General features: G+C 40.0%; 1 protein-coding gene across 1 annotated transcript; it reads right to left on the bottom strand.

The window, feature by feature from the left end:
* Positions 1-27,102: 27,102 nt before the first annotated feature.
* MBOAT1 (membrane bound O-acyltransferase domain containing 1) lies at positions 27,103-58,779 on the bottom strand. Its single transcript, XM_032222437.1, has 13 exons — positions 58,602-58,779; positions 48,431-48,576; positions 47,681-47,758; positions 46,164-46,259; positions 41,020-41,075; positions 39,036-39,090; positions 37,098-37,281; positions 36,379-36,571; positions 32,011-32,114; positions 31,209-31,273; positions 29,006-29,138; positions 28,643-28,794; positions 27,103-27,582 (listed from the first exon to the last, which is right to left on the bottom strand). Exons 1-13 carry the CDS (start codon positions 58,689-58,691, stop codon positions 27,444-27,446), a joined length of 1,491 nt encoding a protein of 496 aa, XP_032078328.1. The 5' UTR covers positions 58,692-58,779; the 3' UTR covers positions 27,103-27,443.
* Between the last annotated feature and the right edge of the window lie 13,310 nt (positions 58,780-72,089).

Raw genomic sequence — 72,089 nt, forward strand, 5'->3', positions numbered from 1 at the left:
CTGATTTATTCCCTTTGAAATACAAGTAGTAAGTAGTAAGCTACTTACCTTGTGTAAGTAGCTCTTTTATTGTTTTGTGTACTTATTTTAATCTTATTTAAGTAGTAAGTGCACAAAATAATAAATTTCCTTTTTTATATCTTCTTTTTGTAGATCATCCATTGGGGCAAAGAATTCAGTGACATCGTCTTGGCCACTCCCATCTGACTGCCAAGCCACTCCCACCCAATCACATGACCAGCAAGCCACTACCACCCGGTCACATGGCCAGCAAGCCACAAAGGAGGCCACACCCACAGAGTAGGTTCCAAAAAATTTTGAAACCCACCACTGCACAGATTGTTGCCATATATACAAAAGGGGACAATCTACTAACTTGCTCAGTTGACTTTACAGATCTTTTTTTATTCTGGGAGGACAAGTCTCTTAAAGATCTTAAAGGAAATTCCCTGGTCCAGAGGCAGGATATATTTGAAGAGTAGTTCAGGGTTGATATAAGGGGTCCTTGGTGCTCTCTGTGCTTGCTTGTTTTCTTGCAGATGTTTCATTACCCAAACTAGGTAACACCATCAATGCTAGTAAGGAGTGCCGTTTGCTGTCAGTTTATATTTTAGTGGCTTGTCTGTCAGTGTTGCTGGGAGAGAGCTTAGAGATTCTTTGGTTGGGCTGTTTGCTGTTGGTGTCTGTGTCCTATTCTTGGCTGGAGTATTGCTTACTTGATTGCTGGTCTGATAGTAACCTTGGAGTTAATCTATGCTGATCTAGATGCTGATCGCTGGTGGAGAGGTGCTTGAGTCTTCTTGTTTCTTTTTTGGTCTGAGTGATAGTCTCTTTTACATCGTCTATAGATGTTTTCAATGTCTATGTGCCTGTTGATGGCTGATTTGTCAGAGTGCCAGGCTTCTAGAGCCAAAAATTTCCATTGCTAAGCAAGACAGCTGTTAAGTGAGTTTTGCCCCACTTTATGACTCACTTGCCACAGTCCTTAAGTGAATCACCGCAGTTGTTAAGTTAGTAACACATTTGTTAAGTGAATCGGGCTTCCCCATTGACTTTGCTTGTCAGAAGGTCACAAAAGGTGATCACATGACCCTGGGACACTAAAACTCTCATAAGCACATGCCTGGTGCCAAGCATCCAAATTTTGATCATGTGGACGTGTCTCTGGGTATGCTGCTAAGATCGTAAGTATAAATAATGGTCATAAGTCATTTTTGTCTGTGCCATTGGAACTTCGAGCAATCACAAAATGGATGGTTGTAAGTCAAGCATTTCCTGTACAGTAGTAACTGAGAGGTGACAAAGGACAGTGGCTTTGGACATCACGAGAAAGAAGATGCTCAGCTAAGTAGATGTTTAGGTTCTATTGAGTTTTTAAGTTCTGGAGCTGCTATTGTCTTTCATCTCTGATCTCAAAGAAAGTGGAGAATGTATGCCGCCTCTCATGATGCTCCAAATCCAGAGGTGGGTTCCTACCAGTTCGCACCTATTCGGTAGAACCGGTTCGTCAAATCTACCGAACCGGTTAGAAGAGGTTCCACCAGTGGACCCGGAAAGCAGGCCACATCTACAGAAGGGGTTCCAAATTTTTTTGAAACCCACCACTGTCCAAATCCCACCAGCTTTAGCACACATAGCCATGAGAATGGTAAGAGTGCATTTGGAGAACTTCACAGATAATGCATTAAAACAAACCCCCAGAAAATGAGAATGAATAGACATGTGGCATTGGAAGAAAAAACGTAGCCCATATGTGCTTGAGATAATCCTGAATGGCACAGGTGGACTCCTTCTTATTTCCAATTGACATCTAATAATTTTGTTTTACGACCTGAGTGTCTTCATTCATTGGAACCGGTTAAAATAGTCTCACAATCCTCAGGGAATTTTAATGGCTACATTTAGCAAATATGTCCCTTTATATGCATGTACCCAGCAACCCCTACTCACAGAGAGAGTTTGACTTGGCAGTGAGAAAAATGAGCTGCTTTCATGGCAAATCTAGCTGGGTGGGCTTGTGCACATGAACATGTGCGGCGCGCGCACGCGCGCGTGCGCACACACACACACACACACACAGCCTTAGCCTCAGCCAAACCTTATTTATTGTGACAAAATAAACAGCCCCCAGGATGCTCATCCAGCAGCTAATTTCTCATCTTATCTATTATGTGAATGGGATAGGAAAACAGTTTCCTGTTTTTCTCAGATATCGCTAACATGAAAGATACAGAATGAATTCCCCAGAAAGCTATGCAGCCAGATCCATCCACAGACTCATTTGTTTCAATGGGACGAATTAATGCCATCAGGGCTGTTCGTTGATGGGAAATAAGTCTATAAACCCTGCCATCGAAGCAACCTCTCAAATGCTGAGCAGACTGACAGGCACTTTGTTATCTGCTTATTAAATACACTGCCTGGAGATATTGTTCCCACTTCACACCAGGGTACGAGAGATACCTTGCCATTTCTTGCACCAGAAAGCACAGAGGCTGGAAAATGCAAGTTGCTTTGCATTATGGGTATTTGCGGGAGTCCAGTGTTTTCTCTCTTTTTTTGGCCATGATCTAAGTTCCCCAACATTGCATCTAGTAAAGGTAAAGTTTCCCCTCACACATATGTGCTAGTCGTTCCCGACTCTAGGAGGCGGTGCTCATCTCCATGTCAAAGCCCAAAGGCCAGCACTGTCCGAAGATGTCTCTGTGGTCATGTGGCTGGCATGACGGCAAAGTTGCACAGAATGCTGTTACCTTCCCACCAAAGGTGGTTCCTATTTTTCTACTTGCATTTTTACATGCTTTTGAACTTCTAGGTTGGCAGAAGCTGGGACAAGTAACGGAAGCTCACTCCATTACATGGCACTAGACATTCAATCTGCCAAACTGCCGACCTTTCTGATCAACAAGCTCAGGGTCTTAGCCACTGAGCCACCACGTCCCTAACATTGCATCTATGGGGCCCAAAATTCCTACAGATATCTCCCTAGGCTTCCGACTAAGTTCTCTGCCTCACCTTGATTTGATTGTTGTACCCAAAAGGGGTCTTAGCCTGGCGCCAAAGTCAGTAAAGACCACCAGATACGAGGAATGGCTTTTCCACCTTCTTTTATTGGAGTAGTCCAGCAACAGGGTCTCAGCAGCTAAAGGAGCCAAGACCTCAAACAATGCACAAGCACAAATTTTATACAGTTTTGATTAAGGAAGTTAAAAAAATTTGAAACCCACCACTGACAGACAGACACACACACACACACACACACACAGACTCACACAAAGAAAGAGAAAGGAAGAAAGAAAGAAATAAAAAAAGAAAAAAGAAAGAAAAAGTGAGAGAGAGAAAAAGGAAGGAGAGAGAGAGGGAGAGAGAGAGAGAGAGAGAAAGAAAACACATGGCCAGCAAGCCACTCCCACAAAGGAGGCCACACCCACAGCGTAGGTTCAAAAAAATTTTGAAACCCACCACTGCACCCCAGCCACGCCCACCCACCCCAACATCAAACAAAACCCTGCTATGGGCCCTCAATGAAATTGAATTTAACATCCCTGGCCTATACAGATCCCAACAGCAAATACAAATATACTCACGCACATTACATATACATAAAAAATTTAACAAAAATTAACAGAAGTAAACACTGATGTGTTTGGGGAAGTCTGAAACCTGTAGTTTAAACAAGTCCCCTTTAGACCCCTTTGACAAGTTCTTAAGCATCAAGACAACCGCAGCTTTCTCTTTTTAGCTCCAAATATGGGCATCTCTAATGAGGCTCCTGCTTCTCACAGTTTTCTTAAGCAGAGTGAAAAGCAAAGTGGCTCTGGCTAATTTTCAGGCAGTAAAAAAATATAAAGAGTGCAGTGAGATGTTCTGTTTGTCATCCAAAGCCAATCCCTCAAGGAAACGGTTCTACTGCATGACCAAATCCATGTGGAATTTTCTGAAAAACAAGCAACTATTTTGGCCCTTCCACGCACCACGCGCTAAGAAGCGAAGGCAAACAAATCATTGAAAACAATGGAAATATAATCTGCTTACTCGAAATTAATCCACATTGTATTTCAGTAATTTCTTCCTCCTCTAACTAGAAATCTTTGCCACACAGCCCATTGGTATGCTGCAGAAAGCTCTTCTTGGAAAGCATCTCCAAAGTTTGCAAGACAGATGACACAGAGTGATGGAAAAGAACAGCCCACCGTGCCAGCAGCCTTCTTTTGAAAACCCATATTTAATTAATGAGATGCAGTCAACTATTCTTCAAGGCATGTTATCGAACCGATACCTAAACTTTATGCAGCGTTCAAACGCTTCTTATTTAGCAGTTACAACAACCCAACAGAAAAATAAATGAGTTTCCCCACCTCAACCCCACCCCATGGGTATTTTAGTCCAGAGGTGGGTTTCACATAAATTTACCACCAGTTCGCCGCACAATGAAAATGTGAATATGCGGCTTCCACACATGCACGTGGCTTTTTGTGCATGCGCTTTGCTCGCACACGCAGGTTGCACACATGCATGCAGCTTAGAAAATGTGACTAAATAGAACCACATAGTCCTGGAGTGGGGGGCTGTGCCCACCTGCATGTTGCGACTACTGGTTTGCCCAAATTGGTCGAAACCAGCTGAATACCACCAATGCTGTAGTCCCTTGGTAGCCTTTTAACTTTCAGGACTGATCAGATGTCCAGCAAATGTATATTTGACTGTTTTCCTGATCCCATCGCTGGTTGAAAAGTAGACATTTTGAACAGAAACTGGGAAGGAGAGAGAAAGAGATGGGTTTTCCTTTTCTTGAGGTGACAATGGGAAGCCAACCACCATGTGAGCAGGCTTGGGAGAGGAAAGGAAGTCTTCAGTTTTCCTTTTTCTTCCAACAAGTCTACTGAAGATTTTTTTGGAGAAATGCATTCAATGTGTGTACTGTGTGCATTTGTGACTGACTGAACGAGCTTCCTGTAAGAGTGACATAAAGGGTGTGCATTCCCTGGGAATGTTTTCCTGGAGTATTACTATTATTTAAATGTGCCAGATTGCAATATAAGTGACTTTCCAAAATGCTTAAATAGAATGCAACTTCCCTTTCGGGAGAATGGAGTTAGAAGGCTTAGTGCTTCTACCTTATGCAATGAGTGGTGCAACCAATTCCCCATCCTATTAATTTAAAATTCCCTTGTGCTATTAACCATAATATTGTGCTTTGTTTACATAACTTTGCTCACACAACAGGATTAGTAAAAAAAAACATACACCCTTCTGTTGTCCTCTGCAACTCTTTAGCTAAAATATCTTAGGTTTACTCTGCTGTCTAAAGTGCTAGCTAGTCACCCTGGGTTTATAACTACAGTACTTCCAGAAAAGCCTTTTATACCGGTTAAGAATCAGCTCAAATCCCAACATCCCCATCGTTATCCATGTGCAGAATATTGATTTATCTATTCGCTGGATTGTGTCTGAATTGGAATAAAGCTGATTTTTTGTGATAGTATAAGTCTACAGAGGTTGGAGATGGTCTCATATTCACCTCCATCTTCTGATCTGAGCTTCGGACTCCTGTTCATGGAACATGTCTGCAGGCATTTCCCTGGTTCTAAGCATCACAGTAACATGCTCCATAGATGTACAAACCTCTTTGATCCAAATCTGAAGCATTGATCCAAATCTAACTTCGCTTCCAGTTAGGAGGATCTGATTTCCAGAAACTGCCATGCTGGCTGAGGAATTCTGGGAGTTGAAGTCCACAAGTCTTAAAGTTCCCATTGGAGACCCCTGCTTTAAAATCATGGCAATTCAATCAAATGCATTTATTTGATAGATATTGGGTCCAAATTTTCCAGTAGGTTTTTTTAATAGCTAAAGGGGAATTAGACCCAAATCTTCCCAACAGTGACCCAATGCCATAATGACTATAGTGCAGTGTTGGTGAACCTTTCCGGTACTAAGTGCCGAAACGGGAGCATGCGTAGGGGGGAGCACTAGAAACCGGAAGAGCAGCTCTCCACCGCTCATGTATGTGCCAGGAAACTGAGTTTCCAGCCGGTCCATGTGTGCTAGTCACCTGGTCTTCCAATTTCTGGCACACATACATGTTGAAAGAACAGCTGGCTGGCACGCATGTGCACACCGGAACCCAGAAGAGCAACGGGAGACAGCTGGCGTGCCCAGAGAGGTGGCTCTGTGTGCCACTTCCGGGTTATTTGGCTATAGTACATCACATGTTCTATAACATGATAATCAAAATAGATTCCTCTCTGTAGAATTGAATGTGATGGCATTGAAATACTTTGCAGAAACAGACACTATCTATGTTGCAACTTGCAGAGAGAGCTGGGGGAGGGGATGAGTGATATAATGAGTCCTTTGACAGTGACAGCAATGGCCAATGAGTTTTATCACCTCATTACACTCCCTATTAGAGCTTTTTAACATTAATCTGAATTTTACTCATTTTCTCCTGTGTCAATTTCTTGCATGCGGCCAGCCATAGTCCTTAATTTACATGTTGCCTTGGGCACTTGGTTCAGCTCTCAGAATTTGGCCTTAAAGTTGACCAATCCAGGATATTTTCTTGGATCAACCATAGCCTTTGAATTCGGCATGATTGTAGCAGGTTTAAATCCTTTAATAATAAGCGAATGGATGTCAGGCCAATACATGGCCCAAGTATTGATTGCTTTTAAGAATGGGGCTATCTATAAGGCCAGTCCTCATTTAGTGTCTCACAGTTGAGACCAACAACTGAGTCATAAAGCAAAGTAGGTGCTAAGTGAAACCGTAACTGTGCTTATGATCTTATTTCAGGTTTTTGCTATGAAGGTCATAAATAACAGCACTGATTGCAAGATTACTTTTTTATCACTGTCATAGCAATGAATGACCACTAAACAAGGCAATTGGTAAAAAAGGATTGCCTGAAATGCTTTTTTCTCCATGCCAGCGTTTTATCCTAAGACCTGGACTATCTCTGCAATGTTGTATCTCATTCTTGCAAGTTTGCTTCTGCTGCCTCTTAACTTTACACTACTGCCAGCAAACTACAAAGCTGACACAACTATGCTGTTCACCTGAAATCTGTGAAAAGTGGTCCTTCCTGGAAAATGTGAAGTATACCTCTAGCTACTGACCCATTTCTCCCCAACCTGGCAATGTTAAGATGCGTGGGTTCAACTTCCATCTTTCCCCAGGGAGCCATGTTGGCTGGAGAATTCTGGGAATTGAAGTTCACAAGTCTTAAAGTTGCCAAAATTGAGAAACACCTTCCTGTCTTCTGACAAAATCCGGGGATCAGAGATATCAACCACCCATAGGAGCAAACCAATGTTCTGTGATATAAAACATTACGCAGCTTTGAAAAGATTTGTATTTTTAGTTGGAATAGGACAGAGGAGGGTTCCTACCAGTTCGCACCTATTCGGTAGAACCGGTTCGTCAAATCTACCGAACCGGATAGAAGAGGTTCCACCAGTGGACCTGGAAAGCAGGCCACACCTACAGAAGAGGTTCCAAATTTTTTTGAAACCCACCACTGATCCTTGGATATGATTATTCTACACTATCATGCTCATATTTATAAAACTCAGTGCCTCTGTGAAAGGTAAGGATGACTACTGCGTTTGTGGTGCAATCAGAACATTGTGTGTGTTGAAGTTGTTTTAATGCAAACCAAAGATGCCTTTTAAAAAACAAGTTTACATCATATTCTTATGCATGCCAGTGCTGTGTGTGAGGTAATTTAAGGTGGTTCTGACAAGTGTCGTCGGCATCTTCATATCCGGTCACATGGGCGGTAAGCCACTCCCATCCGGTCACATGGGTGGCAAGCCACTCCCACAAAGGAGGCCACACCCATAGAGTAGGTTTGAACAATTTTTGAAACCCACCACTGGAATAGGACCTCTCTGCATTGGCTCCGTGCAAGATTTTCACTGAATCTTTGCTGGATAGCCTGGAGGTCTTGGTGCCCTCTCTGCGATCTCTGCCTTGAAAGAGTTTTATTTCAGTGTCTCTGACTGAAATTTGACAAACTAAGCTCCTCCAAAGCAGGAGTGAGCAATTATGAGCCCTTTATGACATGTGGAGTTTAACTCTCATGCTGGCTCTGGAATTCTGGGAGTTGAAGTCCATTGGTCATAAAGGGGCCATAAAGGTTGCCTACTCCTGCTCTAAAGAGTCTACCTTCCCTGCTATTTTCATCCCATTGTCTGGGGAAAAAATGAAGCAATGATGTTTTGTCATTAAAAAAAAATCCTATCTTCAAGAAACTTTTTTTTATTTTATTGAAAATTTTTGAAAAACTTTTACAAATGTTTACCTCCCCCCCCTGACACCCCCCACCTCCTCCCCCCCCACCGACTTCCCAAAACCAATACAGGGTATAAATCTTTAACAAAGATATTCTAAAATAAACTTTAAAAAAGTTAGTATCATCTTTCATTTGAGCTTTAACTCCTGTTTGCTAGGCTAACTCTAAACAGATTACATCATTCCTTATTTCTTCAGTCATAAACTATTTCTGTCCCATATTTATTTTGAGTATAGTCAATCCATCTTCTCCACTCTAGTTTATATCTCTCATCTGAATGATCCTTGAGATATGCTGATATTTTAGTCATCTCAGCTAGGTTTGTTACTTTTAATGTCCATTCTTGAATAGTAGGCAGACCTTCCTTCTTCCAGTATTGCGTAACTTTGAATCCAAAACCGCAGACTTGATCTCCAGATTGGATTACCCAGGGGGATGATATGTGGAGACCAGCTAGGATACCCGAAGGAAACATCGAATTGCAAATCTATAACATGCTGTAACTTATATAGAGAAAGAAGCTGTGGGGCAGCAGGACAATCAGAACCTCTAGGTAGCGATTGAGCATTTGAGCCTCCAGACTAGCAAAAGACTTGAGAAGCAGAAGGAAAGGATGCCCTACAATCAAGTGTGGAAGAAAATGTCTTCCTCACTTGATTGCACACTTACTCAAAAAAAGCAGGATCAGGAGTGAAATCCAGCAGGTTCTGACAGGTTCTGGAGAAGCGGTAGCGGAAATTTTGAGTGGTTCAGAGAACTGGCAAATGCCACCTTCGGCTGGCCCCAGAAGTGGGGAGGGAATGGAGCAGAGGTGGGTTCCTACCAGTTCGCACCTATTTGGTAAACCGGTTTGTCAAATCTACCGAACCGGTTAGAAGAGGTTCCACCAGTGGACCTGGAAAGCAGGCCACACCTACAGAAGAGGTTCCAAATTTTTTTGAAACCCACCACTGGTCCTTGGATATGATTATTTTACACTATCATGCTCATATTTATAAAACTCAGTGCCTCTGTGAAAGGTAAGGATGACTACTGCGTTTGTGGTGCAATCAGAACATTGCGTGTGTCGAAGTTGTTTTAACGCAACCCAAAGATGCCTTTTAAAAAACAAGTTTGCATCATATTCTTATGCATGCCAGTGCTGTGTGTGAGGTAATTTAAGGTGGTTCTGACAAGTGTCGTCGGCATCTTCATATCCAGTCACATGGGCGGCAAGCCACTCCCATCCAGTCACATGGGTGGCAAGCCACTCCCACAAAGGAGGCCACACCCACAGAGTAGGTTCGAACAATTTTTGAAACCCACCACTGGAATGGAGATTTTGCAGGATCCTTCCCCTGCCACGCCCACTAAGCCCTGCTCACCGAGCCACATCATCCCCACCAAGCCACGCCCACAGAACAGGTAGTAAAAAAAATTGAATTTCACCACTGAGCAGGATGCATAAATGTTGGCTCAGATAAAAGACACCCCTTGCCTTCTCCTTTCCACTATTTCTGGGTCTGGGGGAAAAAATGCATCACCATGACTCGGTGTATGTTCCTCCTTGCTTGAAGAAAAAAAAAGTTTTGCACTTGTAGCCAGCCAGCCAGCAGACATCTGTGATTTCTGGTGCTCTGGTGTTAAAACAAATGTCAAATGCGTATGTTTAGATTGAAATGCTCGCCTCTCATTAAATAACCAGACTCAGCCACACAGGAGACTTGGGACACCGTTTCTTTGGACCATATTACTGAGACAGCCCATATTGCTGGGGGTTGACTTCTTTTCTAACAGAGCTCATTTTGTTTCCTGTCACGGCCTCCCAACTGTTCCTAAAAGTAGAGGTGGGATTCAGCCAGTTCGGACCGATTCAGGCAAACCGGTAGTTCTGGTGAGCATTTGGCCCTGCCCACCCACCCCCTGCACTTTCCTAGCCTATATTTCCCTGTTTTTTTACCTCAGCTGATTCGCGCGGCACAACAAATTGCCGGGAAACGCACACTCACTGAACCGGTTGTTAAACAAGTTGCATCCCACCACTGCCTAAACGGGGTCATCTTTCCTAAACATGCACCTTGCTCCATCTTCCCATTTCCGGCAGAGGCAATTCGCAGTGCATTTTGGGAAATTCTCTTCTCACTCTCAGATATTTCGTTCGGACTGTCCTCTGTCCATCCCCTGAAGTTGGATGTAGAAATGAAGAGAATGAAAGGTATTTCATTCAGAATGGTATTTGTCAACTTTAAGATTTGTGGACTTCAATTCCCAGAAATCCTCAGTCAGCATCAGTGGTGAGATTCAGCCAGTTCGCACCTATCTGGGAGAACCGGTTCATAACTTTCTAAGCGGTTCGGAGAACCGGTTGTTGGAAGAAATCTCCTTTTGTTTTTTTCCACTTTACAGGGCTAATCCTGTAAGGAAGGCAGGAAGGAAACATTCTGGTGTTGTTTCTAGCCTAATCTTTATTGCCCTGCTTACAGAAACTGGCTTTCTGGTTAAACCTTATTACAATGTAACAGCTAAGGTGAAGCCTCATCAACATGAGTGATGTTGAGTTGGCCACACCCACACAGTCACATGACCACCAAGCCCCACCTACCCTACTGGTCATTAGGGCAGAGAACCGGTTGCTAAATTATTTGAATCCCACCACTGGTCAGCATGCTGGTTCTTCAGTTCATGTGTCTACCATATGCTCCTTGCCAGATCTATAATAAAACAGATAGTAAAAGCACAAGCAATGTATTTATTCTATTTCCTTTTTGTATGGAATGGGGTAAGTGACCTTTATAGTTTCCGATTCCATAGTATTTTTTTTTCACTTTACTGTTGATCAGCAGTGGTTTCCTTGTGGCATTTTCTATATGATCTAAGTTTTCAAGGTGGAGCAAAGTAAAGATGAGCGCTTTGGGAGAACTGAGGGGTAGAAATGGTGCTGATATAAAGCAAGTTGTAATAGCCAAAATATAATTTTCATGAGTCTAGAACATGGACTTCTAATAATATAGTAAGTTTAAGATTTTTTTGAATGGCCAGGCATAATAAAGAGGAAATGTTAAAGTGGCAACATGCTTGTACTATATATATTTATACCAGTGGTGGGTTCTGGATCCTGTTCCAACTGGTACGGTTGGAACAGGCACGGTGGTGTCCACATGGATGCGCGCAGAGCAGGCACATGCATCTTACCACTTCCGCGAGCCTCTGCAATGCTCCAGCTGCTCAGCGGAGCGTCACGCAGGCATTGTATGCAGCGTGCACGGAAGCACTGAAGACTTAAAAGACGGGTAAGGAGCTCAGGCGGGCGGGTGGGTCCTCCGGAGCACCGTACCAGAATGGTAGCTGGTGCTCCGGGAATGCTCTGGTACGCCCGTACTGGGACGTACTGCCTGCAACCCACCACTGATTTATACCGAATTTTAGACTTTTTAAAAAATGGTAGCAATGAAAACAAATAATATTTCTGTCTTTGTTTAGAAATTCCTGCATTTTCTTGAGTTTTCCTCTCCTCTTTTCCTTACAAACATCGGCCCTTGTGTTGTGAAGCAATGAAGGACTTGTAGTAACTTCTTTTCTTTGAACATATGAAGCAACTTCAGTAATTCCTTAACTTTCTATTTGTCATTTACTACTTGAGATCTCACACTTAAATCTATTGAGGAGACCTAGGCTGATTTAGCCGTGAAATGCACTGAGGCAGAAAAAACCAAGTATGCCACCTTGAGCCTTTCATGAATGATGAACATAATTGCATGAAATAGAGGACAGTTTTTATCATGGATACTAGAATTAAATGATATGTTTTTATTAAGAACTGGCTAATGTTATTTTTAGGGATGCAGTGGCTCAGTGGCTAAGATGCTGAGCTTGTCAATCAGAAGGCCGGCAATTCAGCAGTTCAAATCCCTAGCGCCCCATAATGGAGTGAGCTCCCGTTACTTGTCCCAGCTTCTGCCAACCTAGCAGTTCGAAAGCACGTAAAAATGCAAGTAGGAAAATAGGGACCACCTTTGGTGGGAAAGGTAACAGTGCTCTGTGCGCCTTCGGTGTTTAGTCATGCCGGCCACATGACCACAGAGACTTCTTCAGACAGCACTGGCTCTTTGGCTTAGAAATGGAGATGAGCACCGCCCCCTAGAGTCGGAAGCGACTAGCATGCATGTGTAGGTGAACCTTTACCTTTACCTAATGTTATTTTGGCAATGTGTGATTGAACCGTGGATAAATTATGTTACCTGTCTTCAGTTATATCACAAGGCTTTCCCAGATGGCACCCATCCACATTAAAACCAGTTAGGTTCCATCACTCTGGGAAAAAGAACCGCATTTACCAAATTTACAAGATAGCAGATCTGGCAGAATATTACTCAGAAATCACAGTAAACTTACTGAGGTTTACATGAAGAGAATTTATGTGTGATAAATGCAGTATCAATGTATTATTTTTAATAAAGTGTGTGTGTGTGTGTGTGTGTATATATATATATATATATATATATATATATATGTATGTATGTATGTATGTATGTATGCATGTATGCATGTATGCGTGCGTGTGTGTATGTATGTATGTATGTATATATTCGATTCCCAGCAAGGGTATGGCTAGCTGATGAGAGCTAAATAGCTTGAAATAGATCTATACTAGTCTCCCTTTATTTATTTATCAGCACAAATATAACATATATATATACATTTAGTGTCACAACCCCTGGTATGCCCCAATTATGGGAGGAAGCTAACAGCTTCCATTATCTGTCAATCAGCTCGTCACAAGAGTCCATCACGACAGAAACCCAATATTTTTACTGTTGCCTTTGTTATATTTTGTGTTATATTTGTGCTGATAAATAAATAAAGGGAGACTAGTATAGATCTATTTCAAGCTATTTAGCTCTCATCAGCTAAATCGAATCCCAGTAAGGGTATGGCTAGCTGATGAGAGCTAAATAGCTTGAAATAGATCTATACTAGTCTCCCTTTATTTATTTATCAGCACAAATATAACACACACACACACACATACATACATACATACATACAGATTAGGAAGTTCTTAGGCAAATTTTGAACTACATGATAGTGCTTCTAATGCTACATGATTCTATAAAATCATGGGAGCTGATTTTTTTTTCTGTAAACCTTAACAGATAAATGTATCTTGTGTATCTTACACAAGAAATGCTGCTGTCACTGATTTATCTCAGTTTATCACACACACAAAAAACACCCCCGTGCAATCATTTTAAAAAGGATTTGTAGGACTTTCTCGGGTTGCTTGAAGTAGATAGCATATTGGATACTGAATAAGAAAAATGTCAGTACTACTGAGAATTTGTAGTATGCAGTAGGTAATTTTAGAATGTTACATGCACACAAACACACATAGGCACACATATCTACCTTGAAATGCATGTTTCTGAAAAAATAGTATTTAGAAATAAGATTCCCAGTAAACTACTGTTGGTGTACAGTTTGATGTCACTTTAACACATTTTATTTATAATTTGTTCCTATACAATTTCGAAACCAATTTCGTTGTATTTAAGTACAATGACAATAAAGATTATACTTATATATTTGTTTCAGAATAACTCTTAAGATATATTTTTATTTTAATAATCCATAAATACAACATAAACACACACACACACATCCCTCTAAAGCAGTGTTTCTCAACCTTGGCAACTTGAAGATGTCTGGACTTCAATTCCCCTCGCTGGCTGGGGAATTCTGGGAGTTGAAGTCCACACCTCTTCAAGTTGCCAAGGTTGAGAAACACTGCTCTAAAGGGAAATTTCTGTTTTCTGCAAAGCTCTTACAAAGAGTGAGGAAAGAGTGCCATCTTCTGTTACAGCAGATGTCACAGGAACAGCTATTAGAATAGAGTAGAATAGAATTTTTCATTGGCCACGTGTGATTGGACACACAAGGAATTCGGTGCATATTGCTCTCAGTGTGCATAAGGAGAGTAATACATTCAACAAGAATCATAAGGCACAACACTTAATGACAGTCATAGGGTACACATAAGCAATCAGGAAACAATCGATATCAATATAAATCGTAAGGATACAAGCAACAAAGTTACAGTCCTGCAGTCATAAGTGGGAGGAGATGGATGATAGGAACGACGAGAAGGTAAGGTTATCCTTACCTTTCACAGAGGCACTGAGTTTTATAAATATGAGCATGATAGTGTAGAATAATCATATCTAAGGACCAGTGGTGGGTTTCAAAAAATCTTGGAACCTCTTCTGTAGGTGTGGCCTGCTTTCTGGGTCCACTGGTGGAACCTCTTCTAACCGGTTCGGTAGATTTGACGAACTGGTTCTACCGAATAGGTGCGAACTGGTAGAAACCCACCTCTGCTGCCTACCAACTAGAAGTCAAAGGCTGGCAACCTCGTAGGCTTCCAAAAGAGAGATGGCAAGACATCATCAACAAAGGCATCCAAGCTGCGGGCCTGTGTCCCGGAGATGCAGCTGACTGTGCAAAGTGGCATTCAATGATCCAAAAAGCGGACCCTGCATCTGTGGGCATACGCTAAGACAAAGGAGATCCAGTCTTTTTCCTCCTAATCTTTTAGAGCTCCAGTGGATCTTGACAAATAATAAAGCTCTACTAATGCAATCATTAAATACTGCAATTATATTTCTACCATTTCTACCATTTTTTCTGATTTCATTTTCATATTTTGAAATTGACAACCAAAGCACAAATAATATGCAAAAATGCCTCTCCCCACCCTCCCCATATTTTAGGTTTATGTCAAATTGATTCCGGAAGGCTGTCTTGGTTTCTTTTTTTCCTCTTGTTTTTAAATGTCAGTTGTGTTATTATCCCCTTCCCCCAGTGGTGGGTTGCTAATCCCGTTCCAACCGGTTCGGTTGGAACGGGGGCGGCGGTGTCCTCGTGCACGCGTGCAGTTCATGCATGCGTCTTAGTGCCTGCGCAATGCTCCAGCTGCTCGTGGAGAATCGCGCAGGCACTGTATGTGCCATGCGCCTGCGTGGAAGCGCAGAAGCCTTCAAAGACCAGTAAGGAGCGCGGGCGGGTGAGTGGGCCCTTCGCCGTTCCCGGAAGTTACTTACTTCCGGGTTCGCCGACCAACCGGTTCGCGGGGACCGCCGCGAACAGGTTGAAACCCACCCCTGCCTTCCCCCCACAAATTTCTATTTTTTAAAAAAACCATTTCAACATCTATTTAGTAGCAACTGGCATTCAAAAGAAAAATCCAAAATATTGGTAATGTAGCAATGTTCCGGATCATTACTAGGGCAAAATGGCAGAACATTACACAATGATATGACATCTCTAGTATCCCCCTGTGAAAACATTGAACAAGTCATTAGATGGAAAATAGCCAAGTGAACTCATCAACCATGGTACTAAGCCAGAATGCCAAATCATTCAAACCCACACTCAGGCTCCAATCGAAAAAAGATCAAATGCACAAAGAATAACTCTCTTACTGAGTTGAATTTCCAGCTTTTATTTTTCTCTGCAGGAGTTGCTTTTTAAGAGATTTTTTGTGGAAATATTGGGTGGGGGTGGGATGAAGACTAGGGTAGTGCCAGAGGTGGTATTCTACTGGTTCAGACCAGTTTGCCTGAACCGGTAGCAGAAATTGCGGCTGGCCCTGCCCACTCATCCCGGCTCTATGGCATCCCATTTAGGCCCTTTTTTAAGCTAAAAGTGCATGCATGGAAGGCTTGGCACATGCACACTCACATTTGTGAACCAGTAGGGAAGGTAAGTAAATACCACCTCTGGCTAGTGCTTATGGATGGGGATAATAATACAGATAGTCCTCAACGTAAAGCCATTCATTAGTAGCCATTTGACGTTACAACGGAATTGTGACATATGACACTTCTTCATAGGCAGGATCATTGCAGCATCCCTCATGGTCACGAGATCAAAATTCAGATGCTTGGGAACTGGTTTATATTTATGACGATTGCAGGGTCAATGTTGTTAGGAATATAATCTAACGGTTGGGGTGGCAATATATAAATCATGTAACAATGTTGTACCTGTTTCTTTAAATCATGCTGTAAAATGTGATTGGTTGCTGTTTTCCTCAATCAGCCATAAGAGGGAGCCAGAATGACTGTTAGTTCTCTGTTAGATGCTGGGCTCATCTGATCTGAGTTGGCTGTTAGAAAGTGCCGTGAGTTATTGTAAGTTTTGCAACTGTTAGCAAACTTTGAGTACTGAACTGATTATATGATACTGGACTATGTTATTTGGATTATCCCTTAACTGAAAGACATTGATGGCTGACTGTCTTATCCGTGTATGATTTGGACTGTTTGATGGACTCTGATACCTCTATTTCCATGAAAGTAAAAGCCTATTTAACTGCAGTGTCGCTGTATGCTAGTTTGTGTGTTCTCCAACACAACTCTCACAATGCTTATCTGAACATACTCACTCCCCCAACGGGGAGCTTACCTAACAAATGTGATCACCTTTTGTGACCTTCTGACAAGGAAAGTCAATGGGGAATCCAGACTAAGTTCATTGTTAAGTGATTCACTTAACAATTGTGCCAAGAAAGGTTGTCAAATGGGACAAAGCTCGCTTTACAACTGTCTCCCTTAGCAGTAGAAATTTTGGGTTCCGTTGTAGTCTGGATTAAGATGTACCCAGCTGGTAATTGTTAGGTTCAAATAAGACAGGGTGTTTTAATATCCATTGATCTTTTGTGCTTGAATTTTTAAAAAGAAATAGACCGAAAGAGAAGCTGAGCGTGGAAAGAGCTAAGCCAGGACTGTCCAGCATAAACTGAAGTTTTTGATCCTTAATCATCTTGCTTGCATAAATTTATGGGACCAGGAAGGAGAACTATAATCCTTCCATATATGGACCTTCACAGTATTTCAGTCTCAGGCACAAACACACAATGCTTGCAGGCGAAAATCAGAAAATAATGTTTTTGCAATTACAGTCCACAGCTGTTGCAGTTCCAGGATGCCTGCTATACACAGGTGCAGCCATTATGACAATGAATAGTAGACATTAAAGGTACCATCATCTATAGCAGTAATAATAACACCAGGGTTGAAAAAAGGTATTTTCATTTGCAGCCGAATGTTAAGAGAGCAAGGGAAAAACAGCATAAAATAAAAGAAGCAATTCACAGCCCTCTTCGGTGACTCAGATGCTACTTAGAAACGTTCAGATTTGAAAGAAAATTTCAGGCACTAGGATATTAGCCCAGCGGGTGGAAACCAAAAGCAATGAATGGTTTTAGGTGAATCCTTTTTAAGCATCCAGGAGAAGATAACATAATAGTTCCTGCCAAAGAGGTGCCATATTGCAGAAAAGCTGGCAAACACCATATAATTGCTGCTCCCACCTGAAGGAAAATTAATGGAGAATGTGTAAACCCGCTAAGATTGTACAAATTTTAAATGCATGGACTGAAATTATTATTTATTTTCTCCATTTTCTACTCTGCCAGGAAGAACTCAAGGCAGCTAACGACATTTCAATAGCATTGAAATGAAGACTAAAATGAACAGTCAAATACTCCCAACAAAGAGATTATCAAAGCCCTAACAGCATTTCACAGCCCACCGGATGTTAGATTGTCACAATCTTGTTAGCCAGGTTTATTCCAAGTTAGAAAGAGGATCCATTTTAATGTACTAGCTGACAAATGCGAGCTAAAACGCACGTACCCAGTTTCCAATAAACTTTTTTTACCTTTATACCTGCAATAAACCTAACTAACGAAACATTTACCTATCCTGACTTAGGAGAAAGGTTAAGGAAATACAAAAGAAAGTCTATCTGTTCTTATTGAAGATGTGGAAATAAGAATATAGCCAAGAACCAGTAAAGAAAAATGATAGACAAGTGAGTTTGGGGAAAGGGCAAGTTTCACAAGATTCAAATTTATTGCCGTTTCCATTTCCCAAGCTCACAGTTGTTTTGTGTGGTTCCAGATGGAACCCTTGAAAGTAAGTAACTCATTCATTATCATCATCATCATCATCATCATCATCATCATCATCTTTTAACGATCCCATAATCCCTCACAATGTGGAGTCTGGGCAACTGAATGGCGCTAGCAGAGTATTTAATGGCTGGATGCCCTTCCTGTCACCAATGCAGAGTTTTGTTCAGCAGATATATTCTCATTATGCATTAACAACAGCAATGGAGACTGCTGGGAGTGCCATCACTGTTGTGACTCAGCAGAAGTTTGCTGTGAGTTGAGTCGGGATGCAGGAATAACAATGCAGCTGGGGCTCGTTAGTGTGGTCTTCTGGAGATAAAGGACTGATGGTGCCACGCCCTGGTTGCAGAAGTCAATGTTTGTCGTTCATTCTTGGTTCATTGTTCATCAGTCGTGGTTTGTTTGTGAGAGGCACTTGGATAAGTGATTTGCTTTCTGTAACCTTGATTCAAAGAGACACTTGGAGAAGTGATTTGTTTTCTTTCTGTACACCTGGTTTTGCCGTAAGAGCTATTTGTTTTGCATCTTCTTGCCAGAGACTTTATTTATGTTTACTTTTGGGCTCGCAGCCAGCGTGAGCCGAGGCTGATAAAGTTCTTTCCTTTTAAGTCTGTCTGCCTGTCGTCTTTGAACAAGCGAAGAAGGGGGGACAGAACACATCACTAAGCAATATGGGTCACGTGGTGTTGCGTTCCACAATCACATGATTTTAGTGATGGGAATTTATCCCAATTACTGTAGCTAAATGAGGACTACTTAATATCTACATAATAGATATTTTTATTTAATTTATTAAATTTATTTGCTGCCTATTTCATATTGATTTCATACTCTGGGTAGCTATCATATCAAGAACCGTATCTTAGTCTGGTGATCAGGCTAGTGCTGCATTTTGCACCAATTGCAAGCTTTAAACTTTAAACTTAGAATAAATTAAGTCAACAGATAGAGAGACCTCATGTCAAGGGCTAGATTGCTCCTTGGTAGTCCATGAGGCATTCAGCAGACTTCCTACCAGTTACCTAGGAATCCATCAGACGTGTGGATTGGACTGTGTGTTCATTTTGCCATGGTTACAGGCAGCAATGCAGAATGCAAGGGAAGGAAATAAACCTATGATAAGTTCTTTATTTTCCTTTTGCAGACTAAAAGTATAGATCAGCGTTTAATTTTTTTTCCAATTTGATTGGTTTTATAGCAAGATTAAAAAAAAAATAAGAATGCAAAGTTACAGTGGGAGGGGGGAGAGAGAGGGGGTATGGAGAGGGAGGAGAGAGAGAACTGATCATTTGGAGATATTCCTATCTTAAACGACAAAGAAAGTGTTTAATAGGTGGTCTTGGTAGGTCTTCAATTTTTAGAGTTTTATTCGTCTCCCCAAAATTCAGATGAGCATCAAAGAAACTAGAATACTACCTTTTGTAACCCACTTGTAAGTTATATCAGAAAGCCATAACATCTGGCTGGTTGTCTCTTTCTCTCTCACACACACCCAATGAACCAGTGGTGGGATTCAATTTTTTTTACTACTGGTTCAGTGGGAGTGGCTTGGTAGGCATGGCATGGCTTGGTGGCCATGGCAGAGGAAGGATACTGTAAAATCTCCATTCCCTCTCCACTCCAGGGAAAGGATACTGTAAAATCTCCATTCATTCCCAACTCCAGGGAAAGGTTACTGCAAAATCCCAATTTCCTCCCAATTAGCTGGGACTTGGGAGGCAGAGAATAGATGGGGGCGGGCCCTGTCAGAGGTAGTATTGATCATTTCTCCAAACAACTTTCTGCTACCAGTTCTCTAGAACTGGTCAGAACCTGCTGAATATCATCTCTGCAACGAATCCATATACATAATATATATTCCTGTGACCAACATATTTTCAGTCCTTTCTGCTCTCTGCATATATACAACATTATGTTCTGAATGTAACATTCCTCCTCTCCAATAATTAAATCATGACAGCAGATTAATTGGATTTAAATTCCAAATGACTACAAAAGCAGAGAGATGAGTCAGTAGTCTATCCTAATGGGATGGTTTATTAAGAAGGTTTCTCCGACTGACATACAGAACAGGGTTATACATATTTATATTTAATTAATTGAGTGTTGCCCTTTCTCTATAATGCTGCCCTGAAACATTAAGGTATTGAGAAATAAAAGTCAAAAAAGGGTAGAACATTTTATCATTCATTAGATACAGGATGATCTCCCAACCCCAAGTCCTCTTCAGAATGCCTGAGAGAAAAATCGTATTACCACTTGGCATGTAATTTCGCAGAGGATGAAGAAACAGTTGAAATAATGACTTTGTAAAAGACATGTCTGGTTTAAAATCTGATGCAAACTGACTTCTAGATAAGCTTAGCTTCTCTTTGAACATGGCTCAATAGATGCAGGTAGACCTCGAGTAACAACCACAATTGAGTCCAACGTTTAAGTTGCTAAGTGAAACATTTGTTAAGGGAGTTTTCCCCATTTTTAATCTCTCTTGCTACAGTTGTTAAGTGAATCGTTATAGTTGTTAAGTTACTAACAAGATTGTTAAGTGAATCTGGTTTCCTCATGGACTTTGCTTGTCAGGTCGCAAAAGCTGATCACATGATCCCAGGAAGCAAGTGAATTTTGATCAAATGACCATCGGGATGCTGCAATGGTTGTAAGTGTGAAAAAAAGGTCGTAAGTCACTTTTTTCAGTGTTGTTGTAGCTTTGAACAGTCACTAAAATGATATGTTGTAAGTCAGAGACTACCTGTAGTTTTATTTAATTAAATGAATCGTAGAACTCAACCCAACTGCTATGGCTGACTTTTTAATTTCTTTTTTTTTAAAATATATTTTTATTCTTTTTAAACAAAACAACATATATAAAACAAAGCAAGAGAAGAAAAAAGAACAACTTTCCTCCATTTCATCAAGCATGTCGTTTGGTTACAAGTTTTTGTGCATCAATTCTTAAGTTTAGGATTAACATCACTGGTTTACATTAAACATAACTGAATGTTTCACTGTCATTGAGCATTATGTGTTCAAATTACCATTAATATTCTTTCATTTGTAACAATCCTTATTTCCTTAAATTCATAATTATCTATCAAATAACAATGAGTCTTTAAAGTATTATAGTATCACCTATCTCTAAGGAGAGTTTTTAATTTCTAAGTTTCTTTTAATTTCTCTGAAAGGATCATTCTAGAAGTTTTAGGAAAAAAATCTTTGCTGGTTTAGATTCAGAAAGCTGAAGTGCCATATTCTGGAAGAGACCAGATTGCAATCTTTCTTTCTTTCTTTCTTTCTTTCTTTCTTTCTTTCTTTCTTTCTTTCTTTCGTTCGTTCTTTCTTTCTTTCTTTCTTTCTTCCTTCCTTCCTTCGTTCCTTCCTTCCTTCCTTCCTTTCTTTTCTCTCTCTCTTTCCTTCCTTCCTTTTTTCTTTCCTTTCTTTTTCTCTTTTTCCCTCCCTCCCTTCCTTTTCTAAATATTTATTTAAACTTGAATGCCACTCATCTCAACAGAGGTAATTCTAGGAGACTTACAGACATCTAATTAAAATGCATTATAAAAGATTAAAACAATAGATAATAATAAATTTCAATTTCAATTAAAATAAAACTAACTAGGCTGGAGAGGAAGAAATCAATCTATGGAAAGAAAGAAGATAGAATGTTCTCTGTCCATTAGCCACCTCCAAAATGTCCCGTCCCCCCCACCAGTGGGGCACCAGGCTATTTGACACAAGAAAAGGTTCTTCGGGATGCCGCCAAGCAAAATTCCTTTGGTGACGGGAGCCACAGCATGTCCCTTCTGCCAGTGCAGGTGGGTTGGGTCAATCCCATCGGGGTTAGTCAGTTTCTCAGATAGCCTGTGTTAGGAATATAATCTAACGGTTGGGTTGGCAATATATAAATCATGTAACAATGTTGTGCCTGTTTCTTTAAATCATACTGTAAAATGTGATTGGTTGCTGTTTCCTCAATCGGCCATAAGAGGGAGCCAGAATGACTGTTAGCTCTCTGTTTGTTACATCTGAGAGTTTTGGAAGCTGGCTGTTAGAAAGTGCCGTGAGCTATTATAAGTTTTGCAACTGCTAGCAAACTTTGAATACTGAACTGATTATATGATACTGGACTATGTTATTTGGATTATCCCTTAACTGAAAGACATTGATGACTGACTGTCTTATCCGTGTATGACTTGGACTGTTTGATGGACTCTGATACCTCTATTTCCACGAAAGTAAAAGCCTATTTAAGCTGCAGTGTCTCTGTATGCTGGTTTGTGTGTTCTCCAACTCTCACAACGCTTCTCTGAACGTACTCGCTCTCCCAACGGGGAGCTAACCTAACAGCCTGGAGCCATGCCATGCAGGACTTTAACGGTGACAACCAACACCATGAATTGAACTCAGAAGCAAACTGGCAGCGAGTGCAGCTTGTGCAAAAGCGGTGTAACTTGGGCCAATCTTGGGATTGCAAGAACTGCCCATAAAGCTGCATTCTGCACCAGCTGAACCTTCCAAATACTCTTCAAGGATAGCCCCAAGTAGAGCACATTGCAGTAGTCCAATCATGAGATAACCAGGGCCTGAGTGACTGAATTCAAGGATTCCCAATCTAAGAAAGTGTGCAACTGGCACACGTGTGCAAAGGCTCTCATAGCCATGACTCTGCCACCCTGAGGAGGAATCATTCATTGAGCAAGAGTCACAAGTGCAGGAGGAACCCCAGATTGTGTCTGTGTGGGGTATTCGGGAGTCCAGAACTAAATACGTTAAAGTCCCAGAACCGGAAGCTCCATCTACCCAAACCCACTCAATCTTTCCAGGACAGCTGAAGTTTGGTGTCCCCCCCATTGAGATCCCCATAGCCTCCTGGCACCATGAAATGACAGTGACAGCATCACTTGGATGACTTGGGTTGAAGATGTAAACTTGAGTATCATCAGCCGTACTAATGATACCACATTCCATGTTGGTGAATGCGCTCACCCAGCAGCTTCATGTAAGTCATGGGTGTCAAACCTGCGGCATCACATTGTTGTCACATGACACATTGCGACTTTTTTCCCCTTCGCTAAACTGGAGGTGGCTGTGGCCAGTGCGTGATACATCCGTCCCCCGCTCCGTGATTTTGACACTCCTGATGTAGGTGTTAAAAAGAGTAGAGAGAGTACTGAGCCATTCAGCATGCCAAAAGAGGTGGATTGGCCCTTTCAATTGGGGCTGGCCTTGGAGAAAGGAGCCAAACCAGTGTTAAGACTGTACTTAAAAACCATGTAGCCAGCTCAAAAGGATATCATGGTCAATGGCATTGAAAGCAGTGGTGGGATCCTGCCAGTTTAACAACCAGTTCAGTCACTGCGTGTTGCTAAAACACTTATCTTCCATGTTACTTCTTGGGGAGTAACACACCTGAGGCGCGGCAATGCACTCTGCCGCACTAATCAGCTGAAAGGATATGTAAGTAAAGCACAAGGGCGGGCAAACTGGTTCACTCTCAGCTGATCATTGGAGCTACCGGTGCACCCAAACCAGCTGAATCCCATCCGATTGAAAATCACTGAAAGGTCAAGGAAAGCAAGGATGGATGCGCGGTTCCACCACAAAACCGCGCTCGACTAAACCGCGTCACTGACGTCATCAACAGGGCAACAACAGCGCGGAGACAGAAGCACGCTGTAAACACTAAACCTAAAATTAACCCCTAAACCTAAACCTAACCCCCCCAACCTAATCCTAAACCTAACCCTTAACCTAACCCTAAACCTAATCCTAACCCTTAACCTAACCCTAACCCTTAACCTAACCCTAACCCTTAACCTAACCCTAAATCTAACCCTAAACCTAACCCTTACCTTAAGTTGAATCGGCTTGCTTTCAAAGCACTATTTAAAGCGCCCTTCTTTCTCCCCCCCCCCCCCTGGCTGTTGTCGCCCTGTTGATGACGTCAGCGACGCGGTTTAATCGGGCACGGCTTAGTCGAGTGCGGTTTTGACGGGTCACGGGATGCGTAACCACTATCCAGCTCTTGCCAGAGATCACTCTCAAGTGAGGCCAATGCTATTTCTGACCCATAACTGAGCCTGGGGCCTCATTTTAAGGTGTCTAGATAATGTTTCAAGACCCTCTGAAACTGCCAAACAATAATCTTCCCTATCATTTTCCTTAAGGCGGAGGACTAGATAAAAATTGTCCAGATAGGACTTAGAGGTGCCTTGTTTTTTAAGGAGGGGCAAGCTAGGATCTCCTTAAAAGGTCCCAGAAACATCCCTTCCTTGCAATGTAGAATGTATCACTGCCTGAACCCACCTGGCTGTCACAGTCCTGGAAGCATTTACATGGAGGTTAATTGCATATAATGAATTGAATTTTAATTGCATTCCATTGTAAAAATTAAGTTAAATTAGCTTTTACTCTTGCCCCGTTATTTTTTGGAAGGTGACTTTTCCACTCAAATTTAATTTTTGGCCTAAAACTATTGCACATACTTGTCCTAGATTATCTATTTATACTTATTTTGCTATTTGGAAACTGAGACCAATGTAAAGTGGTTGTAGTCACGTTGCAACTTAAATAGCTCGAGTCTGAGATTATTTGGATGACCATCTGTATATCAATGAACCCCAGGTTGCATTCCTATGTATTTGCATGATGTATGTCCATTTCCAGTACAAAGCTAAAATAAAGATACAAGATGTGGCAAAAAAAATGTTTAGGTTTCTCCATTGCTTATCAATTTTTTTAAAGTTAATATATGTATGTGACCACTAGATGGCACTACTGCTATGTCTCATTTAAAAGCAGATACCTTTAAAAATATTATCAAAACAATTCTAGTAGGAGTGGAGAAACTCTCATTCCATAGATGTTATTAAATTGCAACTCCCAGAAACCTTCACTATGAATTCACTGGCTGGGTCATTTCGTTTTTCTATTCAAATTAGTCACTACAGGCAGCTGATTCCATAAAAAACCAAAGTAAACATTCAAAAGGCAAAGACAGTTTTGCATTTAAAGGCCAGGTTAAGGAAATGTATTATTTCCTTAACTTTTAGAGGTGGAGAGCATGAGGGACCAAACAACTCCCAAGGCAATTGCTCGGCACAGAGGTAAGGAAAAATTTCCTTTCCACGTGGTTGATAAACTGGTTTTCCAGGTGAAAAAGAAGAGAGTATCAGTAAGAGATACTCCTTGAGCTGACTGAAGATTCCTTCCTTCTGATTCATCGTAACTCGTGTCAATATGAAAAGACTGAAAATTTGAATTTGTATACTTTTAAAATAATGATTATACCACGGGGAAGATCAAGATGGACTGTATAGGCATGGAAGAATATTCATTTTTATTTAGGGACAGAGCACCTGAAGAAAGAGGAAAACAAGATTTATACCTTTTAAATGTTAATATTTTTGTTTTCTTGTGCTGCTGAATGAGTCCTTCTCAGATCCAGAACAAATCAGCTTATTTTCTGTTTCATACATTAAAACCATATGGAGATTTTTAAACCATTAATTCAAATTCCATATAACTCTGGCAACTTCTGGCAAACCAGAAATTGTCAAGACTTATACTGTTAGTTCTTAAATGATTTGCGGATCTACATTACGACAATTAGATTCTAGGATACTGAAAAACCAGGGCTCCTGTGTTTCTTGTTTCTAATAGGAGCCCATTGACACGTTAAAATTGGTAATCTTTTTAAAATTGCCCAATCAATCATACTTTTACCAATGATTTTATTACTGCATTTCAATATTTTTATTGACATTTCTTGCATTTTTAAATCTGACTAATTAAGAATTTGGAATACCACTCAGAGAAATTGTCCAGAATGCATAACAGACATAATGGTACAGTTCATAAAAACATAGTAATGAACACTGATAATACTAATTCCCAAAGCAGTATGTTCTGGGAAGTGCATTACATAGAAGTCACATAAACCAAGTTTACATTAATTACTCATGTTGATTTTGAACACACTGGCTTATTAATCTTTTTCTTTTTTTTAAAGAAAAGCTGCTGATTTTATAAAAGGAAATGTGAACTTATTTGTTTTTATTCTCTGATATGAATACATGGCTTTTGTTGGTTTCCACTCTTAATCTGAAAGTTTTTTCCCCCAACAATGCAACTTAACAACAAGCAGCCAACAAACACTCAGACAAGCTGAAAGTTATTCAACAATCCAATTGCTTAATTCTTATTAATTTCTCCTGTTTCCTCGTAGCATCTCTTTCTTTTAGAAAAATGCAAAAAATACTTCGCAAATTCTAGTTTAAAATCAGACAATTTGAAAGAAGCATATTCTGTAGAGTTCAAGTCAAATCATTAAATCATAAATTGTCCCTGAGTTATGTCCAATAAAATTTTGCTTCCATGTAAAAAATGCTATAATGGAATGATGGTTCCATGATAGGCATCCTTCATTATTCAGCCTAGAACAAAGATGAATAGTACCACAAGATTTCACAGTTCTTTATCATTATTTTCCAATCAAACAGCACATGCTTTTCAATCCAGGTGAATAAATCTTGAATGTTAAGATATGAATATTCCTTTTTACCAAAGATGAAAAAAATCATAAACCTAAGAGCTTTTGATATGTTATGAGCAGCTGTTTATAACATTTTACAGTCTATTCCTTGGGAACAATACTTCCAGAGGTTTTTATTTTAATTTTAACCAATTTGAAAGGTTAACAAGCGAAAGGAAAACCTTAGAACAGTGTTTCTCAACCTTGGCAACTTGAAGATGTCCGGACTTCAACTCCTAGAATTCCCCAGCCAGCATTCGCTGGCTGGGGAATTCTGGGAGTTGAAGTCCGGACATCTTCAAGTTGCCATGCTGGCTGGGGAATTCTGGGAGTTGAAGTCCGGACATCTTCAAGTTGCCAAGGTTGAGAAACACTGCCTTAAATGTTAGGTGAACCAACTTGCCTGAACAATAGATAATATATGTTTTCAACAAATGAAACACAAGAATAAATATTTAAATGCAGTAGAACCCTTCAGTAAAATAGCTTTTTTAATTTATAAAATAAATCTTGTCCTTGAAGTATGTAAACATTACCAAGTAAGAGTTGTATTTCAATAAAAAGTCCAGTTCTGTCACGTCCTTTAGAAAGTGTTTTAAATGAAGACATGGTATGCCTTCTCTGTAACTTTTGTTTGATGATCTTGCAGAGGATTTCCAGTCTCACTTTTGTTTCTTGATTTTATTGCAGCTGTGTGCCTCCATTCCAATGGCCTGGTTCCCTCTGCTGAGTTTTTGAGGTTTGTTTGGTAGCACCAGTAATACCAATATACATAAAATATGCATATGGAAATACAGCGATCTGTAAGTGAGGAGAGACAATGTAAACCAGTTACCAACTGCAAAAAACGTGGCTTTATTAAACCACTTTAATAAGTTCCATATCTCAGCCAAAGCTCATCTTGACAGCTGAAGTGATACTCTGAGCAGATAATTTAAGGGGCTTTACACGGGACATTTCCTGTTCATCTGTTCACACACCTGTCCAGTCATTCTTTTTTTTTTCTACGTAGAAAGTTTTTATTTTCCATTTTCATAGCATATAATCACATGTATACTATTACATAGGCAATATCATGTTGTATTATTAAGTAATTACGTCAATTCATCTTACCATCAACTACCAAAAAAAAAAAAAAGAAAAACCAAGTTATTGGCTCTTCTGCTCTCCATACACCATATTTATATCTTATCCGACACTTTCTTCCCCCTCTCTCCTCCCCCTTTCTACATCCTGTCTTCCCTCCATCATTTTCTACTCTACTTCCCCTTCCTTTCTCCTTCTCCTCTCTCCCCTTACCACTCCTTATACACCTCATCTTCCCCCCTCACCCTCTCTCCTGTCCCTCTCTTCCTATTTTTCTTCTCTCCTCTGCTTCCCACTCTTCCTCTAATTCACTTGGTGTATTTCAGCTTCTGAGCAAACTCCCTTTTGTGTTGATGGTTTTTATAATTCCATTTCAATATACATAAAAAAGAAAAAATAGCAGTATACATGTAGAATCATAATACCTTAAAATCCAACACCCCTCCTCCAACTTAGTAGACTCCACTCCCTCCCACCCTGCCCCCAACCCCCCCAACCTCCCCGCCCCCCGACTTCCCAGAACCAATACAAGGTATAAATCTTTAACAAAAACAGTTTAAAATATACTTAAAGAGAAAGTAGAAAGTTAATAACGTCTTTGAATTGAGCTTAGCTCCACCTTGCTAGGCTAACTATAAACAATTTGTATCATTTCTGATCTTAATCATAAGCTATCTGAAATTTCCTAGACCCATATTTATTTTGAATATAGTCAATCCATTTTACCTGTCCAGTCATTCCAATGCACCATTTGAAACTAATATAAATAACTTACTTGTATAATTTAATTGTTGGCTCAACAGCAAGAAGAACAAAGGGTGCCACAGTATAGCACACCGATAGCTGGGTTGCAAACCAGGTGACCATATCATAGCCCACCTTGAGCAGTTTGGATGAGATGAAGACGGGTCGACAATTGTTCCTAACCTTATTAAAAAAAAATCGAAATGTTTTAAAAGAATTTTCACATGGTGCGTCTCGAACAGATTTCTAGTCTATGCATATGCCGCCTGGTTTTGATAAAGTTTTGCTGTAATATATGAAAATATTTGCTTTTTTCTTCCTATTGCTAATTTTAAAAAAACTTTCAAAAGCTGTGAGGAAAAGGAATAAAAAAGGGATTAACAGGGATACATACTCTTCTGGCTGCTAGTGTCATAAAGATGCCAGTGGTAAATGTAAAATAATATCCAGGATAAACACCATGCCAAAGAGCTGAGAGAAGAAACGTTAAGGCTGTAGGATACCAAGAAGTCCGATCATAACATACACTGAGAAGAAAATTAGAAAAAGAAAATGTATAAATATGCAGGTTACATGCAATTATATCTGAGTTTATTACTGTATCATAGAATCAGAAATGATACTCATTGTCTGTTTCAAACAAAACTGTTCTTAGAAGAGTTATTAAGGACTAGATGGTATTTACTGACTATTCCCCCTATTTCACTACACATAAAAGGAATGGCAAAAAAAATCTGATTTTAGATATCATCATTAATTGAACAGATATTTCATACTTCGGTAAATCTGAAATCTTAAAAGAATAAATATCTAGAGCACACAGTGCTTGTGCGGCTGTTGCAGTACAAAACTTTACTTTTTATTTTAAATTTATTGTTTTCTCGTAAGAAATAAAATACAAAATAGTAAAACAGACAAAACATACGTTCAACCCTAACCGTAAAAAAGAAAACAATAGTGTACAAAAAGGAGGAAAGAGTGGTCAATTAAATTTAACATTTAACATGTAGGATCCACCCTGGCTGGTTGCCAAAATAATAGAAAAAGCAATAAATTCTCCTCCCCTTTTACATATTGTATGTATGTGTGCATGTTACACTAATTTTCAAATCCCTCTGTTAAACCTGTTATTATATTTAGCACGTAGAAAGTCCACAAACCCATAACTTTACTTTTGATCAGAAACTTACATAATTTATATTTACATTTTAGATTACACAATGGTTACGATTATTTGTAGAGAAGTGTTGCTAAGGTGCAAAGCATCTTATGTTTGAAGCAACTCTTTTACTGCCTTTGTCAATGTTTAGAAAGACCATTCCTAAATACCTCTGACAATAATCTACGTAATAGTTATTTTTTTTTCTGAAAAGGGATTTTTATCCTCCTCCATCAACCCATGGAATTAAAAGTGGTCAATGGTGTAAATTAAGAAAGCAACACTATTCTTGTGCAGCAAATGAGGAAAACATTTCACAAACATTTCTGTACCAAAAGCTCAAGCCACAATCATTTCAGTAAACAAGAAATCACTACATTAGTGATAATAACAGAGCGCACGTATGCGCATGCATACACACCAGGGGTGGGTTCCTGCCAGTTCTAACCTCTTCTATAGAAGAGGTTCCACAAATCTGCAGTGCTGTTTAGAACCGGTTCCAGCTCCCTCCCTCCCCCCCGCCCGCACATCATCAAGATGAAGGGCGAGAGGAGGAATTCTGGGAGTTGAAGTCCACAAGTCTTAAAGCTTTCAAGTTTGAACACCCATGGGGTTTTTTTTTCTAAAGGGTTAGGGGTGCAAGGTGTCTTGTAACTTGACAGCTTTAAGACTTGCGTGCTTTAATTGCCAGAGTTTCTGAGCCAACATTTTGGTTGCTAAGCAAGAGCGTTGTTAAGTAAGTTTCACCACATTTTACAAGTTGGCCATGCCCACCCAGTCACATGGCTGGCAAGCCACTTCCACCCAGTCACATGGCCGGCAAGCCACTCCCACAAAGCAGGCCACACCTACAGAAGAGGTTCTAAAAAAATTTGAAACCCACCACTGACACACACAGATTAACGGAGGATATAAGCGGAATAATACAAAAATTAAAATGAAAGTATTTTATCCCAATGTTGTAGAGCCAAGGTGGCGCAGTGGTTAAATGCAGCACTGCAGGCTACTGCTAGATCAGCAGTTCAGCGGTTCAAATCTCACCGGCTCAGGGTTGACTCAGCCTTCCATCCTTCCGAGGTGGGTAAAATGAGGACCCAGATTGTTGGGGGCAATATGCTGACTCTCTGTAAACCGCTTAGAGAGGGCTGAAAGCCCTATGAAGCGGTATATAAGTCTACTGCTATTGCTATTGCTATATTGTATGTCAATTTTCAGAAATGGACATACAGAGTGCCCTTATTAGTAGGCAGTATCATTTGAAGTTTTATCTTAGAGCCAGGAGCATATTGTGAAAATCTTTTTTTCTTTCATTGTTATAAAATGATGAGAATTTCAGGGGGGGGGGGGAATCTTTTTCGTTTTCACTGAATGCAACACTGTAAATAGAGATTGAACCCCTGTCAAGGAAAACCACAAAAGACTTAAGGTTTTTTTTTACCGTTTAAGCCAGGCAGTTGTTTGAATATTCCAGTTTTCTAAGTACATTTTAAAACTTGTTGCCATCTAAGAGTGAAACAAGCATGCATTATTATGTTTTCCTAATACTAAGAATGTCAGTTTCTACCCATATTTTAAGTTATATTAGTTCTGTATGTTTCATTGCAGCTATATTACACCCTATAATACACTTTTTAATTGGCAAAAGACAATTTAAAATATATCATTTCACAGGTTTTGCAATTAAAAAAAAACATTTCTGGGGGGAAAAAATCCGGTTACTATATTTGAATATGAATAAGGAGCTTATTCATAGAGCCGAGGTAGCGCAGTGGTTAAATGCAGCACTGCAGGCTACTTCAGCTGACTGCAGTTCTGCAGTTTGGCTGTTCAAATCCCACCAGGCTCAAGGTTGACTCAGCCTTCCATCCTTCCGAGGTGGGTAAAATGAGGACCCGGATTGTTGTTGGGGGCGATATGCTGACTCTGTAAACCGCTTAGAGAGGGCTGAAAGCCCTATGAAGCGGTATATAAGTCTAACTGCTATTGCTATTGCTATTGCTCCTTTGATGGGGGAGAGGGAAGAGGAGGAAGAAGATGAAGAAGAAGATTTAAAAGCCAGAATAATGGCTTTTGCCCTTGCCTGCATATTGCACCAGTGCAGCAAATCTTCCTGCAAGAAGTTATTGCATGAAATTTGGACTTTCTCCACTTTGTTTAGACAAGTTCTAAATATGGGGTCTGGAACAATTTCCAGTTCCAAGGTTATCTCTAAAGAAGATTCTGACCATACTTCAACTTACCTCAATATTCCTGATATTCAAATTGGACAGAAGATCCCAGCGATAATTGCCTTTCTCATCCACACCGTTGAATCCAAAACCGGCTGCATTATTAATTGCATCAGCTGGAAAAAAAAGAGAGAAAAAAAACTTAGGATGAAATATAAAAACCTACCTGACATATGTTCTTAGAATGATCCATCCGATGTTATAGCAATAGCAATAGCAGTAGACTTATATACCGCTTCATAGGCCTTTCAGGTCTCTCTAAGCGGTTTACAGAGAGTCAGCATATTGCCCCCAACAATCTGGGTCCTCATTTTACCCACCTCGGAAGGATGGAAGGCTGAGTCAACCCTGAGCCGGTGAGATTTGAACTGCTGACCTGCTGATCTAGCAGTAGCCTGCAGTGCTGCATTTAACCACTGCGCCACCTTGGCTCTTATATCTTAATGGAACTATTTCTGGTTCACCGACAAATGTGCGCCCAACAAATGCGCGCCGACAAAACCGCTGCGACAAAACGGCAAAGTCGAAAGCGTGCCCACTAAAGCGTGTCGACAAATGTGCGCCGACAAAAACGCAAAAACAACGGTAACAACGTTACCAACACTAACCCTTACCCTAACCCTAACCCAAAAACCCTAATCACGCTTTTGTGGGTGCGGTTTTGTCGGCGCGCTTTAGTGGGCGCGCTTTTGACCGCCGTTTTGTTGCGGCGGTTTTGTCGGCACGCATTTGTCGGGCGCGCATTTGTCGGGTCATGCTATTGTTCAATTTCCACGTTATAGGGAATTATTACTAGGGAAGATATGAAATAGTTCTTTTAGAAACGATAAGTTAAATTCAGGGGTGGGATTCGACCAGTTCGGACCGGCTCGGCAAATCTGTAGCTCCTAAGATCAGCTGGGAGCAAACCGGTTTGCTCTCACAAGTGCCCGCCCGCCCCTGCACTTTACCTACCTTTATCTTCTCAGCTGAGTCGCATGGCAGAGTGGATTGCCACGCCTCAGTTATTTTCCTTCCCAAGCAGCAATCCGGAAGGTAAGTATTCTCTAAACCTTGTGCGCGTCCTGGCGCATGTGTGCACTCAGTGAACCAGTTGTTAAACTGGTAGGATCCCACCCCTGGTTAATTTTCCTTTGTATATATGAAAGGCATAATTGGTTTTTGGAAGCAGGCCTGATTTGGAAAACAAATTCAAGGAAGCAGAAGCCAAATGTATGTAAATATACTGTATAAATTAACAGAACAACTGTTTCTCAATGAATGTAACAGCATTTTATTTAGAATTCCAATTCAGTTTGTTTATGTTCAGAATTATCAAATCAAATTAAATCAATCTATTTTTAAAGTAACATTTTGGAATATGTAATTGTGGACCAAAACTAATACTCCGAAAACAATATTTTAACTTTTTTTAAAAAAACAGCTTTGGAATTTTAAACACTTTTTTTATTTGACTTCTAAATCTTAAATATAATAATATAATATTATATTATAATATTATAATAATATAATATAAATATAATGTTAATTTTTTTCAATTAACATTAGAACAGAATGGTCTTTCATTAAACATTCTCCAATAGCAAATCCATACTGTTTTCCATATAAAAAGGAGGCTGTCCTATTTATAAGCAAGAATAACAGCAGTTTTATTTGATTGACAAAATATTATATTCTGTAGATAAACTGTGTTGAGAAAAAAGGGGTAATTAATGCTACTCAGATAAGAAAAACGATAAAACTTTAGGATTTACTGATATAAAAAAGCACTTTGCTTTTCTCCTTTCCCAATACAGAAAGGTATTTACTATCCCAATTGCTCCACAAACTCAATTCTATATTTTGTTTCTAACAACAGAGGAGCAACATTCAAACCAGAGGTGGTTTTTTGCCAGTTTGCACTGGTTTGGGTGAAGCGTAGTGGTGGCGGTATGGAGTTCCGCCCACCCACACATCATCACGGACCTTCTACGCATGCCCAGATGTGCTGTGTGTGATTGAAGCGAGCGTGCGGGCTCCCGCTACCAAACTGGTAGTGAAGATAATAGGATACCATTACTAATTCAAATTATCTAATGAATCCTTTTGCATTCTTCTACTGATGCATTTTAATTTTTATGTGCATTACCAATTTGTTGATTAAGGGAAAATCCTTTGCTATGGAGGTTGATCTGTGCAGGACATTCACAACATGATTGCTACCACCTTCAAGGAATATTATGAAGTGAAAACACAAGCTTTGTTTATCCTCCAAAATAAAAAAAGGAGTCAGTTCTAGCTTTTATTTGGGAACATCATACTCTGGACATTTTAGGACCTGAGTCAGTAGGTGACTCATCTTTCCCTCAAACTCTCATCATGAACTGTCTACATACTGTATAATTGCGTAAGTCACAATTTATTGGCTTTTCTCAATGCACTATGCCAAAACTAAACCATAATATGATTTAGAAGATGGTTTGTACCAGGGGTGGGTTTCAGGAGGTTTGTGGCGGTCCCCGCAAACCGGTTGGTCGGCGAACCCGGAAGTAAGTAACTTCCGGGAACACCGAAGGATCCACCCGCCCGCCCGCGTTTCTTACCTGGTTTTGACCAGTTCTGTGCTTCCACACATGCACATAACGCATACAGCACCTGCGCGATCCTCCAGGAGCAGCTAGAGCATCGCACAGGCGCTAGTATGTATGCGTGCACTGCGCGCGTGCATGAGGACGCTGCCAGCCCCGTTCCAACCGAACCGGTTGGAACGGGGCGAGAAACCCACCCCTGGTTTGTACCCTTCACAGAGCATGATTTGATCCAGTATTCCTGTTCCATCCTGTTTCTGTATGGATTGTTTTTAAGCCTTAAAATATCCACTGAACTTTAAGCCAGCTGAGCTTGAAGCCAGCAAAGTACAATGGCTGCTTAACTTTGGGACTTGCAAAAATGCAAACGCTTCTTACCCTACAGCTATATTTTAAGAAGAAGTAATTTGTGATATGGTGATAGGGCAGGAATCTTTTTTCCCCCTTGAAATGTCTATCTGATCTTCTCAGAAACACTATTTTGGGAAAGGGGATGAAGGGAGAAGCAGGCAGAAGGCACTTCTCTTTCTTTCAAAAGGTATCCAGGAAAGGGAAGTAAACCATATCATTAAAATACTTAGGGGTGCAAGCATTCTCTAAAAGGCGCTTCACTTTCCAGCAGTTGTATGTAGAAGCAGCCTTTTCTAAGCCCAACTCACATTTGGTGAAGAAAACAAAGGAAACCACTTTCTAACATACAGCTATGGATGCCCCAAAATCAGATAATTTCATTCCTAAAATTAGGCTCTCTGGATGACTTCAATCCTGAGCGAGAATCGGTTAGCATTAGAATTACGATCCTTTGCAAATTGCCCAGACATGCCGCGCACAGTTGAAGCAAGCATGCGGGCTCCCGCTACAAGGATATGGTAGGATATGGGGTCTACTTTGCCTAAACTGTCCTGGTCCTGGAAAATTTAGACCTGCCTTTGCTAACCTGATGAACGTGAGCCCCAAAGATTTCATTTCCTATACCAAGTACTCTCACAATAAGTGGGAGATGATCCAACATATAAAGAAGATACTAAAACTTAATTTTAGTGTTGCTATATTTATGGGTGTTGCTATATTTATTAATACAATGAACTGAAAAACTGTTAATGTCCTGGACTGTGTGTTTAACATCACATTAAAAACTGTCATAGAACTGTGAGGGCATGTTCAACACAAAATAAGTAATTCTAAATAAAAAATATTATCAGATATTTAACGCATATATGAATTTTAGCTTGTCTGATATCCTCTGACACTTATTCGTACTGGTAAATAGAGGTGCATTTCTCATTAGAAAAGTCATAAATTTTAATCAGAAATAATGTGCTTAATGCCAACTGTATAATACAGCAATATTCCATGGTTTTGTATCACATTTGCGCCTTAATGGATAAAATGGAAACATCTACATCAAGTATGGGTAGTCCTCAAGTTACAACAGTTCATTTAGTGATCGTTCAAAGTTACAAGGGCACTGAAAAAGTGACTTATGGCCATTTTTCACACTTATGAGCGTTGCAACATTCCGATGGTCACATGATCAAAATTCAAATGCTTGGCAACTGACTCAAAATTATGATGGTTGCAGTGTTGTTGTGTGATCCCCTTTTGTGACCTTCTGTCAAACAAAGTAAATGAAGTATCCAGACTCACTTAACAGCCACGTTACTAACTTAACACCTGCAGGGATTCACTTAACAACTATAACAAGGGAGGTAAAAGAAAATGGGACAAAATTCACTTCACAAGTGTCTCACTTAGCAACAGAGAGTTTGGGCTTCAATTGTGGTCTGAAAAACCATCTTAAAACGAACCTTACCAAGTGTCCAAGCGAAGTAGTATTTGGGCTTTGAGGCTTGCATGACAACATATAGAAAACCAAGCCTTGTCAAGAATGAAGATTGATTCATAAATTGATCGTCAACAATGTAAGTGGCTGGGAAAGTCTTGGTAAGCGTCAAAAACACTACCAGAGATAGAAGCATGATAGCAAGTTTCTGCAGGATGGCTCCCTACAAAGGAAAACAGAATAAATTATTGGTGTGATTACAACTGAGAGAATATAGCCTTAAAAAAACCTGTGTTTTAAGAAATGACCTACTAAAAGTATGATTCATTGTCTATACTTCCTAATATTGGGGGGGAAGGTATTTTCTTCTGGATTATTACTATTAAAAATGATATGATCTCCAGATGTGGAGATAGCAGGACTGCTTCTTAACAGCCACATCTGGGGAGCACATATATAAACATAATCAAGTCCTTCTTGTGAGCTTCTCATAGGTTTCTTGTCTCCTTACTAGAGGTACAGAGTGCAGGACGTGAAGGTTTTTCTTCTAAACCAGGAAACCTCTTTTTATATTTTCATCATGTATGTATGTATGTATGTATACTTTATTTGTATGCCGCCCTTTTCCCTGAGGGGACTCAGGGCGGCTCACAATTCAGGGGGAGGGGAAGACAAACAAGACGGATACTGTTTATTGTCAAAAACCATTTCCGCATTTCAGAATAAAAGCTTAGCATTTTGTGGCTTACCACTGGAGAAGGATCAGGAAATCTATCGCAACTCCTCTGTTTCCAACCGGACTTCAATAACTTCATCTGCACGTGTCTCCCTTCGATGAAATCTATATAATCCTTAAAATTGCTGCATGGGCCAGCAATAATACTCATGAAGTTGAGCTGATAACTCAGATACTCTAATAGGGAAGGTCTTGTCCTGTCAAAACAATCAATATGTATATTTCAAATTTTTTTTGGGGGGGGGGGTAAGCAGCAAATATTACATGTTTAAATAAATGGCAGTTTTATTTTAAACATAGTTCAAAAGTCTGAGAAAGAAAAAACTGGTGAAACATATAATAAATTTACAAGACACAATTGTTTGGAGGACAATGTCAAGAGTGAAAATCCTCCTACAATGACATTTGGAGATTGATTAAGATTAAGATTTAATTTATTTGTATGCCGCCCTTCTCCGGGAGGGACTCAGGGCGGCGAACAACTCAAAAGGGGAAAAGGGGATACAAACACAATACACGTAATTAAAATACACAAGAGTCATACAGCCATACAAGTCGAGAGGGGAGGGGAACTCATCAACCCCAGGCCTGCCGGCACAGCCAGGTTTTGACGGCTTTCCGGAAGGCCTGGAGAGGGGTGAGGGTCCGAATCTCCGCGGGGAGTTCATTCCAAAGGGCCGGAGCTGCAACAGAGAAGGCCCTCCCCCAGGTCAAAAGAGACCACATAAATAATTCATCCATGAGGTTGTCTGATTAAGCAATTACTGTATTTATACATAGATATTTGTATGAAGGGACATGGTAGCTCAGTGGTTAAGACACTGAGCTTTGTTGATCATAGAGTTTGGCAGTTCAAATCCCTAGCGCTGTGTAACAGAGTGAGCTCCCGTTATTTGTCTCAGCTTCTGCCAACCTAGCAGTTCGAAAGCATGTAAAAATGCAAGTAGAAAAAATAGGGACCACATTTGGTGGGAAGGTAACAGCGTTTTGTGCGCCTTTGGTGTTTAGTCATGCTGGCCACATGACCACTGAGACGTCTTTGCACAGTGCTGCCTCTTCAGCTTTGAAATGGAGATGAGCCCTGCCCCCTAGAGTCAGGAACAACTAGCACATATGTGCGAGGGGGAACCGTTACCTTTACCTTATTTGTATAAGGATGTATATTCAAATATTTTTCAATTATGGGTGCAATTTCTATTATCTCTGTCTACCATTTCACATCTTGCTAGAGCAGAGATGAAATGCTTATCTATAAATGCCTTTTCTGCAATTGGGGTATTGCAGAAAACCAGGAACAAATGAGTACATGTTTATTCCACTCTAGCTCTCTACAAGAATCTGAACTACTAACAGCTAAGGCAAATTGGCGGTAGTTAAGAATCAATGGAATTGGCTGGACTTCGATCTCTGTGGGTGCGAAGGGACTCCAAACTGATGGCATGTTTGACCCCCTCCCTTGGGCTCAGCCTGGTCATCTCCTGCAATTGGTTTAAATAAGATGCATGATGTATGTATGTATGTATGTATGTATACACACACACACACAGACACACACACACACACACACACACACACACACACATATATATATATATATATATATATATATATATATATATATATAAAATAAAGCTAGAATTCAAAATATCCTTTTGAGAATCTTATAATACAAGACACTCAGTTTAGATATTTGTACGTGAATCATAGTTGTAATGGGAGAAATTAAAAATCAATCCTATTCTTTATACATGGAAAAGAATCTTAAGGTGAAATTTTCACAGAGAATAGATCTGTAGAACATAAAATAATAATTCCAGAATTTAAAAGTGCATGGATAATTATTTACATTTTATTAACACTAAATAGAAACTGCATACCAGAAATAAGCATCTAAAATAACTCAGATATTAGATTTTTTAAAAATCATTTAAGTGCCACTGTATTTTCTTACTTTATAGCAAGCTGCTTCTGTTCAGAAGTTAGATCTTCAGCTTTTTTACCTATTCCTATCAAAAAGACATAATAATTAAATCAAACTTTGCAAAAGAGAGTCAACGATAGACAATAAAAATCAATTCTAATCAAAATTCATTCATCAATAGATGCGGCATCTAACATTTATTTTCTGAGGGCTTCAGAAAGGGGATCTGGGCTTTTGAAACTACTTTAGACAATTCCTAGAAATTATGTTGGCTTATGGATAAAGAAATGCTTGATACATAATTTATTATAAACTTATATTAAGTGAACTTTCATAGTTCGTCTGATTAGGAACTGTAGTCAGCAAGGGACTCCAGTTATGCCAATAATCTTCTTATCAGACTCTAAATAGGTAAAGAAATACAGCTCTTAGTAGAATGTGTGTTTTTCTGCCAAAGGTGCTGGGCACTGCCAGGGATCTTTGTTTAAAAGAATAAATAGGTGAATGGTAGCTAGAAACTTACCAACAATAAAGGTAGGTCGTAGTACAAATTAGTGTAATAAAAGAATAAAAAGCAATTTTATTGTCCCTATAAAATGAAATGAGATTAACTCCACAGTTTTATATGAACGCATTAAAAGAAAGTCTCAGTGAATGGATTTCTGAGCAAAAATAGGAGCATGGGATAGATGTAAACAGAATGTTTGATTCTTATTTGGACCTACACTGTCTGGTCCTCAGGCATTCAGATGTTAGAATTGGCTTTTTTCCAAAAAAAACGTTAAGCAAAAAACTAAAGTTTATCAGGAAATCAGGAAGTTGAGAAATCCAGGACCGTTCCATACAATTATCAAGAAAGCTATACCAATGTGATAATGTGGTCTCTCAGGAGCCAGTCTTGATTTGAGGGAAAATTTAATTTTTAATCTTTAAAAAAAAAAAAAAAGTTAGACTCAACCTAGTTAGATTAAGTAATTTTGGATGGGCCAAAAGTTCACACTGTATATCACTGACATGACACTGAAGAGAAAAAATGATTTAAATCCTCCCCCCTCCCCCCCCTAAGAATTTCAGGATGAGCCGTGGTGGCACAGTGTTAGAATGCAGTATTGCAGGTTACTTCTGCTGATCACTGTCTGCCTGCAATTTGGCAGGTCGAATCTCACCAGGCTCAAGGTTGACTCAGCCTTCCATCCTTCCAAGGTGGGTAAAATGAGGACTCACATGGTTGGGGGCAATATGCTGACTCTGTAAACCGCTTAGAGAGGTCTGTGAAGCACCGTGAAGCGGTATTGCTATGGCTATCTAAATGTTCTCATTTATTCCAGTCTCTTTCCTTGTAATACAGGTAAGGCAGAACACAATGTTTCAAAATACTGTTAAGAGAATGTTAAACCTACAAATGTTTGTTCTAAAATAAATATTTATACTTATGCTGTCAAGGGGGAAATGAAATTGATAACTATTTGTGTAGAAAGGGTCTATGCAGCTTTTAAACTCTTCCATAACTAACAAAATCATTTAATTGGTTAAGGAATCGTTGTTGTTTTTTTTTGGTTTGACAATTATATCTTTTCCTTCAAGGAGTTATATAGGGTGCATCAAAGTCTTTCATATAGTTTCCATGGTTGAGGTTTGACTAAGAGCTGGAACTCCTGAATCCTGGTGAGTCATTAGCTACCATACCTTTTTCATTTTTAAAAAAATCCTTCCACAAATATGACTCAGTCCATCAAAACAATTAAGGATGCAATTTCTGACAACCTTCTTATGATTTATATAGATTATTTGTAATGCTTTCAGTTCCATTTATAAAAAACAGAACAAATAAGGGTTAAATAAGCAAAACTTCAGGGTTTTTAAAATTATTATTACCAAACCTTAATTGTAACAAGATGACTTCAAGATCTTGGCAGAGAAAACACATACTGACTAATTTTTCCCCAAAGGCTGCCAATGCCTATTTAGAGAATTTAACACACAAGATGGCAAATGGGAAAATCATCTTCCTTACCATCGTGAACCTGGAATGCAAGAGTTGAGATCTTTTGTGTTACAATCATCAACGGGCTGTAATAAAATGCAGAAAAATAGCATTTTGCATGCTCCGATGTGTTCACATTTTTCACCTTAATGCATTCTTATGATTTAAACAAACCACAGATAAAATATTTTTACACCAATTCCCATCAGACACAGATAACATGGCAAAGACAATGGATTACAAGAATTATACTCTGAGTATCCAGAAATGCTCAGGATATCTCCCTGTGGCCACCAATATATATACCAGAGGTGGGTTCCTACCAGTTCGCACCTATTCAGTAGAACCGGTTTGTCAAATCTACCAAACTGGTTAGAAGAGGTTCCACCAGTGGACCCGGAAAGCAGGCCACACCTACAGAAGAGGTTCCAAAATTTTTTGAAACCCATCACTGATATATACACACTGTGTTCACACAGCACAGGAAGATGTAATTTGCTTAAGCCTGGATTATTGACTAAACCACAATGACTCGCATTCATATAACCATCATAAATCATAGTTAACAAACTAAAAGAGATGGATTCACCCAGTGTAATAAAGCAAAATCGAGCCAGCTCAACTTTGGCTTGTGTGAGCTCAGCTATATAGAATTATTTGTATCATGACAATCATCTAAGTTAGGAAATATCACATACTAGGCTTCATATGTGTCTGAAAAAGTGAAACTTGTGTCTTCCCTGTTCAGAACTGATATTTGATATGGGTTTGAAATTCCACAAACGGCAATACTTATTAGGAATCTATCATTTTGTGCACAAAGACTTTCCTGCCATACAAACATGCTTACGACTGCAGCGATAGTTCAATGGGAGAAAGAGGCCTTTATACATCAGGATTCACCTACTGAAATGGGAATCTTACAACGCTACCCTGAAGACTGCTTAGAAGTTACAAGCTGCATATAATGTGTGTATTTGCTACATGGCATAGAGGGCAAACGACTAAATAATATATTGCTGTTTTGTTGGTAGTGTACATGTATAACTTAATGTAAATATATACTTTATACAATTTTAAATGAAGAGCCAAGGTGGCGCAGTGGTTAAATGCAGCACTGCAGGCTAATTCAGCTGACTGCAGTTCTGCAGTTCGGCTGTTCAAATCTCACCGGCTCAGGGTTGACTCAGCCTTCTGTCCTTCCGAGGTGGGTAAAATGAGGATCCGGATTGTTGTTGGGGACAATATGCTGACTCTGTAAACTGCTTAGAGAGGGTTGAAAGCCCTATGAAGCGGTATATAAGTCTAACTGCTATTGCTATTGCTATTAAAGGCTTAAATTTTAACACATGCTCTTTTTTGCTTTAGGAAATTTGTTCTGAATGGTAACATTGCACAGTGTTGGCAAAACTACAAGGCTATGTATTTAAAACAGCTGTTCAGCAATAGGTTGATTACATTCCCTTGTCAGCACATCCTCTCGATCAATTACTTGGGTGTTTAAACACACAGCTTACAAATCCAGCCAATTTTGTAGCAAATTCATTACAAGTTGATCTCCAGGTACACATAGTTCAAATGACATTGTATCTTCCCAAATGTGCATGAGTATGGTATATAATTAACAAGCACTGTGGCTTGCTTTGCAGAGAAACATTGTAATCAACTTAATCTGTGCACTTTCAGCTACACAACAGAATTTGAATGACTGCCAAGATATTAGCTTAATTTAGACGTCCAATTCTCTATGTCAGTGATTTCTAGCTTTAATTTCTCACCTGTGAGAACAATGTTTTGTGAAGAAGAAACTATTACACGTGTTAAACGAGAAGCCACCCTAACAGCACGTAACACTGTGAGTAGGGTGATCACTTATCATTCCCTGTACTTTTTCGACTACTAGAAGCAGTGAGTTTCAAAAATTAGTAGCAGAATAATAAATGCCGAATAATTCTGTTAATTCTATTGAATGCTTTTGTACCAGAGACAAATTCTTCGTGCGTTAATCACACTAGTATCAAGTATTCAAGGCCTTGTGGGGCTGGCTGATATGGTTAGGAGATATGATGCTGGCCAATGCTTGAGGTGGCACTTCAGCCAGCGCTAGCCCTGAAGTAGGCGCCCTGGGACAATGGCAATGGGCTGAAATTACTGAAGGGTAGCACCGCCAGGGAATGCTGCCTCAGGCTTTGCACCAGAGCAAGCCCCTCACTCCATGCCATGGCACTCACTCTGCAGACCATACCTCACTCCTTGTGGCCTGCCTGGGCCTCCGACCTTTTTCTACATTGCAGTCATGCAAGATCCTCACTTAACAACCTGCACAGTCCTGGGGTTATCATAGCAACTGGAATGGCACTTATTTGGTCATGTGGTCACATGTGGTTGCAGTTTATGACCCCATCACTTAACAGTGAAAATCCTTTGTCCCAATTGCCTTTGTAACCTGAGGACTACTTGTACACATACCGTATTTTTCGGACTATAAGACGCACCAGTGTATAAGACGAATCAGGATTTTGAAGAGGTAAGTAAGAAAAAAAAAAGTTTTTGCCTTCCCTCAGACCCCAGCAGCATTCTGCAGTCTTCAGCAGGGCTGGGGCAAGGCAAAAAAGCTTCTGTTTTTGTGAAAAATGGCCCGTTTTTCACAAAAATGGGATGTGGGGACGGGGCTTTTTTTAAGTAGGCAGACACTGAGGGAACAATTCAACAACCTGTCTTTATTTTGAACAGCAGAACATTCCGAACGCACGGGCGAGAACAGCGCCCGCCAAACAGCTATTTATACTGACAGCTGTCAGGCGGGGAGCCAATCAGACGGCGGCTTTTCTCCCGCCAGCCGCGCCAGAGCCAATCAGATCTTCTCTGGGCATGGGCTGCGGCTGTCGGCTGCGTCGGGCCGGACGCAACAGCTTTGGAAGGCCAAAAATAGCTGTATTCAGTGTATAAAACACACCAACATTTCCATGCACTTTTTTTTGCGGGGGGAGGTGCGCCTTGTACTCCGAAAAATATGGTAATTTCCAGGTGAAGCTTGGGTGAGAATGCAGGCAGGCTTTGAATGCCAACCATTCATTCAGTGACTGAAGTTATAGCGGTGCTGAACAAATGGCAAATATTGATCCCTGAAGCGCTACCCGCAGTCACTTGATCAATGTTTCGGTGCTTTACAGTCCAGTTGCATTTATGACTGCTGGGGCACTTCCAGTCCCCCAACCCGCTCTTCTGTACTTCATCTTTGCCCGTTTAGGACCCTGTGTAGCAGCACTCATTGGTGGTGGCACTGGGACTGAAGTAGAGGCATAAGGCTTTTAGCGGTCTCAGTGACTACTATTGCCCCCGGGCATCAACTTTAGCCCCAGGGTTGCTAGCACCTTCGGTAAGGGCAGCCTTAAGCCGTCCATAGCCATGGAATTATTCCAACTGAAATAATTTAGTTTCCGTTCAAATTTTGTCTTTATTCATTTACAAAAGCTTTGATGCCTTTCCTTCCAATACTTTTGAGATTTCTTTGTGTAATTACCACATGCGGCAAAATAATTTTTGTTTTAACATTTCCAATATTGGTTGGATAATTTGTTAGTCTTAGACCTCTATCGATTTAGGGACACTTTCCCAACCCAACATTCTTGAAATGTATCCACCTATGCTGCTATGGAATTAAAGGCTTTGTTGTTGAGGACTCAGAAAGTCCTCGACTTACGACCTAGAGGCTAGCAACAAGCCAAGCCGCGCCCTGATTGGCTAAGGCGCGGCTTGGCTAAGCGTGGGCAGCTAGGGGCACGCTTATTGGCTTTCCCTGCTTGACAGCTCTATATAAATAGCTGTCAAGCAGGGAAGGTGCTGAATCGCCTGTAAATAGTTCTGACCTGTTAATAAACTCTTCTGCGTTCTTCAGTCTTGGCTCCTGTCTCGTCCTTCCACCGATCCTCTAAATTTGTGACCCAGAATATCTAAAGGAAATGTTCCCATTGCTGGCAACAACATTTCTAAAACTCCTATCTGCAATGTACTAGGCTCATTGTACAGAGTCTATTTCCCACAACCCTTGATAAGTATGTTTACCATAAATTTGCAACTGAAGCCACAGGAATGGCTAGATTCAAAACAAGAAAGGGCCAGGAATCCTTTTGGTAGGTCTGATGAAGATGCATACTGAAATGCCATTTTTACTGTACAACCATTAAAGTTGTAGGATTTTTCTGATTAAGCATGCTTTTGTATGTCTGGAACAATGGAAAAGATGAAGTGCTCCAACTGGTCAAATATCTAAACAAAGAGCTCTTGTGAAACCTCTTCTCTTTTGTCTGAATTGCTAGAACTGGGGGAAAAGAAACCAAGATCATCTTCTTATTTAAAAAATAAGACATTAAAAAACTTATATTTATAAATGTATACAATCCTAAAAAAAATACAAAAAGAAAATGGGCAGCAGGTATGAAAATGTATTTTAATTAAGATGTTTGAATACATTCAGACTGGCCATGGTTAGTTACTGTATATTAGTAATCCTGCAATGTTTCAAAGATTATTTTCAATAGGTTACTAATTCTACCTATGTCAGGTAAGCCAATTAAATTGCATAGACTTAAAAATGGACTCAATACACTTCCAAGAAAAGAGTTGCAGCAAAAGAACAAGAATAAAAAAGCACAATATTTATTCCCACGAGACACGTTATATAAAGTACATTTCTAATTTTGAAACTGTGGCAGTGGTTAGCAGTACTGCAGGCTACTTCTCCTGACTGCAATTTGTCAGTTCGAATCTCACCAGGCTCAAGGTTGACTCAGCCTTCCATTCTTCCGAGGTTGGTAAAATCAGGATCCAGATTGTTGGGGGCAATATGCTGACTCTCTAAACCACTTAGAGAGGCTGTAAAGCACTGTGAAGTGGTATATAAGTCTAAGTGCTACTGCTATGGCTATTGAAACATATAGTTCCAATATTCATCTTCTCGCTTTTGGCCCTATCAACAGGCTTGATTCATTTGAAATGTAAATACTTACTAAAAGACTGGAAGATTATTTCCCTCACCAACAGTCTAAAATTCATCTAGTTCCATCATCTACATGTACATTTTGACATGTTATTAATTAAAATAAATCATATGATACTGAATTCCTCTCATTTCTATTTATTATAGTATAAAAATATGTATTAGTACTACTTACCCTGAGAAATCTGTAGTGAGAATACCATACTGGAATATATATATTCGGCTAATGTGGCACAGTGTGAGGTATCCCATAGCTACCAAAAAAGAATACCTAGAATCATATGCATTGATAGTATGAAACAATTTAGCCAAAACACTGTAATCAAAAGTACAGCAAGTACAGTAGAACCTGGTTCCCAATACAGCTATTTATTTTGCTTAGGTTTGCTTGTATATATATTATCAAAAAGTTTCAACAGCAAATTTTATGGCTTTCTTATAATCTGTGGCAGAGGTGGTTCTGACGGTTCCACCACAAAACCGCGTTCGACTAAAGGGCGCTCGACGAAACCGCGTAGCTGACGTCATCACAGCACGACAACAGCGCGGAGAAAAAAGCACACTGTAAACGCTAAACCTAAAATTAACCCCTAAACCTAAACCTAACCCCCCTAAACCTAATCCTAAACCTAACCCTAAACCTAACCCTTAACCTAACCCTAAACCTAACCCTAAACCTAACCCTTAACCTAACCCTAAACCTAATCCTAACCCTTAACCTAACCCTAAACCTAACCCTTAACCTAACCCTCACCCTTAACCTAACCCTAAACCTAACCCTTACCTTAACTTGAATCGGCTTGCTTTCAAAGCGCTATTTAAAGCGCCCTTCTTTCTCCGCGCTCGCTGTTGTCGCCCTGTTGATGACATCAGCAACGCGGTTTCGTTGAGCGCGCTTTAGTCGAGCGCGGTTTTGTCGTGCCACGGGTTCTGACCAGCTCTGGAGAACCACTAGTGGAAATTTTGAGTAGTTCAGAGAACCGATAAATACCACCTCTGACTGGCCCCGCCCCATCCATTCTCTGCCTCCCGAATCCAAGCTGATCGGGAGGAAATGGGGATTTTGCAGTAACCTTCCCCTGGCACACTCACCAAGCCACCACACCCACCAAGCCAAGCCCACAGAACTGGTAGTAAAATTTTTTTAATCCCACCACTGATCTGTGGGTTTATAAACTATAGCTAAAATATAACCAGTCTCAATAAAAAATAGTTTTAGCCATCCTGTGGAATTGACGCCTTGATTTGGTCTATTTGATGGGGCTGCTATCAATCTTATGAACGTGATTGTGTTATACCTCCTCCTTCTTACACTTCCGTGAATTAGGAAGGTGTCAGTCTGAGCCATTTCAGAGTATTTTCTGCTTGTTGTAGACTTAAAACAATCACCTTATAGGGGAGATGTGTGACACAGGTATATTTAATAAATAAGTAAAAATATGCAGCATTTCAACCCATCACTCTGGCATTGGATTTTGTACATCTCCATCGGGTAATCTTTCTTGCTCTTTGTAATAAGTGGATTTAATCAGTACTCCACAATGCCTTAAAGTGGCTGAAATAAGAAGTACCACAAGACGAGAACACAAGATCATGAGCAACCATTAATTAGATCAGTAAAGGAACATAAAGGAACATCAACCTTTAAAAATATTTCCGTTTTTAACACTTACGATAGACTTACAAACTTACCTATGAATGTTGGAAATACTGGCCATGTTCACGATGAAATAACTTATCATCACTAAAGTAAAAATATGGATGGAGTACCTTGGAAGAGAAGAAGAAGAAGAAATTCCATTTTCCAAAAGTCAGTAATAGCTAACAGACAACAATACTTTTCTGAATTCACTAAAAGTGAAGGTGTCCCTGCGGATTTTTTACTCATTGTAGGGTCTGGGGGTGGTGCTCATCTCTGGTTCAAGACCATTCAGCCAGCACTGTCTGAAGATATTTACATGGTCATGTGGCCAGCATGACATCATGGAGCACTTCTACCTTCTCACCGAAGTGATACCTATCTACTCACATTTGCATGCTTTCAACTGCTAGATGGGCAGGAACGCAAGTGGTACTCATGTGGTACTCGGGTCTCAAACCTCGGCTGCCATCTTTCCAGCCAAGAAACCCAGCATCCTAACCGCTGAGCCACACACCACCCTAAAATTAACTAAAAGTTGTGTAGAAAGAAAGAATCCAGTCTGAATCAGTGTTCACTTTTTTTTTGTGAAGAAAAACTCCTTCGCTCTTGCTCTCTTCCTCTTAAATCACAGACTGAATACATGCTTCTTTCTTGGAAAATGTACCTGCTGATAAAAGAGCTTTGACGTTTTGTTTTCATAATGTTACGGTTGCCCAACGGAAGGTTTTACAATTCCCAGCATACCCAAGCTACTCAATTCATAGTCACAGTGAAGAGAAAGTTAGGCAGGAATGACTCACCAACCGAAGCAGAAGAGGGCAAAATATATTCCCAAAATTGTGGCAAATGCATGACGAACACCGGAGTTGGCTTGACTAGGCTTTAAGTACAAGCGAAACCAAAATGCAGCCAAGAGTGCACAAAGCTGACAAGCAACGAAATTGACCTAAAGGAATATGAAAATAGACTGGAATCACTCATAATCATTAGCAAGAAAAAAAAAACCTGACATAAAACCCTGGAGACGTTGTAGGAAATTTCTCATCATTATTATCATTCTCCTTTAAAGAAATGGGAGAAAGGAAGCACTATGTTTACATATACATAAAGCTTGGCAATCCTGCAAATGAGTAAATTGCCTTTGATGTTTACTTTAAGCAAAATAAGTCTCTGCCTTCAATCCAGCTTGGTTTTAAAAATCCAGACGTTTAGGTTAAATCCAGATTCACAGGGCCGTTCTACATATGTTTATTTAGACATAGATCCCCTAAGTTCAGTGGAGTTTGCAAGCTTTTTAAGGAGGAAGGAAAGTTGCTCTCTAAAAACATTTCTTTGAATTCAAAGTCAAGCAAGAAAATTAGCCAAATTAATTCCAAAGATTTACTCAAAGTAAATTAATAGACGCACCCCGCGGCTTGCTATTACAGAATCAAATTTGCAGAATTAAAGACTGGAATACAAACATACATATTCCACTTGGGCAATTCCCCATGAGGTTTTCATGTGCTAAAATAGGCATCACCAACAAACACACGACACAAGCTTTTCTGTTCTCCAGAACTCTTCCCTGACAAAATGAGAAAGGCATTATGACTTTTTTTCTTACTTCATTATTTCTTCCTCTTGCCGTTTCTGCAATATCTTGCTTAATGAAAATTTCCGAGAATTCAGAAGTCTACATATACTTTAGGTGGCTCAGTTTTAATGGGATAGGCATTTCAAACCATATCTAGCACAAAACTGTGCTGAAATCAGAATTTTTAGCTATGATGCACATAAAGTAACAGAGCCTTATTTTAGAAAATGGCAAGCAATTGCCTGCTGAAGGCAAAACAACCCGAAGAATAAATTATTTTGTAGAATGTTGGTTATTCTGAAATAGAAAATCATAGTCTTCTCACAAAAATACTAAAACATATATTAATATTAATTCATATCTTATTTGAATTAAATTGCAATTGAATATTTTATTTGGCCAAGTTTGATTAAACCCACAAGAAATTGGTCTTGGATGCAGAAGGTCAGTGCACATACAAAGAAACAGAAAATTAATAAGTACTGGGACTTGCAAATTGAAGTTGAATGACTGTGGAAAAAGAAATTGTTTGTTATCCCGATTGTAATTGGAGCCCTTGGAGCAATACCTAAAGGGCTACCTTACTATTTGGAAATTTTACATTTATCAGACTTGAACATTCTGATTCTACAAAAAACCACCCTACTTGGAACAGCTTATACCCTCCGACGCTACCTTAACAGTTCCTAGGTCCTTGATTAGGACTCGAGCTGTTGAGCTACCAACCAGCCCCAAAGGCTGTGAATCTCACCAAAGATTAACCACATAATAATAACAACAACAACTGTCAATGGTATTTGTGATGCATTTTTGAATGTCCAGTTGAGTTTCATGTTGTTGTCACCAAAAATCAGATGGTCAAGATCTTGTGGGATTTCCGTATACAAACCGACAAAATAGTGGCGCATAATACACCAGACATCACACTGGTTGAGAAAAATAAGGTCACAATCATAGACATCGCAATACCAGGTGATAATCGCAGGGTCGCAGAGAAGGAACATGAAAAAATCGCAAAATACCAGAACTTAAAAATCGAAATTCAACGACTATGGCACAAACCAGCAGTGGTAATTCCAGTGGTAATCGGCACACTGGGTACTATTCCAAAAGCACTGGAATTACATTTAAAACAGTTAAAAATTGACAAAATCACCATCAGTCAAATGCAAAAAGCCACACTGCTTGGATCTGCATGCATATTAGGAAAATACGTTACGACGTCCTAGGCCCCTGGGTGGGGCCCGACTAGTAACCAATGCCAAATCCGGCGAAACAACTGGCCGCTGTGATACAATTGTATAATAATAATAATAACAATAAGTGGCTGATTATTTAAAAGAAAGTCAAGAACATCTATTAATCGAAGTAAAGAACAAAAATCTACTGAAGGCCCGACAGACGAAACAAGAATATAGAAATATGTGATAAAATCAAGAATGGAGAGTTGGCAGAACAAAGCATTGCATGGCCAATTTCTGGAAAAAATAAAAGATAAAGTGGATAGTGAACAAACTTGGTTACGGTTAACAACAGGTACATTAAAGAAAGAAACAGCGTCACTAATCCTGGCTGCGCAAGAACAAGCTATCCACACAAATACCATTAAGGCCAAAATCAAAAAATCCTCTGATGATGCCAAATGCAGACTTTGCAAAGAAGTTGATGAAACTGTTGATCACATACTTAGCTACTGTAAAAAAATTGCGCAGACTGATTATAAATTGCGGCACAATTCAGTAGCACAAATGATCCACTGGAATTTGTGCAAAAATTATAATATTAAAACAACAAAAAACTGGTGGGAACATAAACCTGAAAAAGTCACGGAAAATCAGATGGTCAAGATCTTACGGGATTTTCGTATACAAACGGACAAAATACTGGCGCATAATATACCAGACATCACACTGGTTGAGAAAAATAAGGTTACAATCATAGACATTGCAATACCAGGGGACAGCAGGGTCGCCGAGAAGAAACATGAAAAAATCGCAAAATACCAGGACTTAAAAATCGAAATTCAACTATTATGGCACACAAACCAGCAGTGGTAATTCCAGTGGTAATCGGCACACTGGGTGCTATTCCAAAAGCATTGGAATTACATTTAAAACAGTTAAAAATTGACAAAATCACCACCAGTCAAATGCAAAAAGCCGCACTGCCTGGATCCGCACGCATATTACGAAAATATGTTACGACGTCCTAGGCCCCTGGGTGGGTCCCGACTAGTAATCAATGCCAAATCCGGCGAAACAACTGGCCGCTATGATACAATTGTATAATAATAATAATAATGGGGAGCATTATTTTATCTTGGATATATGGTCTGTGTTTTGTACTACATCGCTGATTTTATCAGTAAGTTCTACTTTAAATACCCTACAAAGCTCCTGAGATTCCAAATTGAACCTTGGAACATCTCCTCTTCGTAGACCACCCACTGTGAAGCTGATAAAGTAGTAATTACCTGCCAGGAGAAGACAATGATGAAATCCATAAGTCAGCACAACATGAAAAGGGAAAGTATTTCAATTAACCTCTTTCAAATTAAGCATAGATGTGAAGATTCTTTCACATGACAGTCAGTTACTCTTATAGTCTTCTATATGACGGTGGAAGAAAATGGTAGCTTTGATATAGACCATTTTTTCTCTGTGCCTTAATATTACTAATATATTTCTGATTATTCTGTTCTAAACAAGGAAATTCTACTTCTGACCTTTGGATCAATCTCCTTCTGAGGCACAAACATATGGGAAGGGTTTCTTGTGTGCTTAGAGATAATTATCTTATGGGGAGACTGGTCATTAATTGCCATCAGTTATAAGAGCTTACTTGGTCCAAACAACCTTCTTGGAATATGTAGGTAAAACCTCATGCAGTTTCTTTCACCACACCATTCCCACACAGTAAAACTATTTGTACTGTGATAAACTGAAAAATTTTGAATCAGCTCCATAAACAAATAAAGAAGGCACACTCTGAAAGCAGTGCAAAGAAGAACAAATATTATTAGAGGACTGGAGGCTAAAACATATGCAGAATGATTGCAGGAATTGAGTATGTTTAGTCTAATAAAAGGAAGGACTAGGAGTGAGATGACATCCATATTCCAATATCTAAGGGGCTGTCACAAAGAAGAGGGTGGCAACCTATTTTCTAAAGCATCTGAAGGCTAATCAAGGGGAAAAAATCAACCTAAAACTAAGGAGACATTTCCTGACAGTGAGAACAATTACCTCCCAAAGACCCATTAGATCACACAGGGCAGGCCTCCTCCGGGTCCCGTCTACCAGCCAATGTCATCTGGCCACTACCTGGGGGAGGGCCTTCTCTGTGGCAGCTCCGGCCCTTTGGAACGAACTCCCCACAGAGATTCGGACCCTCACCTCTCTCCAGGCCTTCCGAAAAGCCGTTAAAACCTGGCTGTGTCGGCAGGCCTGGGGTTGATGAGTTCCCTTCCCCTCTCGAATCGTGTGGCTGTTGGTTGTTTTTAAATGCCTTGTATTTGTAGTTTTTGTGTTTCCCTTTCCCTCCTTGGGTTTGTGCGCCGCCCTGAGTCCCGCAGGGAATAGGGCGGCATATAAATAAAATGAAACCTAAACCTAATCAGTGGAACAGCTTGGTCTCAGAAGTTGTGGGTGCTCTTATCATTGGAGGTTTTTAAGAAGAGATTGGACAACCCTTTGTCTGAAATGGTATTGGATCTCCTGCTTGAGCAGGGGGTTGGACTAGAAAACCTCCACAGTTCCTTCCAACTCTTGTTATTCTGTTACTTGGCATGCTTTCCCTACCTTGCTTTAACACAATTCAAGTAAACTACTGTTTTGTGAATGCTGTCATGCAACTTATACTTTACACTCTAAAATCATTGCTTATTTCTCAAAAGGACCTAGCTTTATATGATGCTATTAAATCTGGATACAACTAATGCTTTGATATACAATTATATGTAATAATCTAATTTGTGACATACTACAATTTTGAAAAGGCTGGAGCTTTGCACTGTGGTATCGGGGTGGCTGACTGTGGCATTCCTTCAGGTGGCACCAGTGGTGGGTTTCAAAATTTCTTAGAACCTCTTCTGTAAGTGTGGCCTGCTTTGTGGGAGTGGCTTGCTGGCCATGTGACCGGGTAGGAGTGGCTTGCCAGCCATGTGACCGGGTGGGAGTGGCTTGCCGGCCATGTGACTGGATGGGCATGGCCAACTTGTAAAATATGGTGAAACTCACTTAACAACGCTCTTGCTTAGCAAACAAAATGTTGGCTCAGGAATTCTGGCATTTGAAGCACACAAGTCTTAAAGCTGTCAAGTTACAAGACTCTTGCACCCCCAACCCTTTAGGAAAAAAAAAACCAGGGATGTTCAAACTTGACAGCTTTAAGACTTGTGGACTTCAACTCCCAGAATTCCTCCTCTCGCTCTTCATCTTGATGATGTGCAGACAGGCGGGGGGAGGGAGCTGGAACCGGTTGTAAATGGCACTGTAGATTTGTGGAACCTCTTCTATAGAAGAGGTTAGAACTGGCAGGAACCCACCCCTGGGTGGCACTCTTCATTGGTGGCACAGAGACTAGAATTGAAGTAGAGGTCCATGATTAGTGATGGCCAGCTGAGATTGCTGAAGACCCTGGCCAAAGAGTGATGCTATACAGGGCAGCCAACAGCGCAGATATATGGGGGAGAAAGTCAGATAGGGATAGTTGAAGTGCTCCTGTGTTCATTAAGGATAGGTGGGCTGACAAAGTCTTCAATTTTGATCACATGACCGTATGGGTGCTGCAACAACTATACTGCAACTTATGCCTGTAACTGGATCAGGCATAAGCTGCCCATAATTGTTCTTGATGATATGGGCGATCTATAAATTAAATAAGTAAGTACAGGTAGTTATTGATTTACAACAATTGTTTAGTGAGTGTTTGAAGTTATAAATGGCACTGAATAAAGTGACTTACGACTGTTTTTCACACAATCGTTGCAGCATTTCCATGGTCATGTGATCAAAATTTGGATGCTGGGCAACTACTTCATATTTATGATGGTTGAAGTGTCCTGGGGTCTTGTGATCACCTTTTGTGAACTTCTGACAAACAAAGTCAATGAGGAAACTAAATTCATTTAACTACTGTGCAACTAACTTAACAACTGCAGTGATTCACTTGGCAAACGTGCCGCGAGATCTTTTAAAAAAGGCAGCAAAACCCACTTAACAACTGTCTTACTTAGCAACAGAAATGCTGGGCTCATTTGTGGTTGTAAGTCGAGGACTATTTGTGCCATTTGTTTAGCACTATCGTAACTTTCAATGTTCAGTTAACAAATGATTATTAAGCAAGGAATACTTTGAGCGTCTACTTAACAAAGAAATGACTTCTACTTAAAACAATAAGAACATGTGATTCTACATTCTGCTCATGGATGACAAATCCCATCTTCTCACCATGGGCCATATTGTCTAAGGCTGATGGAAATTAAGATTCAGCAAACTCTGTAATCTTTCTCTCTAAATAAAAAAAAAAATCAGAGAAAGAGAAGAAAAAGAGGATAATATTACCAAGATAACATTTAGTGACTATTTCTGCCACAGTGAAATAATTGAACCTGATAAAAACAGATACACGTTAATTGATAAACTGTCAATCCATCTCTGGCAAATCCATAAATTCTTGTTAAAACATAAATGTTAAAATAATTTTCACTATCTTTAATAAATGCTATGAATTAATTAAAGACATACATTAACTACCATGAGATTCTATGTAAAAATATACATTTATCAACAGCTGGGGCTCAGAAAAGGAACAAAGGACACTACACACACGTCTGAAATTCCTGAAATTCAGTGTATGGATGTGGTCTACACAAAGACCATATATATCACAATAAAAAGGTTTAGAGAAGTATAATGAGTGGAATTGGTACAAAATAGATTTAGTTAGCTGTCCTAGCCTTTTATTTCTTATCTTAATTTTACTTGACTACTTCTTACTTCTCTTCCATGCTAAGCATACTACTGGTTATTTTGAAAACAACATTGCGGATGTGCATTAAATTCTACTCATAAAAAAAGATCCTATGACTGCATAAGAATAAAATCAGCCTTGCCTGAACTAGTTCACCCTTGTTTATGGTTTTTTTTAAACTCCTATAACAATCTACACTTCTATCTGGTTTATCAGTCAGTACAATCCAGTGAACTGATTGCTGTTAACCCAGCACATACTTCCTCATTGCTGAATGAATATACATGTTTCCTTGTTGTGCAAAAAAAGCCAAAAAGCTAACAGGTGCCGGAATAAAAAGAAAATCTAACATCAGTCTCTACAAGCCTTAAGAAAAACATTTAAAACAGAATTCAAACACAACTACAGCTACCTCACTCTGCTCCCAAATTTATCAGTCCATACAAGTCCATACAATTCGGATGTCTTTCCCTTTTCCCCCTTCTGTCCTCTTCGTGGTTCTTAGACCCAAACTAAATCCCATCCTATCCTATCCACCTCTGCGGGTGGAAGCCCATCTTAAACTCTCCCTGCGGGTATAAGGATTGGAACTCAGGACTTATTTTTGAGCAAATACACTGCTCCAAATAGGTTTACTCCCTGCAAATGAATTTCTCTCATAGGAGTCAAATTTGCAAGGAGTTGCAAATAGCCAAAAACAATTGATCCAAGTGAAAACATATCGTTAGAACAGAACAGCGCATAAAACAGACTACTGTCGATGCTGCTGACACACACAAGAGTTACTTTGATCTAACAGCTCAAGAATGAGCATCATTCCAAGAATCCATGAAAAATTAGCATAACAATCTGAGACAATCTGTTCATGAAAATATCCAAGATGTGGGAAGGCTTAATATATTAATTTTAAAAATTAAAACTTGTAAGGATATGTTAAAGCTATTTCCTTAAATATTTGTGACCGAACTAAAAGCTTGTTTCTCAATATTTTACAGACTGTTGCTGTAATGCAATTGTCACATACATTGTTGCACAATAAGTTTGACAACTGTCACAAGACAAGGCCAAGACTATGGCCTACCATAATATCTGTATTTTGGAACAAGTATTTTTTTAAAAGAAAACTAAGCATCAAAGTCACAACTGTTCTACTATAGGAAGTGGCCACTAAGCAAAAAATGAAAAATGAAATAAAATCAGAGCACGGTCTTATTTATTCAAAGTCATCATGCATTGGATTTTCTGCAAGGATTGAGGCCTAGTGTCCTCTCTGCACCTGAGATTCCCGTGACCCGTCAAAAGCGCGAACGTCATAAGCGCGCCGACAACACCTCGGCGCTAAAACCGCGATTTCAAAAGCGCACCGAAAACAGTGCGCCGACCGAAGCGCGATTTCATTTAAGGTAAGATTTACAGTTAGGTTTAGGGTTAGGTTTAGGGTTAGGTTTAGGGTTAGGTTGAGGGTTAGGTTGAGGGTTACGTTACAGCGCGCTTCTGTCGGCGCACTTTTGTCGGCGCGCTTTAGACACCGCGGTTTAGTCAGGTGCGCTTTTGTTGTGGAACCGAGATTCCTGCTATATTGGCTTTGTAGAAATGAAACTTCGTAGCCTTCTAAAGCCTGATTACGAAGTCCAGTTTGGCAAAAATAAAAACAATGGCTATTTCTGATTTGGGTGTAGACAATAAGGAAGAGGACAGCGATGGAGGCATGAAGAAGCTGTTGGCAGGCAAAGGAGGCAGAAACATTTTGTAACTCCACAACAGTGAGATAACATCTGGAGGTAGTTCAGTACCTCAACTCACTTAACTGTAACAAAGAGAAGGAAGATGCAGAACAAAATTAGACTTGCAAGGTTCTGTAATTACAGTCAATACCAATAAAATAAGTTTCAACCTTCTGGTGGAGTTGATTTCCTGGTGTGGTCTATCTAGTACGGTTGACACTGAAGACACAAAAAGCCACAAAGTTTGGTTAAAGTTCACCATATAATAAAAAGTAAATGATAGGCATCATATTAACCAAGATGTCGGGATTATAGTGTAACATGAATAGAGCCTAAGGATATCAAAAATTCCCTCCACTGATGGTCATATAGCACTCAACAAGGTGACATAGCAAACCATGACTTTAGCTAAGTACAGAATCAAAATGAGAGTTTTAGAAAGCACATTTGACACTGCGTATTGTCGTTGCAGTGAAACAAAAGCAATTGAAGCATTTGTTTCATTACAAGTGGCACTTTATAATCAAGTCAAGTGCAGTCCCATACACATGTATTCTGAAGCAAGTAGAACTGATAAACTTCCTACCTGCCAAAGTATTATAAATATATATATTTGCATATTTTCTTCAGTCTGTAAAAGAAGCATTTTTAAAGGAATAAACCTGGGGCAAGGGACTTTATTAAAAGTAACAACAGTTTTAATGAAGTTCCTCCTCTCCATAAGTTTTACCTCCCTTCACCTCAGAGCAGTGGCCAGATTAGTCTGATTCTGGATAGTTTTGCCATGAAAAGGAGAGAAAAAAAATGTGTTTGCAGCACTGCCATTGTTCTTTTTTTTAAAAAAAAAAATACTTTGCTCGTCTTTTACAAAGCAAAATAGAGACAGATTGTGGATAAGGAAGTTGCATATGTGATTAATAATTTAAAAAATATTTTCAGCAGTGCCTTGTGCTGACACCCTCCCTCCCTCCCTCCCTCCCTCCTCCTTTTCTGTTACTATTTCCTGCCTTAATTCGGATGTCTTTCCCTTTTCCCCCTTCTGTCCTCTTCGTGGTTCTTAGACCCAAACTAAATCCCATCCTATCCTATCCACCTCTGCGGGTGGAAGCCCATCTTAAACTCTCCCTGCGGGTATAAGGATTGGAACTCAGGACTTATTTTTGAGCAAACACATGAGGATTTGTTGCTTGAATGTTATTTTATTTGTACAGCCGATTTCAATAAAGCGATGATCACAACGTCCTATCAGACACAGGTGCCTCTTTTCAAGCGCCGGGAAAGAAACGCTGCCTCGCCCTAAAACCTCTAACCACTGAGCTCCACTTCCCTCGTTCTCTAGCAAAAGGCAGAGCAAAACGCATCACCCATTTCAGCTATTCCCCCGCGCCGGCGATCAACGAAGTGTCCCTTGCCTTTACCTCTCGCATGCCCTGGACCATTGAATCCAAATCCCAAAGGTCCTTTTTTCCCCCCCTCCAAAGGCAACCGGACTTCCTTGATTTGGATTTTTCTTTCTAGAGAACTGAAGAAGCTTCTCGGATGAGAAGCGAAACGTTTTCAAAGAAAGACAAAATCCCCTCCAAGAAAGTCCAGTTGCCTTTTGGAAAAAGCCACCTTTGAAGGGGGGGGACAACCGCGACCTGGATGCCTGAGAATCTCCCTTTCATTGCAAAGGGAAGCCGCGATCGGTTCGCTCACCTGCTCGAGGGGGATACCGAAAAGGTCGCTAATAGGGTGCAAGAAAGTGGAACCCGTCGTTCTACGGGGAATTCTGCCTGCTTCGGTCATCCTGCATCCCGGCCGGCCGCAAAACGCCGCCTTCGCTTCCTTTGGACCCAACCCAGCGCTGGAACAGACTCACAACAGACAACACACAACCCAGCACCAACGCAACCGCGCGCCTCTCGCCGCCTTTCTGATTGGCTTGCTGCGGCTCCCGCCTTGCTTTCCCCCCCCCCGCCAGTTCCTCGCACAGCTAAAGGCCCGGCGCTAGGGGAGAGTCCCAGGGACTTTGGGCCAAAAAGGGAAGCCAGCTCCTCCTAAGCGGGTGAGGTCTGGGCCGCCGTCCAGATTTTGCGAGGGAGAAAACGCCCCAGGAAGGAGGAATGTGCTCGGAAGCGGCGCGGTTGTGGTCGCTCTGAGCGCCTGCTGCTATAACCGCCCGGGGAAGGCCATCTTTCCGGGTTTGGCTTGGAGCGACAAGCTTCACTTTTCTTGCAGCCATTCGGAGCCAGCAAGGCTGCATGGTGGAGCGCTGGAGGGTTTTTTTGGGGGAGGGTGTGTGTGTTTCCCCCGCGGGTTCAAAAACAGGTCGTGAGGAGGTATGCGTGTACACGCAGCCCTGGTCTCTGTGAACAGATTGAGGTCTGGGGGCGGTGCAGCCGAATCTTGGGTGTTTCCAAGCTCAGGCTTCGTGGTCGTGGAGAATTTGAGGAGTTCCCCTTGCAGCCAAAGTGAAACAGCCGCCAGTCTTTTCCTCCCAGGCTGCATTTAGAGAAGCTGGAATTCTAGTGCTTTTTTTTTTTAAGTGTAGGACAGGGGCCTCCAAACTTAACAGTTTTTAAGCCTTGTGGACTTCAACTCCCAGAATTCCCCAGCCAGCTAGGGAATTCTGGGAGTTCCCCAGCTGAACTTCAATTCTGGGAGTTGAAGTCCACAAGGCTTAAAAGTTGCCAAGGTTGGAGGCCCCTGGTTTAGGTGCTTAATTTCTGAGTTCGGAGGAGAGGCTGCTTGCAGGGCTACCATACCTGGCCTGCGGGGAGACGGAAGGCCACTGGACTGGTCTCAGTTCTGATTTTGAAGCCTGGTGCTTTATTTCATTTCTTCAACTTTGATGCCTCACTAGGTTTTTTTGTGAGGGTTCCACCACAAAACCGCGGTAGACTAAAGCGCGTGTGAGTAAAGCACGGTGACAAAACCGCACAGTCAAAACCGCGCAACAACAGCGCGACAACAGAAGCGCGCTGTAACATAACCCTAAAAATAACCCTAAACCTAACCCTAAACCTACCCTAAACCTAACCCTAAACCTACCCTAAACCTAAATCTAACCCTAAACCTTACCTTAAGTTAAATCGCGCTTCTGTCGGCGCGCTTTTGACGTCGCGGTTTTAGTGCCGCGGTGTTGTCGGCGTGCTTTAGTCTACCGCGGTTATGTCGTGCCACGTTTTGTGAGATCCTGAAGGGTGCACTGGTTGAGACATCAGGGTAGAAACTGGGAGACAGGGACTGCTTTTCAGGAAAAAAGGTAGCTGGGTGACCTTGAGCCAGTCGTTCTCTCTAAGCCCTAAGAAGGCCATGGCGATCCATTTCTGACAAATCTTGACAAGAAAACTCTGGGGGGGGGGGATAGTCTAGGGCAGTGATGGTGAACATTTTTCTAAAGGCATGCCAAAACTTTCCTCGGGCACACTATTGCACGTGCGTGCCCACTCACACAATTTAACGTGCATGCGTGCACGCCCCTATTTATACGGAGCTGTCAAGCAGGGAAAGCCAATAAGCACGCCCCTAGCGGCCCACGCTTAGCCAAGCGGCGCCTAGCCAATCAGGCCGCGGCTTGGCTTGTTGGTGGCCGCTAGGTCGTAAGTCGAGGACTTTCTGAGTCCTCAACAATCCCCCCCTACATGGGGGTGATTTTTCGCCCTCCCTAGGCTCTGGGAGCTTTCCTGAAGCCTGAAGAGGGCTCCCCCAGCCCCCAAGAGGCCCTCCAGAAGCCAGAAACTGGTTGTTTCTTGCCCTCCCCAAGCTCCGGAGGCTTTCCAGAAGCTGAGGAGGGCAAATACGGCCTCTCCCGGCCCTCTGGAAGGCCAAAAATCAGATGGTGTGCACCAGAGCTGATGGCTCGAATACTAGCAAGTATGGCTACGTGTGCCACCTGTGGCACGCGTGCCATAGGTTCACCATCACGGGTCTAGAGACTCACCAGGAGTGAGAAAGTGGCTTGAAAATGCCTCCACACACAAACACATTCAATGGCAGAAACGCTGCCCAAGGCCAGTTCTCTACAAGTATCCTTTGACTGTTGCTGCATTTATCTACAGATCATTTCCCACAGGGCAGGCAGTTGTAACACAGGTTTTGGTGACTCTAGCGTGCAAATGACAACGGTACATGCCAAATTACAAGATTGCTAAGCAGGGGAAAGGCAAATAGGCTATTCATATAGCAGCTTTTTCATTCATGGGATAGAAACAGCTTTCAGAGGCATGCCATGGGCCCCACCTAGCTCAAGTTGTTGGCTACTCAGCATTTCGGGAATCCCTAAAGTTGCTAGGGTTGAAGTTAGAGTTTTCTTCATAAAGAGGATATGATGGAATTTCCTGAGCCTGAAAATGACAACGGGCCTTGGGTTGGTTTGCTCAATCTGCCATAAAGAAGACCAGAGCAGTAGGAAAGTATTGCCTTAATAAACTCATTTGAGAACTGAAGGCAAAATAACACATGGAATTTCCAAGGTTTTTTCCCCCCCTTTTAAAGAACCTTCATTTCTATAAATTGGGAGTCTTGCTTTCTTGTGGGGCTTAACAGAGTATCATTGAGTGCACCATTACTGCTTTTTGGGGTATAACTTTAATAAGCTCCATAATTGCACAACTTGCTAACTCATTACCCTCCTTGTCAGACTTTTGTCTTGCTTCAGTAATATCAGCTTCCTGAAGTCCTTAGCTGTAATACTGTAAAAAAAAAAATTGTGTGACTTGCAACGCGTGATTAGTGGGCTGTTCATTACCACATAACTGACTTTCTGAGTAAAGGATTTTAAGAAACTCTACAAAGAAATTCTAACGTAAAACAACAATGAAAGATGATCAAACTCATAGTGTGTTTTTCAGAGATCTTTCCCACTTTGGCACCCCCTAGAATTTGGTGCCGTAGGGGACTGCTTACATTGCCCAGGTGTACAATCAACTCTTGACTAAGCACATATTAACACAAGGCAACAGTAATATGGATGGTGCACATTCTTCATCCCCCAGATATTCTGTACTGAAGAAAAAACTTGGCTTTTTCTACTTTGCAGAAGGCCACTGTGGGCTGATCTGACTTGGGGAATGGTTGATTCATTCATTATATGAAGGTTTTAGCAGGAAAACATTGTCCCTTCATGGTAATGGGGAGCATTCGTAGGTTTTACTGGGGAGCGGGCAAAGGAATCCATGCTATGATCCCTTTCATGAATTCTGCATTCATAATACTGCAATCTCACCATCAGTCTATGATGATACACTACAATACAATAGCAGCCTGGAAGGGACCTTGGAGGTCCTCTAGTCCAACCCTCTGCCTAGGCAGGAAACCCTGTACCGTTTCAGACAAATGCCTATCCAACATCTTCTTAAAGACTTCCAGTGTTGGGGCATTCACAACTTCTGGAGGCAAGCTGTTCCACTGATTAATTGTTCTAACTGTCGGGAAATTTCTCCTCAGTTCTAAGTTGCTTCTCTCCTTGATTAGTTTCCTTGATTGGGTGGAATGTTGAGTCATAACTTCTCTTATATTTCAGGTTTTAATACATTACCCAGGAGACTGCATGACTTTGCTGTACCTGAGTTAGGAAAAGGGAGTGTACCACCTCGCCCAAAACTCGGATAAATAACCCAGTTAACCCACATGGCTAAGTCAAGTGGTTTAGATAACAGGATTTGGGCTACGTCTAAGAAACAAGCAAAATGCTTTAAGCAAAAGCCATGTCAAAATTTATTTTCCTGTGTACACTTAAGTTTTCTAAATACGTATTTCAGTACAAGCTCAATGACTATGTTTTATGGCAGCCTTGAATCTATATCAGTCATGTTTCAGATGACCGCTTGTTTCCCACTTTAATATCATATAGTAGATCAGTGCCACCTTATGGTTTATGAAGAACATTACACTGACAGCTAAAATTTTTCTTTTAACCAAGCAATGTCTATTTCATGTGACATGTGTCAGTGTTCCAAATACCTTGCACAATTAAATCAGAGTCGAAGGCAAAACTACGCTTAAAGTTCCAATTTAATAAGGCAGGCATGTTGGCATCGTGCTGTGGGATTCCAACTCTGGAAGTTACATCAGAATCCCACCCAGTTAAAAGTTCATGATCTTGTCCCCACACCCACAGTCCATCACATGGTCCAATCTTCTTCCACGCCGGCGTCTACACCCAACTTCTTCCGGTCAGGTGTGAAAGTGCGGAGACAAAGGATGACCTTGGCTTCTAGTAAAGAATGAAAAACAATACATTCCAAAATCCTACTCCTTCTAATCCCCCCTCCCATTGACTATACTAAAGAAACAGCATAATGAAATAAGAGAAAGTGTGGCAGGCCAAAATTCTAAAAGGAATATAAATATAGATTTGCATTTGAAGTATTTATGTTTAAAATATTTTTACAGTTTTACAGAGCCAGTTTGATGTGGCACTGGCCTAGAAACCAGGACTGTGTGAGTTCTAGTCCTGCCTTACGCATGAAACCCAGCTGAGTGACTTGGGGCCAGTCATTTTCTCAGCCCAACTTACCTCACAGGGTTGTTGTTGTGGGGAAAATAGGAGAAGGAAGGAGTAGTAGGTATGTTCACTGCCTTGAGGTTCTTTTAAAATAATTAAGGGATTTTAAAATGCCAGTAGAGAAGATTGCAAATGGTGATCTCTTGTTTGTGGGGTGCTTGGCAACTGGCCCGAGAACCAATTCTATCCCAACCTCTGAAAATTGAGGCAATCAGAAAAACATTTGACCGGAGTGAACAAACAAATATATATGCAGAAGGCAATCTGTGATCTATCATGGTTTATTTAGACTTGCTAGAGAGCTCAAGCTGAGCAGGGAAAGGACATTTTCTGCAAAAGACGGTGGTTCTAATTGCAAACCTTATGAGAAAGGAGAAATGAATAGTGCCTTAATTTCAGGCGATGCAACTAAGGAAATGATGGGGACTTGCTGTACTTACCTTTATACTATCCATTTTCTGGAATTATTAGTGATTATTAGAGGAGAATAAGCAATCCTTGAACTGTTGGGTGAAGCTTTTCTCTAGGACAGTGAGTGTGTGCTTGTGCAGTTAAACAAGTTTATAACCACAGGGACAGATGATACATTGTGATTTGCATATCCAAAGAACATTAGCCACAGTCTTTTTTGCAAATACAGACAATAATAGTGGGTGGATAGATAATATATAATAGAATAATGATGGAAGTCGAAATTAGGGTAAGCACGAACCATTGTTATTTAGTCTAAATATATTTATTTATTAACTAGCTCTCTTGAAAAGTATATAATGTCAAAAGTGAAAGGAATAATCATATGTCATAACCATCCATTTGAAAAAGTTTGTTTTAAGGCTCTGAAAACATGAAGCTCCTTTTTCTTAAAAAAAAAAAAAAGAAGCCTCTCTGCTTCTATTTTTCAGTGAATGATTTTTAACCCTATAAATTTAGCTTTGTATTATGTGAACCAGGTAGTCAATTTGGCAGCATTTAATTATTGTTAAAAATGGGTTGAGGTGAAAGCACATTGCAATTTTCACTTGTACTTCAAAAATCCAGAGAATTGGGAAGTTAACATTGAACCTCCATGTGAGATAACCTATAAAATGTCCTCATATTTCATAAACTATTGTGAATTTACAACTCAATCCCTGCATTTACAATTTGTGTTCTTCTTCCAAATATAATCTGGTATTTCTTGAAGTACACTGAAATAATTGAAATAGAACCTAAGTACCAACAGCAAACCAACTATGGGCACATTGCTTCTTATTTGGTAAGATATGAAATTATTACCCACAATAGGATCTACTAGAACTGTGATTTTAAGTGCAACTTTACCTGACTGACATGTGACTTCTTTTCCTCGTCAGATGCTGGCAGTGAATTGCAAATGGCAGTTACATGACCAAGGGACCCTGTGACCATTTTTAAATACATCAAGTTCCCAAATCACAATCACGTGACCCTGGGGCTGCTGCAATGGCTGGAATTTCAAGAACTGGACAGAAGTCTCTCTCAGCATCTTTGTAATTTCAAGTTGTCACTGAATGTGTTACTAATCAAGGACTAATTCTCTAATTCCAAGTTTCCATTCTAGAATGTATACAATAATCATACACATTATTCATAGGATTTTTCCATGTATAGCTTTTACTTTTTCCCATTATCAATTTTAGAGTTTAATTAATATGTGATAGAAATTGGATATAAAACATCTTATAGTACACTAAGTTGTTGTTATATATGGTTCCACCACAAATCCGCGGTAGACTAAAGCGCGCTCGACGAAAGCGCGTACGTGACGTCATCACAGCGCGACAAAAACGGCACGCTGTGAGCGGTAAATTTAAAATTAACGCGAAAACCTTACCCTAACCCCCCCAAACCTAACCCTAAACCTAACCCTAACCCTAACCCTTAACCTAACCCTAAACCTAACGCTAAACCTAACGCTAACCCTTAACCTAACCCTAAACCTAACCCTAACGCTTAACGTAACCCTAACCCTAACCCTAACCCTTAACCTAACCCTAACCCTTACCTTTATGTGAATTGGCTTGCTGTAATTTTATTTTAATTTTAATTTATTTTTAATTTTATTTGTCGCGCTGCTGATGACGTCACGTACGCGCTTTGATCGGGCGCGCTTTAGTGGACCGCGGTTTTGACGGGTCACGGTTATATATATTAGCCAGATGATACTTTAGATCTTCTGGTTATTAGAGACTTGTTAGTCATCTCCTTTTATTTTATTGGTTTTCTTCTTGTTCGTTTGAGTCAGTATTAACTCCTTGGCAACTGCCTGGACAAGTTCCTGAAATTTTCTTGGCAAGATTTCAGAAGTGGTTTGTTATTGCTTGCTTCCTAGTGCTGAGAGAAAGTGATTAATTAGCCCAAGATCACCCAGCTAACTCCTGGTTTCTGTTCTGATAACCTTAACCACTACTCTAAATTGGCTTTCTTTGATTGCTTAAAGTTGTTGGGGGTTTCCCCCCTTTTTCTGTTCTCTTTCTAATCATATTTTATATTTCCAATGTTTATTTGTATCAGCGTTATTTTTCTTTTTGAATAATAAGGCTAAGGATAGAAATACTAAGATTTACTTTACAATCATGCTATCTTTCCTTATCCCTGTATAGAATGACTTCTTAGAATTAGCTGTGAAGATGACCCCTACTGGTTGATATATACAACTTTAAACCATATAAAATGAAGCCAATTAGCTTTGCTGTAGAAGATCAAAACTGCTTCTTAAGTATGATAGTAGAGGAAGTTCATAATATATTCTAAGATGAAATTTAAAAAGATGCTCAAGGAACCACTGAAATGTTTTCAAGTGAAAAGTTCTAATTATAATTAATTATTATTATTATTATTATTATTATTATTATTATTATTATTATTATTATTATTATTATTACAATAATTATTACAAGTGGACAAGTGGACCAGCCAACAAAACGACAAAAATATAGTGCAGATGAAAACCGTGCCATAATGGCCTGTTACTACAACTCAGAGCCAGAAAAAAGAGGATATTTAAAGCGAATGTATGAATTATGGAAACAACAATATCCAGATTCAAATGTTAGTGAACAACGACTAGCAGATCAAAGGCGATTTATTATACGGAATAAAGTGTTTAGTGAAGTTGAACATGAGGAAATTCAGGCAAATTGCAAAACCCAAAAAACAATATCACAAGCGGAAATAACTGATATTCAAGACACAACTAAAGACACTATAGTAGAACTCCCAGAAGAAGCTCTCAGGGAGGAAATAACATCACCACCACTAGAACCAGTTATCACTGAACCAACTGATGAACTAACTCAAAAACAAAAAGAATTGAAAGATAAGATCATGGAGCATTTTCTGCTTAATGAGGAAAGGCAACGTTTACCATCACTAAAAACTGTGCCTAAGAAAATTTTGGCCCCTATCATGAAAATGGTTAATGCAGTGTTTTCAACAATTGAACCGGGATCCATCTTGGAAACAAACCAGTTAATGTACAGCGCAGCTGTAATAGTCACTAATGAACTAGGCATTAAAATTAAAATACCTAGTCACACAACAGAAAAAGCATCAAAGCCAAAGTGGAAAATCCGTCTAGAACAAAAAATCAAAAAATTAAGGGCAGATGCTAGTAACTTAAAGAACATGCATGAGCAACGGCTTAAAAACAACAAAATCATAGATCGGCTAATCAGAAGATATAGATTGGATACAAGAAACATCAATGAAGCTGTAGAGATTGTAAAACAGCAGATAACAGCAACAGCTAGAAAAATTGAAAGATATGAGGCATGAATCATCCAATATAAACAAAATCAGCAATTTCGATCAGACCAACGGCGTTTTTATCAAAGTCTTAATGTGAATGGTGACACCAAAAGTGAAAAACCAGAAAAGCAGGCCACAGTTGAATTCTGGAAAGAATTGTGGGAAAATGCAAAGGACTACAACAAGGAAGCAAAGTGGATACATGACTTTGAGAAAAGCATTGGCAACAAACAAATGCAAGTATTAGAAATAACAACTGAGATGATCAAAAATCGAGTTAAAAAGGTAAAGAATTGGACATCACCTGGAAAGGACCAATTACATGGTTTCTGGCTCAAATATCTGACCAGTTTACATGCAATATTGGCCAGGCAACTGAATGAAATTTTACAAAAGGGCCAAATTGATGAATGGTTGACAACTGGAAAAACATACTTGATTCAGAAAGATCCAACTAAAGGAACAACACCTGAAAACTATAGACCAATAACATGCTTACCAACAACCTTCAAATTACTCACAGGCATTATTGCAGATAACATGATGGATTATTTGGAAACAAACAACATCTTGCCAGTAGAGCAAAAAGGCAACAAAAGAAGGAGCAGGGGCACAAAAGATCAGCTTCTAATTGATAAAATGATATTAGAAAATTGTAAGAACAGAAAAACGAACTTGAATATGGTCTGGATTGATTACAAAAAGGCATTTGACTCACTGCCACATAGTTGGATCATAAAATGCTTAGAAACAACTGGCATTAGCAAAAATATTACATCCTTTACTGAAAAGGCAATGAAACAATGGAGAACTGAGTTGGCAGTAGGGAATGAGAGCTACGGAATGGTTAATATCAAGCGAGGAATTTTCCAGGGTGATTCACTTTCACCTCTTCTCTTCATCATCGCAATGATCCCACTATCAGTAATCTTAAAAAAAATGAAATTAGGCTACCAAACAGCCAAAAAAGCTGAAAAAATTTCGCATTTACTATATATGGATGATTTGAAACTCTATGGCAAGTCAGAAATAGAAATCCAATCATTGACAAATACAGTCCGAGTATTCAGCACCGATATTTCAATGCAGTTTGGCATGGAAAAATGCGCCACTGTATCCATAAAAAGGGGCAAAATCACTGCATCTGAGGGAATTGAAATGCCCAATGGCCAACTAATTAAATGCAAAGAAAATGAAGCCTACAAATACTTAGGCATTCTGCAGTTGGATAACATCAAGCATGGAGAAGTAAAAACTATTGTCAGGCGAGAGTACACCAACAGAGTTAGGAAAATTTTGAAATCTAAATTGAATGGTGGAAATACAATCAAGGCCATAAATACCTGGGCAATACCAGTTATAAGATACACAGCTGGCATAGTTAACTGGACACAAGCTGATTTGGACCTTTTGGACCAAAAAACCAGGAAACTAATGACAATGCACTACAGTTTACATCCACGTGGTGATACTGATAGACTATATCTGCCCCGAAAATCAGGTGGCAGAGGATTATTACAAGTGAAGCAAACAGTTGAAGAAGAAAAACATGCACTGGCTGATTATTTAAAAGACACCCAAGAACATCTATTAATCGAAGTAAAGAACAAAAATCTACTGAAGGCCCAACAGACAAAACAAGAATACAGAAAAGATGTGATAAAATCAAGAATGGAGAGTTGGCAGAACAAAGCACTGCATGGTCAATTTCTGGAAAAAATAAAAGATAAAGTGGACAGTGAACAAACTTGGTTATGGTTAAAAACAGGTACATTAAAGAAAGAAACAGAGTCACTAATCCTGGCTGCGCAAGAACAAGCTATCCGCACAAATGCCATTAAGGCCAAAATCGAAAAATCCTCTGATGATGCCAATTGCAGACTTTGCAAAGAAGCTGATGAAACTGTTGATCACATACTCAGCTGCTGTAAAAAAATCGCGCAGACTGATTATAAATTGCGGCACAATTCAGTAGCACAAATGATCCATTGGAATTTGTGCAAAAATTATAATATTAAAACAGCAACAAACTGGTGGGAACATCAGCCTGAAAAAGTCACCGAAAATCAGATGGTCAAGATCTTGTGGGATTTCCGTATACAAACCGACAAAATACTGGCGCATAATACACCAGACACATCACACTGGTTGAGAAAAATAAGGTCACAATCATAGACATCGCAATACCAGGTGATAGCAGGGTCGCCGAGAAGGAACATGAAAAAATCGCAAGATACCAGGACTTAAAAATCGAAATTCAACGACTATGGCACAAACCAGCAGTGGTAATTCCAGTGGTAATTGGCACACTGGGTGCTATTCCAAAAGCACTGGAATTACATTTAAAACAGTTAAAAATTGACAAAATCACCATCAGTCAAATGCAAAAAGCCGCACTGCTTGGATCTGCACGCATATTACGAAAATACGTTACGACGTCCTAGGCCCCTGGGTGGGGCCCGACTAGTAACCAATGCCAAATCCGGCGAAACAACTGGCCGCTGTGATACAATTGTACAACAACAACAACAACAATAATAATAATAATAATAATATTCAACGACTATGGCACAAACCAGCAGTGGTAATTCCAGTGGTAATTGGCACACTGGGTGCTATTCCAAAAGCACTGGAATTACATTTAAAACAGTTAAAAATTGACAAAATCACCATCAGTCAAATGCAAAAAGCCGCACTGCTTGGATCTGCACGCATATTACGAAAATACGTTACGACGTCCTAGGCCCCTGGGTGGGGCCCGACTAGTAACCAATGCCAAATCCGGCGAAACCACTGGCCGCTGTGATACAATTGTATAATAATAATAATAATAATTAGCTTAGAACACTTTATTTTCCTGGGTAATCTATTAGAAAAATAAACATCTTATCAATGTGATCATTGCATAGTTCTGTACAGCAGGAAATGGATTATGTGCCATCAAGTTGTTGCTGATACTTAGTGAGTAGGCTGACTCAACAACAATCTGTTCCTCATCTAGTTCTTCTTCTCATCCTACAATGTACTCATCACCACTATGGCTGAGTCTATCCACCTTGCTGCTGTTCATCTTCTGTTCAAATAAATGGTCAATTTTTTTCAGCCAGTGTCTTGGGAACTTTATTACATAGTTTGCACTTTTAGAACCTTCTTAATTCCTAAATCTGTTACTTTAGAAGTCTTTTAGAAGGCTGTATGGCAGAACTCAAGACTTTGGGAATTCTAACTTGTGCTCTCAATCAATTTTAATCAGATCACTTTCACCTTATAGATTTAAATCATTTCACTGTTTTGACTTTGTTTTAGCTTGTGTTCAGCTTGCTTTGGACACTTTCAGCCAAAAACCAAATGGCCATTGTGTTTAAGAAAACCCAAACATGAATAATTTGCTAATGAGATCTTGCCAGAAAAACTCAATTTTAGTGTTGCAGAGTGAATAGACGGGGTTTGCTAAAAGTTAGGACAGTGAATTTTTAAATTCTCAATTTTCATTGCTAATTACAAATCAATAACCAGCAACAAATTTGCTTTGGTGACGTTCTGTTTTATACATTTTCTTTGTACTGAAACATGCAAAAAATAAACCTTTGATCAGTTGGTCAAAAAACACAGTGTTGGTTCAAAGGACACTGATAAGACTATATCTTGGAATCTATTATGAATGTAATCTATTGACCAAATACTCTCCTGCTATGTTTTTAATCTGATCATTAGTTTTGCAAACTATGCAATAAATATGTTAAAGAGAAACATGTATAAGACACTAAGCTTTTCAAAATACCCTATAATATGTATTTTAATCATGGAGATGGTGTTGAGAGGTGTAAAGGGTAATAAAAGGGAAAGAGACAAGTAGGAAAGAAAAAATAGGATGAATTTAAGAATTACAAAATTTCATGTACATTTATTTAGACTAGACGAGGAACGTGGATTTTGGTTAGTCTCTTCCAAATGGCAGTGTTAATTGCTGAACTTGGAAATCACAATCCAACTCATGCAGACAAAAGAGAAAGTTTGTAGTATTAACAAAGTCCTGTTAAAGATTTGGAAATCTGGCATTTATATAACTCAGTGGCCCTCATTGGAAGATCCCAAATCATTGCTGGAAAAATAGTGCAGGTATTGTCTAATTTTGTAACAATAGGACCCAGCTTCTAGTTTGCATACTCAACATACCCGCAATCATTTCCTGCATTGAGATTAGAGTATGACCCATGCCAGTCAGTTCAATCAAGTAACAAAGAGACATAGACAACAGACTAGTAGCAAAAGGGGAATGGGACTTAATATCAACAATTCATATATGTACATTAAAAAAACACAACACAGAACCAGACAGTGCTTTCCAGCACTACTGGAAACACTTTTGTGGATAATTATTAGCATGGATAATCCCAAAGGGAATGCCCATTGGTTATTCCAGCCTTAAATTTCTTTTAAAATAATAAAATAGGGATGGAAATTAGGACAGCAGGTGATTCCCCTTTTATACCATGAAGGAAACTATTTGGTGAATAGGGTTGACATAACAATCACAGAAAGATATTAAAAGTGATACTCCTTTAGGAATTTCTCCCCTAAGCTATGGGTGTCCAAACTTTTGGCTTCCCTGGGCTGCGTTGAGTGAAGAGGAATTGTCTTGGGCCACGTATAAAATAAATAAGAAACTTTCTTCTTTAACGTATATCTTGTGTGAATGCATTACTTCTGCCGGTAGATGTCCAGGGCGATTCAGAGACCACCAATTGGATATGCCTGCCTTAAGTTATTTAAATCTTTATGCCTTTATCCCATTCCATGGAGATTGCTCTTCCCATTGCTGGGTTGAATACTAGTTTATTGATCTTCATCCAAGGTCAGTTCATCCTTTTTGCTGTGTTATGATCTATTTTGAAATTACACAAGACATGACTTGAAGTCTGGATGGC

The sequence above is a fragment of the Thamnophis elegans genome, chromosome 8 (assembly GCF_009769535.1).
Source record: "Thamnophis elegans isolate rThaEle1 chromosome 8, rThaEle1.pri, whole genome shotgun sequence".
NCBI lineage: Eukaryota > Metazoa > Chordata > Lepidosauria > Squamata > Colubridae > Thamnophis > Thamnophis elegans.

Coding starts and splice junctions, on each gene's coding strand:
- MBOAT1 (XM_032222437.1), bottom strand. CDS start 58,691: ATGACCGAAGCAGGCAGAATTCCCCGTAGAACGACGGGTTCCACTTTC. Junction 28,795..29,005: donor TGACACTAGCAGCCAGAAGA/GTATGTATCCCT, acceptor TTTTTTAATAAG/GTTAGGAACAATTGTCGACC. Junction 27,583..28,642: donor CCAACAATTAAATTATACAA/GTAAGTTATTTA, acceptor CCTCACTTACAG/ATCGCTGTATTTCCATATGC.